The 69,221-nt window shown below is 54.1% G+C and overlaps 3 protein-coding genes across 3 annotated transcripts; 1 reads left to right on the forward strand and 2 right to left on the reverse strand.

The window, feature by feature from the left end:
• Positions 1 to 1,537: 1,537 nt before the first annotated feature.
• Positions 1,538 to 3,948, forward strand: LOC128945513 (class II histocompatibility antigen, B-L beta chain-like; the record flags this gene model as incomplete). The annotated part of the gene is made up of 5 exons (XM_054289278.1): positions 1,538 to 1,622; positions 1,944 to 2,213; positions 2,824 to 3,108; positions 3,700 to 3,806; positions 3,910 to 3,948. Coding segments are annotated over exons 1-5 (786 nt in total), but the record flags the coding sequence as incomplete, so codon positions are not given.
• A 17,395-nt stretch (positions 3,949 to 21,343) lies between these two features.
• On the reverse strand, positions 21,344 to 41,406 carry LOC128945535 (zinc finger protein 501-like). The gene is made up of 4 exons (XM_054289291.1): positions 41,319 to 41,406; positions 39,658 to 39,736; positions 38,203 to 39,115; positions 21,344 to 23,079 (listed from the first exon to the last, which is right to left on the reverse strand). The coding sequence occupies exons 2-4, from the start codon at positions 39,707 to 39,709 to the stop codon at positions 22,566 to 22,568; spliced, it is 1,479 nt and encodes a 492-aa protein (XP_054145266.1). The 5' UTR covers positions 39,710 to 39,736; positions 41,319 to 41,406; the 3' UTR covers positions 21,344 to 22,565.
• A 17,006-nt stretch (positions 41,407 to 58,412) lies between these two features.
• LOC128945476 (polyunsaturated fatty acid lipoxygenase ALOX15B-like) lies at positions 58,413 to 62,925 on the reverse strand. Its single transcript, XM_054289245.1, has 13 exons — positions 62,572 to 62,925; positions 62,004 to 62,202; positions 61,850 to 61,931; positions 61,629 to 61,751; positions 61,427 to 61,530; positions 61,006 to 61,328; positions 60,727 to 60,930; positions 60,510 to 60,596; positions 59,794 to 59,963; positions 59,596 to 59,717; positions 59,404 to 59,504; positions 58,809 to 58,979; positions 58,413 to 58,592 (listed from the first exon to the last, which is right to left on the reverse strand). Exons 1-13 carry the CDS (start codon positions 62,890 to 62,892, stop codon positions 58,413 to 58,415), a joined length of 2,187 nt encoding a protein of 728 aa, XP_054145220.1. The 5' UTR covers positions 62,893 to 62,925.
• Positions 62,926 to 69,221: the final 6,296 nt, after the last annotated feature.

Genomic DNA, 69,221 nt, shown 5'->3' on the forward strand with positions numbered 1-69,221 from the left:
ATGGGAAAAAAATCCACAAGTAATAAGGAAAGGAAAGAAAAAAAACCAACCCCCAACAGCTGCGCTGGCGTCTCGCTGCGCGGCTTTTCCGCGGCTCTCTCTGCGCCCCGTGGTTTTCTGTGTGGCTGAAAAGCTTTTTCGGGCCAGGCAAAGAAAGGATTTTCCCTTTCCTCGGTCGGGAGAGGCTGCAGCGCGAGCCTGGGAGTGCCCGGGGCGCGCTGAGCAGCGGCTGTGCCGGAGCCCGGGCCCCGCGGGCAGGAGCGGAGCGGCGCCGCTGCCGCCCGAAGCCGCTGCGAGCCGGGCCGGGCCGGGCCGGGCCGGGAGAGAAAACAGCCCGAGGCTGCGGCGCCGCCGCTCCACCCGCCGGGACCGCGCCCGCGGAGCGCGGCCGGGGAGGAGCGCAACGCCGGGCGAGCCCCGGGCTCGTATCGCCTTGGGACAGCCCCTGGTTGGCTTTTCCCTGCGGGAGAAACCGGTGCCGCCTGTAGCCCGTGCCGTGAGCGGGGATTTCTCTGGCATTTTGGGTCTTTTGTCCCACGGTGTGTGGCAGGTAAGGTCTGGCAATTTAATACCTAGCAGTTATTTACTTTTAAAAATTAATATTCTTGCCTTGTGGGCATTCTGTCTGTTAATAAACTGTTGGAGTTTTTTTTTTCAGTTTCATCTATTAGCATTCATTTCCTGTTGGTGGAAAGAGATTACTGGAACCCTGTAGAGGGGACAACACTCACCCCAGAGTGTCCTCTTTTAAATCGTCTCTCAAGCTGAGACACCCTACAAGTGCTATGAATGTGGAATGAGCTCCAGCCAGAGCTTCCACCTGATCCGGCACCAGGAGATCGAAACCAAGGAACATCCCTGCTGGGGCTTGGGATGTGGGAAGGGCTTCATATGGAAGTCTGACCTGGTTACCCATCATAGGATCCACCTCAGGGAATGGCCCTACAGGTTCTTGGAATTCGGGCAGAGCTTCCAGTAAGAACTCCCACCTCATCAAGGTCAACCAGATCCCCACCGGGCAATGGCGCTGTGAGTGTGGGGAGTGTGGGAACGGCTTCAGCCCGAGCTCCAAGCTCGTCACCTGCCAGTGCATCCACACCAGGGAGAGTCCCTGCAGGTGTCCCCAGTGCGGGATCCCCAGTGACCCCCGCTGGGCAGAGCCCTGGCAATCCGTGGTCCTGGCGATCCCTGTTGGGTGGGGGGAAGGTGTTGGAGAGATTTCTTTCTCTTCTCCTTGTCCTGCTGTGATTTGGTTGATAATAAATTTACTCCCTGTGCCCAGGCTGGGTCTGTTGCGCCCGTGCCGGTTCTCGGAGGGGGATCTCTCCCGATTTTTCTTCCAGCCCCGGGGCCTCTCCTCAGCCATTTAGAGAGCTAATCAGAGCGCGCCGCGCTGATGATTCCCCGGTTGCCGGGCGGTCCCACAGCGCCCAGAGCTCCTCACCTGGACTCCACCCGTGCTCCGCCTCACCCCCAGCCTCCACCGCGAGGGGAATTTGGGCAGGCGGGAGGTGTCAGAGCCTGCGCGGCCCCGGCCATGGGGCGAGGGGCGGCAGCTGGGGCCCTGCTGGTGGCACTGGTGGCGCTGGGAGCCCCCCCGGCTGCGGGCGCGGAGCTCTCGGGTGAGCGGGGGCAGGGAAGGGAAGGGAAGGGAAGGGAAGGTGGGAACGGTGGGGAGTGGAGGGAAAAGGGGGAGGTGGGACCCTCAAATTGATGTGGGGGGTCTTGCTGGCAGGAGGAGTTATGAAAGGGGGGGAGGAAAATACGGAGAAGAGTGGGAAAGAGGAAGAGGGGCCGCGGGAACAAAGGGCCTACAAGGGGTGGCACGTGGCGCACACGGCGTCCAGAGTGTGGATCCGGGGTTGCCTCTGAGATCTTGGTTTGCTGTGGGGTGCTGGGGGCTGCTGGAGGGGCACCCTCTGACCTGTGTCCTGCACACATAGGAGTGTTCCAGGAGATGGTTAAGTCCGAGTGTCACTTCATTAACGGCACCGAGCGGGTGAGGTTCGTGAAGAGGTTCATCTACAACCGGGAGCAGTACGTGCACTTCGACAGCGACGTGGGGCACTTTGTGGGGGACACCCCATATGGCGAGGAGGTTGCCAGGTACTGGAACAGCGACCCGGAATGGATGGAGCACAGACGGGATGCGGTGGACAGGCACTGCCGACACAACTACGAGTTGTCCACCCCGTTCCTCGTGGAGCGCCGAGGTGAGCGTGGGGCAGAGCGTGTACCCTCGGACCTGCCCTGCCAATGACCCTGGAGCCCCTCAAACCTCCCTGGGAATAACCCCAGACATGTCAGCCCTTCCTGTGCCCATTCCCCTGGGCTCTTGCCCACCCCGCAGTGTCCCGGAGCTCTCCCTATCTCTCCCAGTCCATCCCAGTCTCTCCCAGTCCATCCCAGACTCTCCCAGTGCCCCCCGCGTGTCCATCTCGACGGCCCGTGGAGCTGCCCCAGCCAATCAGAGTGCGGCTCTCTGATGATTCATCAGTTGCCAGGCAGACCCGCAGCCCCCAGTGCCCCGCGCTGGACTATGCCTCCCAGTGCCGCGCTCTTCATTCCCAGTTCCTTCCAGTGCCACAGAAATCCCTCCCAGTGCCAGGCGCTTCATTCCCAGTCCCCCTCAGTTCATTCCCATTCCATTCCCAGTCCTTCTCGGTCCACTCTCAGACTTCCATCCTCTCTCCCAGTGCCCTCCCCAGCATTCTCCAACCCCCTCCCTGTCCCTCCCCGGTCCCTCTCAGTGTTACCCGAGTCCTTCCCCGTGTCTCCCATTTTACCCGCATTTTATCCCAGTGTCTCTCCACACTCTCCCAGTGCCCCCCAGCGTGTCCATCTCGCTGGTGCCCCCCTCGAGCTCCCAGCCCGGCCCCGGCCGCCTGCTCTGCTCCGTGATGGATTTCTACCCTGCTGCCATCCAGGTGAGGTGGTTCCAGGGCCAGCAGGAGCTCTCGGAGCACGTGGTGGCCACCGACCTGGTCCCCAACGGGGACTGGAGCTACCAGCTGCTGGTGCTGCTGGAAACACCGCCCCGGCGCGGGCTGAGCTACAGCTGCCAGGTGGAGCACGTCAGCCTGGAGCAGCCCCTGAGGCGGCACTGGGGTATGGCCTGGCCCCCAAAGTGCCAGGGGCACCGGGAGAGGCACTGGGGGGGCTGAGAGGGGAGTTGGTGGTAGCTGGGATTAATTGGGAGGGAGTTTGAGGGAGGCAGAGGGTATCTGGGAGAAGGGTTTGGATGGCCTGGGAGGTCAGAGAAGAGTTTTGGACGATGTTGGGAAGACTGGGATGCAGTTAAGGGTTTCCTGGTGGCTTCTGAAAGGGAACATCCTGGTGGTGCTTGATGTAACTGGAAGGGAGTCTGATGGAGCTGGAGGGGCTGGAAGCAGGTTGGGGATGTAAAAACGGGGCTGGGATGAGGGTTGAGTGTGCTTCAGTCTACTGGCAGTGATGTTGGTGAGTGCTGGTGGGACTGGGAAAAGGTTTGGGGGGTCATTGGAAGATGAGTGTCAACTGGGAGGGGGTTTGGGGTCCTGGAGGGGTGGGGAGGGGACTTGGGTGGTACTGGGGAGGTTGGATGGGGATAGGAAAGAGGTTTTGTGGTCTTGGGTGGGCTGGAGGGGTATGAGGGTGCTTGGAGGGGCTTGAGGTGTTGGTGAGAGGTTTTGGGGGTGCTGAGCCCTGCGGACCCCCCAGAGATGCCGCCGGACGCCGCCCGCAGCAAGATGCTGACGGGCATCGGGGGCTTCGTCTTGGGCTTGGTCTTCCTGGCGCTGGGGCTCGGCTTCTCCCTGCGCAAGAAGGTCAGGGCGGGTCCCGCGGGTCGTGTCCCCCCGTCCCCCGGAGTATGTGCGCTCCCGCCGGGGCCCCCAGCCCGGTGTCACCCCCTTTTCTCTGCCCACAGAGCTCCTGAGCCGCCGGTGGCCGCAGCCCCTCCCCGTGGGCTCGGGCCCGGCCGGGACCCCCCGCTCCGTCCCCGCTCCGCTGATTTTGGGGGGATCCCGTGTCTCCCCCAGCCCCACTGGCGCTCTGCCCCTGCCCAGCTGCTCCCAGTGTTCCCAATAAAGCTTCCCTGTTCACCCTGATCCCACTTAGGGGGGAGCTGTGTGGAGGAATTTTGGGGGAACCCACAGGGGTACTGTGATGGGAGGGGGCAGAATCAGCCCCGAGATGGATCAGGAATGGGGACGCCTGTGAGTCCCCTGCGTGTCACCCCACACTGGGTGCTGGGAGCCCACCCTGGCTCTGGGTGAGGAGCTCTTGGGTGAGAGGGGGAGCAGCACAGGGAAGATGGGAGAGGTGTTTGGGAGGGGGGTAGGAGGAGGGAGGACAGTGGCAAAGGGGTCCCCTGGGAGTCCCTTCCTGTCCCCATCACAGGATCTCTGGAGCTGATCCCTGGGGTTCTGTGGTGGGGGAGGGGGGGGTGTAAGCAGAACCGTGCTGGGGGGCCCCCAACTCCCCATCCCTCCCGGGGGGGCTGACAGTGGGGGTGACCCCAGCCAGCAGCCGGTGCTGTGGGGGCTGTGGGGCACAGGGGGTGGGAATGGGGGATCCAGGGTGGTCCCTTGAGCCCCCAACCTGCTGTGGGCTGATGGGGTCTGTTGGGGCTGAGGGGAGGCACCCCCTCACCTGTCTCCTTTCCCACACAGGTGTGTTCCATTTTTGGGGAAAAGCCCACTGTCACTTCCCCAATGGCAACAACTGGGTGAAGTTTGTGAACAAAGAACATCCACAAGTGGGAGTAATTTGGGCTCAGGAGATACCCCAAAGTTTTGAGGTGGGATTGAGTTGTTTGGAGGTGGAGTTGAGCCATTTTCAGTGGGATGGAGTCGTTTAGAGGCCCCACCCATCGCTCTGGGGTCTTGGGGAGCAGAGCTGTGAGGGACTGGAATGTCCCGGGTTAATGGCTGGGACTATGGCAGAAGCAGAGGGGGCTCTGCTGGCCACGGGCGTGGGCAGTGCCCGGGGCACAGGGGGTGAGCAGCCAGCCCCCGACGGGACGGGCTGGGCTGGAGCCAGGGAAGGGCAGAGGCCGATCAGCAGCAGATGCTGCCAGGCGGGACAGGGCCGGCCATGGAGAGACAGGGAAGGCTGATGCAGTGATCAGAATCCCATTTTATTGTGGGATTCAAACCCTTATATACTATTTCAGGGAGACTAGTAATGTGTCCTACAATGATTAGGTTAAAATCACATACACAAACGTATGCATATGACAACATCTCTTCCTTGCAGAGCTTAATGGGATTTTCTTTTTCCGGTAAACCCGTTTGATTGAATCTTCTTGCAATCCAGGTCTAATTTTCAAAGTTCCATTTGTTTTTCCCAAGGCAGCCTGTTATCCAATCTCTTATGTTAACCAGGTCCAAAGTGCATCATCTGTCTTGTGTCCCGCCACGTTCCAACAGGACAGGGCTTTGGAGCAGGGCAAGGCCCTCCCTGGCACAACTGGCTCAGCTCTGGGAACTCCCCGGGGAAGGCCCGGGACATTCACACAGAGGGCTGGAGGTTTGCACCCCTTCCCATGGGCCACACCTGGCTCAGCTGCGCTGCTGGGAGAGGCAGGGCCGCATCTCAGAAGGGGCCATAAACCATCAGAGCCCTGGGATCCGCAGCGTGACATCCGACAGTGTAAAACTCCCGCCAGAGGAGGGAGCTGGGCATTCACCAAACCTGAACCTGTGCTGACTCTCAGAAAGAACTTGGTGTTTCTGGGGCTTTTCCTGCCCCCAAGGGATCCATCCTGGGACCATCACTTAGACCAAAGACAAGGACATTGCAGCAATCTATTTTTGTTGCTGGGTCCAGAGCTGGTGCCTGTGTGTCTTTCTACTCTTATCCTTCCCTTCTTTTCCCTTATAAGTTTTCCTAAGTGTTATTTTAATGCTTCCATATTGCTAGAGATGGTAACCAAAAAGGGCTCCAAACCTGCTTTACATGGCAAAGAAACTGTTCTAAAACAAACCAAACAGACATATATTTACAAACACAGATCAATCACTGTTGTTTCTCTTTGATCTGTGCCAGGGATCCATGAACCAGAACCTGGGTTATTGTGGTGGTTTGACCAGGAAGAAGTGAGAATTCTGAGATGCTGTAGTCAAACCAATGGGTGCTCGGATTTTGATATTGGCACCTGATGTGGCCAGTTGGGTTTGGACACACCTCTGAGAACACACAGGGGTTAAAACCAGAGCTTCAGCCCTGGGAGGCTCTCTTGGGACTTCGAGGGACGGAGGTCGGACTTCCCTTCCCCCATCCAGCTGCTGCTGCTGGGTGGGGGAGGGGCAGCCATGCGGTAGGCCTGGGCCTGGACAGAGATGGGAGGTGAGGAGGCCCTTGAGGATGGAAGGGTGGAGGAGCCCCAAGAGACATCGGGCAGCCACTCCCCCCCCAGGAGAGAGAGAGGGAGAGCCGAATGTGATAGCAGCTGGCCCAGGAGGAGAAAGGGGGGGAGTGCAGCGAGAAGGTGGCTGGCTGGAGCAGCAGCGAGTGTGAGAGTGCCGAGTGTGAGAGTGCCGGAGCTCTGGGGCAGACAGAGACTGAAATTTTTAACCCTTTTTCTTACACGATTGAGACCCTGCAAAAATGCTAATCCTCCTCAGAGCTGAATAAGAAGAGAGATAAGAGATGAGATGAGACAAAGACCTAGCCCGACAGATGTAGAAAAGCCTGGCTGAGTGGGGAGACATGATTAGAGTAGCCTTTTAACTAGACTTTTCTTGTGTAGCCATAAACTCAGTTTTATTCCTATAACACAGAGACTGCATTTAAGAAGCAGTGCCTCAGAACCAAGAAAGTTCATTGTGCGGACCCCTCGGCCCCAGAGAGTTAGAAAAAAATGGGAGAGACAGATGTCCCAAAACAGAGACTGTACCTTTTTTGAGTGAGACAAAGCATCCTTAAAAGACAACCCTAAAAGCAGCTCTAGTCCATACACAGTAGTGAGAGCACTGGGCATAGAAAGAAAATGTCACAAGCAGCAAAAAAAACTTTTTCCAGGCAGTGCTGAGTAACATAAAAGCACACGAAGTTTCAGCGTGTTTCCAAGAGAAGCCTATAGTGCAAGAAAGACTCCTCTCCTCTTTATGGACTGAAATTTGAATATTCTAAAAAGTAGTGCCAGACTGAGCAGTTAGTGATTTGGGGGAATGTATCAAGTTGAGAAATTTTAGTAGTGGAGAAGAAGAAAGTGTTTTTGTAAAGTTTTCAATTTTTCCCTTATAATTTTTTTCCCTCTTTTCCTGTAGTTTAAGTAATAAAGTTTTCTTTATGTTTAAGCTACAGCCTGCTTTGCTTATTCCTAGTCACATCTCACAGCAGACACCAGAAAAAGAGTATACTCATGAAAGCACTAGCTCTGTACCAAGCCCAAACCATGACAGTTACCCTCGCCTTTGGGTGTGGATCAGGACAGGAGCCAAACATGGGGGAAGCTTCTGGAAGCTCCTCACAGAAGCCATCCCTGGAGCACCCCTGTTTCCAGCACCTGATCACACAAACCCAATACAGTCCCAGCATGGATTACCAGGAACATGGGTCACCAGGTCTCTGCCCAATGGGGCTCACTGTGGATCATCCAGCATGGCTCTTCCAATGGGCAATGGAGTTGGAGCAGTGTTTGAAGCCCTTCCCATACTCGGGGCACTCACAGAGGTTCCCTTTCCAGTGAATCCATTGGTGTAAGGTCAAGGCAGGGCTCTGGGTGAAGCTTTTCCCGCAGTCAGGACACTGCTAGGGCCAGTGTGGATGTTCTGGTGGTGAATCAGGTGGGAGCTCTGGCTGCAGCTCCTCCCGCACTCCCCACACTGGCAGAGCCATTCCCTGGAGGGCAGGCGCTGGTGGCTGGTGAGGTCAGAGTGGTCACTGAAGCTTTTCACACATTCCCTACACCTGTAGGGCTGCCCTCCCATGTGAATTATCCCATGGTGGGTTGATGGGGTCTCTGGTGTCAAGATGACCCCGAGGTGTTAGAAAGTCTCTTTTTCTCAGCTCCAAGACTGAAGAAGACAGGATTCCTTGGCTCTCATTCTCAAGGTTGTTTATTTTTTATTATTTATAAAATTTTTTCTCTGACTTGCTGAGATCTGTTTGGCACATTGGTTCATTGCACATTGACTGCTTTGGGGCCGTGTTATCTTTTTTATACTAAAAACTATGTGTACATTACTTACAATAATTTTCTAGTAGTTATCACCTATGTTAGACACTTTGCCTCTACTCTAAACCAATCTAAAACTGCTACTATCACAGCAGAATATGGAGGCAAAGAAGAAGGAGGAGAAAGACTGGACATGCTCAGATTTTTCTATATCTTGCTTCCTGAACCCCCATTCTAAAAACCTCAAAATTCTACATTTTTCACGCGGTGATAAATTTACTAGCATTTTACTCAAACCTTTGTGGCTTGTAACTACTCGCACAAATTTGGTTAAGTGTTTCTATGGGTTAAAATCGAAGGCACAGGTGTCTTTGACTCCGTGCCAAGGTCTCTGAGCCTCCAGGGCAGTCGGAGCAATTTCTTGGGTTCCGACAGTGGATCAGACAGGAGCTCTGGCTAAAGCTCTTCCCACATTCCAAGCACTTTGAGGGCCGTTCCCCCACGTGGATCTTGTGGTGCCAGATCAGGTAGCAGCTCCGTCTGAAGCTCTTGCCACGTTCCAAGCACCTGTAGCACACCTCCCCAGTGTGAAACCACTCGAGGACCACCGGGTCCGAGCTCTGGATGAAGCTTTGGCCACCTTCCTGACACAGGATAGGTCTTTCCTCCCTGGAGCACTGTGGGCTGTGTTTGGAGATGCTCCTCATGGGACACCACTGTAGCTTCTCCTCCTCGTTGTATGCTTGTGCCATGGAGTCACTCGAAATGGCCTTTCCACGAGGTTCTGATGCAGGGATTTGTCCTCCCTGGTGTCTGTCAATGCCTGGAGAAGGAAAGAGAGGAGAGAAAGGAGAGGAATAAAGGAGGGAGGGATGGGATGGGATGGGACGGGACGGGATGGGATGGGATGGGATGGGATGGGATGGGATGGGATGGGGATGGGATGGGGATGGGATGGGATGGGATGGGATGGGGATGGGATGGGATGGGATGGGATGAGATGGGATGGGGATGGGATGGGATGGGATGGGATGGGATGGGATGGGATGGGATGGGGATGGGATGGGATGGGATGGGATGGGATGGGATGGGATGGGGATGGGATGGGATGGGGATGGGATGGGATGGGATGGGATGGGATGGGGATGGGGATGGGATGGGAATGGGATGGGATGGGATTTGCCTCCGTGCCATAGGGAAGGGAAAGGACATCCCCCAAATCCATCCCTGTCAGGACATCCTGCAGCTGGGGGCGATGCTGGGCTGGGAGATGGAGTAGAGGAGAGGGGGAAAGGAGCAGTGTCTTCCTCCTCACCTGCCTGGGTGCCCCCATCTGGTGTCTCCACTTTGGTTTCCCTCTGTCTGGCCTGCTGGGGGTCTCATGTGTATTGGGGATCCCCCATCTCCAGGGTTCCTCACTTTCAAGACTGCTGGGGCTCCAGGGAATCCCTGGGTTCAGCCTTCTCCAGGATCTTTCCTTCTCCCAGATTACCCCTCAGTGAGCTTTGCCCCTCTCTGGGCTGTCAGGGGTCCCTCAGTTCCAGTATTACCTTATCGTGGCAATGGTCCCCTGAACAGGGAATAAACAACATTGACTCCATGATTGCAGAAGGCTGATCAATTGCTTTATTAAGCTATACTACATTATACAATACTCTAAGGAAACTTGTAACCCTTACTGACTGTCCAAAACAGCTTTAACCTAATTGGTCAATCGATCCAAACACCATCCAGTGTCCAATTAAAAACCACCCTTTGGTAAGCAATCTCCATAACACATTCCACACCTGCACAACAAAAAGTGCAGCAAATGGAGATAAGAATTGTTTCTCATTCTCTTCTCTGAACTTTCTCACAGCTTCCCAGGAAAATCCTGGGAGAGAGCAATGTCTCTCTCTGTTCAGAGGATTTGTGATTACCACATTGCCTCTCTCAGTTTTCCTCTCTCCTGGTCTTCTGCCAGCCCTGGCTCTCCTGAGGAGTCCCCAGAACGGGAGCTCCTGCTCCCCCTGCCCTGCTGCTGGCTGATCACCACGCAGCTCCAGGGATTCCACATCCCCTGCCATCCCCATGGCTGCAGCCACCAGGAGCCCCCAGACCAAGAACACCTCTGGAATCCCCTCAGTATCCCCCGAGGGGCATTTGCAGATCAGCTTTGGAGTTCTGCAAAATCTAGATATTGCCTCACATAAAACAAATCCTGAGAGACACCCCCCGTTCCCCCTGGATATCTGAGGCAAGAGGGGGGATGATGCCCCCAGGCTGGGGAAGGCTGCAGATGTGGGGAGCCGTGGATCCATGAGCTCCCTGCTATTCCTCCTCCCCTTCCTCCTCCTCCCCAGTTCCATCTCCCTTTCCTCCTATTTCAGTTAGTACAATTACAACTCAATAATACAATTCTACTTCTCCAAGGCCCGTGGGTGTCTTTCACAGTGACGGACTGGAGCAAAGACCAAGATTTCAGACACAATGGGGTGGAAACTCCTCAAAATAATTCTCTTCCACCCACCCAACCCAACTCCATGGATATTCACACAATGCCAACATGTAAATGCTTTTGTTTTGGCCTTAATTTTCTTTTGATTCCTCTTCATCCCTTTAAAACACCTGAAAGAGGGGTAAAAATAAATAAGTTGAAAAAAGACATGTAAAACCCTCCCATTTTAGTGCTTTTTGGGGAGAATTTGGAGTTCAGGGGAATGTTCCAGAGGATCTGGGGATTCCATGGGGATGCAGGGGAGTCTTCTGCATCGGTGTGCACAGCAAAAGCCAAGAGTGATTGACCAATCATCTTAAAACAACACAATCACACTGAAAATGGCTCCATGCTCCCCCAGAATCTCTTGATACAAACCCCAAATGGCTTAATTCCACTTTCAAAGCATCTTAATTTGAGTGGAGCCTCTGGACAAAGTTTGGGCAGACACAGGGTTTCTCCCCAACATGGATCCTTCAGTAGGAGATCAAGTCCATGCTCTGGCCAAAGCTCTTCCCACAGGAGACCAGTCCCTTTCCATGATGAATCCTTGGGTGGAGCTGCCGCTGGAGCTGCTCCAACACTCAGGGCAGGTGTGGGGTCACTCGAGGGTGGGTGATGGATCAGGCTGTGTAAGGACCCGAGGAGCAGAGCTGCCCGTCTCAAACGCTGCCAAGGCCGCAGAAGGGTTTGCCGTGAGATGAGCACACAAAGGAGGAACAGGAAGGTGCTGACTCCAGGCCTGGCAGAGGCGAGATCTGGGTGGCACATGCCGGGAAATGCATGCCCACAGAAATTCCCACTGTGGCAAAGTGCGTAAAGAAGCAACTGCTCACAGGCACATCACCGGTCAAACAAAGTTTACCCCAAGCTATGGAGACAGTGGCAGCTGCCACCACCAATGACCGCTGAATCCTCCCTCCCCTCTCCCCTCCTGCCCTCCCCTGATAGTCTGATATTCCTCAGTGGGTACCCGGCACATGGAATGTAGGTAAGATCAGGGTGGGACAATTGTCCAGGTGTTATCTCAGGCCTGGGGGAGGTTCACAAAGCTGGGGGAGGAGAATGGATCGCTGAGACTGGACACAAAGATTGCAGAATTCATAGGCCACAAGGAAAGCCCAACCCAGCAACTGTGTGAAATCAGCTCTGACTGGGTCAAAGGGAACTCTGGCAGAGGCAGACAGTGACCACTGACTCACGGCCACCAACGCCAAAACCAACCAACTCCAAGAAAAGAAACTCTGAGCATGAGGACTAACAAATGCAACCTTCCTAATGAATTTCTGTTCTGCCAGTTGATGGGGTCAGCACAAAAGACACAACTTTAAGAAGTAAGCATAATTTTCTATAGTTCAAAAGAGCAAAGAGTTAAAAAAGGATAAGTAATGCACCAAATAATTAGTCCAAAAGATTGCCTGTAGTGATTAATAAAGACCCTTGAATGACTGACCCCATGGGAAGGTGACCCACATCGCAGCAGTCTGGGGAGGACTGTTGTCCCTGTGATGGACTCACGTTGCAGCAGTTTGCAGACAGCTGCTGCCCATGGGATGGACTCACTCTGGAGAAGTTTATGGAGAACTGTCTCCTGTGGCAGGGACGCCACAGCACAGCAGAGGAACAACCCCTCTCCCTGAGCAGAAGCCACACATGATGAACGGACTGTAACCCCCATTCCCCGTCTCCCTGTGCTGCTGGGATAGAGCTGGGAAGGAGGGAGGGCTGTGGGGAAGGTGGTTTTAAGGGCTTATTTTATTTGTTATCCTGCTCTGATTCTGTTAGTTCATTTAATATCTCAAAACTGAGCCTGTTTTGCCTGTGATGGTGCTTGGTGAGGGATGAGTCTCTCGGTGCTTATCTCAACCCATGAACCCTTTGTTACATATTTCCTCTCCCCTGTCCGACTGTGGAGAGGAGTGAGTAAGTGGCTTTTGTGGGTGTGTGGCATCTGGCCAGCACCAACCCACAACATTTGGGTTCCACCCAAAACCTGGTCAGGGCTCAAGAAGGAACCAAGGGAGTTGGCTTTGATGATGTGCCTCCAAACAAGGCCACATATCTGATTTCATTGCTTTGACTGTCCCCTAAACATGGAAAGATAAATACACTTGTATCACATTATATATTTCACTAATGATCATTGATATTTCACTAATTAGCAGATGCAAGTATCATATCATGTTTGGTTGGAAGGTTCATCTGGAGATCAACTTTGGCACAGGGCCTGCTGTTCAGGCCTCAATGCTTCTATTTCCAATGTCAGTCCCCATCCTGATAGAAGTTTTCCCCTGCGTTCATCCAGGTGCCCAAAGACCACCAGCCAGGCGTCTGCCCAATGTGGATCATGTGGAACATAGGTCACCAGGTTTTCACCCAACATGGATCACCAGGAATGTGGATCACCATGTTTTTTCACAATATGGGTCACTGTGGATAATGCGACATGGGTCCTCTGGTGGGTGATAAAGTTGGAGCAGGAGATAAAACTCTTCCTGTAGTCAGGGCACTTGTAGGGCTTCCCCTACTCATGGGTCCATTGGGGTGAAATCAAGGCAGAGCTGTAGGAGAAGCTCTTCCCCCACTCAGGACACTGGTAGGGCTGTTCCTCACTGTGGATCTTCTGGTGGTAGATCAGGTGGGATCTGAAGCTGAATCTCTTTCTGCAGCTGGGGCACTGGTAGGGCTGATCCCTAGTGTGGACAAGCTGGTGGGAGAGAGAGGAGGTTGGAACTCTGGCTGAAGCTCTTCCTACGTTCCCTGCACTTGTAGGGCTGCTCTCCAGTGTGCAGGCTCCGGTGCATGATGAGGTTGGAGTCATCACTGAAGTCCTTCCCACATTTCAGACACTTGGGTGGCTGTTGCCAGGTGTGGATCTTCTGGTGGCAGATCAGATGGGATCTGTGGCTGAAGCTCTTTCCCACATTCCAAGCACCTGTAGTGCTTCTCACCAGTATGATGCTGCTTGTAGACCACCAGGTCTGAGTTCTGGCTGAAGCTCCAGCTGCCTTCCTGGCACAGGGTGGTTTTTCCTCCTTGGAGCACCCTGGGCTGGATTTGGAGCCCTTCCTCATGGGATATCTCTGGGGTTTTTCCTCCCCGTTGGACTCCTGCACTGTGGAGGCGCTCAAAACGGCCTCTTCCTCAATGTTCTGCCAGGGGGATTCCTCCACCCTGGTGTCTGCCTGCAGCTCAGTGCCTGAGAAGAGGAAGGACAAGGAGAGGATGGGATTTGCCTCTGTGCCAGAGGGGAGGGGAAGGACTTCCCTCAAATCCATCTCCAGAACTCACCAGGCATTCTGTATCAACACAAACCTCCAAAACAAGATGCAGACCAAAAACCCCTCCTGTGAGAAAAGAAGGGCACCGGTGAGTTTTTCAAGAAGCAAGAGCACACACAGCTGACTGTGCTTGTGAATGAGCAGCTGCTGGATTTTTGCAATTCCCTTCAGTGGGCACAAAAGCCCATTGCTCTGCTGCTTCATTCTTCGCCTTCTGTGATCTGCACAGGACTGAAGCTGAGCGAGGTTATTCAGCTTTGCCACTTTTCAGCATCTGCGCTACATGTGTGCACTGTGACATCTCTCGGGATCTTTGACCTTTGCCAGGCTGTAGTGTGCCCACTGGTACAAACACCTTTCCATGGTCTCCTGACTTTGGGGTTCTGGGGGTCTCCCCTATGCAGGATGCTGGGGGTCCTGCATGCATTTAAAGTTAGATCTCTACAGGGTCCCCAGCCTCTTCAGGCTGTGTGTGCTCCTGGCAGTTTCAGGTGTCTTCCCTCTATGGTCTTCCCACTTTGGGGTTTTTGAGGCTCCCCTTCTCTGGGCTGCTTGGGGGTACGATGGGTCCAGATGGTTCCTCTTCTCTGAGATCCAGCTTATGAATGCCCAGGGTTTGGGGCATCCCAGGGGTTCTTTCTCTCCTGACTGTGTCCCAGGGATCCTCCTTCCCTCTGCTGTTGGGGGTCCTGGCTTCCCTCCTATGTTGGTTATCTCTCCTCATATCAAGACTGCCTTGGGTCCTCCCTCTTAGGATCCTGGTTTCAGGGCCCTGGGGCTCCTCCCTCTTTCTCCTGCCCCTCCAACCTTCTGCGGGTCCCCCAGCACCAGTTTGGCGCCTCTCCCCACACCGGGGATTCCGTGTTTCCCCCTAGCCTGGCTCTCCCCGAGGTCTCCAATACTGCTGTCCTTGCCAGCAACCCTCAATGCTTCCCCATGGCTCTGGGAACCCTGCACTGCACCACCCATTGCAGGGACCCCCAGTATCTCACTAAGGAGCATTTGCAGGTCAGCCTTGAAGTCCTGCAAGCTGAAAATATCCTACTCTGCTCAAAAAAAGAGTCCCAGGGATGCCCCAAGATATTTGGGCCGAGCTCCTCTTCTCCAGTTACCTGCAAAATGCAGGGAGGGAGAAACCCCAGGGGCGAGCTGGGCTGCACAAACAGTGACCACCTCCTTTTCCCTCTTCCTCCTCCTTGTCTCTCCCTACTCCTCCTCTTCCTCCTTCTTAATCCCGCTTTTTTTCTCCTTCCTTGTCCATCCTTTCTCTCGCTCCTTCTCCATCCCTTCTCCTCCTCCCCCCACATTCAATACAAACACTGCCTGGAGCAGCTCCTGCCCTTGGATGTTTGCAGAGCTGTTCTCTTGGGCTCCAATGTTTTAAGGTCACTTAAAGAATCGCCAGGAAACCCATCAGCAAAACCAGGCCTCATATGAAAATGACCCTACAACAAAGTTCTCTGGCAAGGTTCACTCTGCCACTTACTCAATGCTTAAAGCACTCTGAGAAACAGCAAAAATTAATCAATCCAAACTGAAATAAACCCAAAACATTTTACTGGATGGGGGCGGGGGGCATGGGACAGAAGAGCAGGGGAGAGAAAAGGATAGAAAAAGGTAGTGATAAAAGGGAATATGGAAGACTCCACTGCTGAGTCACAAGGGTCAGAGTAGACACCTGTGCAGAGCTAAGCCTGGATTTCAACAGTTTAGGCTTAAAAGCCCAATAGCACTTAATTTAACAGCACTTAACTGAAAATTAATCACTAACTTCAGACAGAATTTATTACACCACAACAGGAACATACCCACAGGCCCAACTGACATATCTTAAGTACTTCCAACTCCAGGAGGGCAGCGTTCCCAGGACATTTGCTCTGGCATATTCAGCGTCACACACGTATGGACAGAAGGAGTCTGTACGAGGTCCCTGCAGGAAATTCCCCTGGAATGCAGTGGAACTCTCCCTTCAGTTGCCTTTGCATCTTCCCACCAGGAGCAGGGCAGAGCCTCGAGGAGGAGCGGGGGGCTCAGCCCAGCACCATTCAAGGTGCCCCAGGGGCAGCAAACAGGAGGGTTCCCAGCTCACAGAGGCCCCAGCGCACGGAGGTCGCTGTCGCAGCTGCTGCAGCCCAGCAGAGCTGCAAGGGGGTAACGTGGAGCCGGTGCTCAGAGACAGAGGCACACTCCAGAGCTGCAAGTGGCAACAATAGAGAGAGCTTTATTGTTTGAACCCAGCTTCATACAGGGGGTTTGAAAATGCCCCAGTCTAAACCACTCATTGGTCTGATCTTAACACCTCTCAGTTCTCTGAGCAGTGAGATGTCTGCAGCTTGGGGTGCAGATGTGACTGGGTGAAATTGCCCAGGACAAGCCAGCTTGTACTGTAACTCACTCACTCAGGGCTGCTGTTTATAGGGCCCAAGGGATGGGCTTTATTCACAGACATTGTCCATCCTGGCCCAAGCTCAGGCTGGTGACTTTCTGGAAAAGGTTGAGAACTAAAATATGATCCCATTTGGGATGTTACTCAGGCAAAAAAAAAAGTTTTCAAGGCTGTTAGTTAATAAGCAGGAGCATTTTGGACAGCACCAGTCCCTGGAGCAGATAGTGCTTGTGGCAAGCGCCAAAGGAGCTGAGCCCAGGGTTTGATCATCAAGGCCAAGGCCTAAATCGCATTTCTCAGATCATGCTTTGGCTTGGGGAAGGGTGGACGGGCTCTTCCCCGAGTGTGTCCACTGATGCTTCACGAAATCTGAGCTGCTCCAAAACCTCTTTCCTCGTTTCCCACACCTGTAAGGCCATTCCCCATGTGCTGGTAGGCAGCGAAGGCAGAGGGAGGTGTCCCTGCCACAGCGCCTGAGCTGCTGCTTGTGCAGGTGCTCCTGTCCATGAACCTCACCTGCTCAGGGTCCTTCAGGGAGTGGCACTCGGCCTTTCCCACCCTCTGAACACCCCTCTGTGGGCAGAGGCAGGTCAGTGGCACCTCAACCCCCAGCAACCCCCTGCGCCCCACAGCAGGTTGGGGGCTCAAGAGGCCACCCCTGCCCCCTTTCTCACACCCCGCTCTGCCATGTGCCCGCCACAGCACCGGCTGCTGGGTGGGGGGAACCCCCCAATGGATGGAGGGCTGGGAAACCCCCAGAGTGGGTCTACCCCCTCAGAGCCCCCGGAACCACTCTGGGGATTAAGTGATGAGGAACACGAAGGAACACCCATAAGAGCATGTTTGCACTGACCCACCACCTCTTATATCCCCTCTCCCACCCCTGTCGCATCCTCCTCTACAGCCCCAGTTCCCCTCCGATCAGTTTGGGGGTGGCCTACCCTCTCTCTTGCTCCTTTTGGGGATCCCTCCCATATTTCCCCCCTCTTCCCCCATTTTCCCATCATGTCCCCCACTGACCTGAGAGCTCCTGGCCCACAGCCAAAGGGATAGAGGAGGAGAAAGCGGGAGGAGGAAGAGGAGAGGGGAGAGGAGGTATCTCATGCATTCACCATTCACTGCAACTGCAGCCCCTCCGCCCCAGGAGGATTGGCCCCTCACATCCCTCCGGTGCCCAGGGACAGGGAGCTTGTCTCAGGTATCTTGGGCAGTCCCCAGGAGCGTTGTTTTTGGGGGGCATCCTGTGGCTGCTGCCGGCAATTGCCCGGGGCTGGCCAGGGGTGTGGCACGCTGGTTTGGGGACTCCCCAGGAGAGCCGAATGTGGGAAAGCCTGGGACCCCTGGAGAGGGGAAAATGGAAATGGGCGACACTGGAACTGTGGGACCTCTGGCAGACTGGAGGTGGGGGTAACATGGATCGGGGAGAGCCCCGGGTACCCCGGAACTCGGAATGGGGGGCCGGGAGAGGAGGGAGCCCAACAGCTCAGGGGGACACAGAGCTCCCTGAAGTGTAGGCTGGGAAAAGGGGGAGTCTGAAGAGGGACAATTCCTGGGACTGCCAGCAGGCTTCAGACAGGGAACCCCTAATACATGTGGGACCTTCAGCAGCTCAGGCAGGGGGAGCCCCAAGAACCTCAAAGCAGAGAGATCAGAGATGGGTTTTGGGCTGAATCTTGGTGTTTTGAAAATCTCTGTGGGCACCAGATGCCCAGTGACTTCTAGAGATAGACTTGGGCAGGAGGAACTGCCAACCCAACAAGCTCACACCTTGTTTACCCTCCCAAAAAAGGATTTCTTATTCCAAAATTTGGCCAGATGGAGGAGGAGGCTGCAAGGAAGAGGAATGTAGGAATGCAACCAGCTAGGATGAATAGTGGTTTAGCCTCAGTGGCATATACAGGAGGCATCAACCCTAGACCATGGGAAACAGGATACTGAAAGAGAGCTATCTGGTCAGGTCATGGTGAGAAGAGTGTGGTCATGGGAGTTAGTATGTTGATGGTATGTTAATGGAACTATTCTGCATTAAGTCATGTTCTTGTTCTCAGTTGGTTCAGGATCTGTCACATGTAAGGTCATGTTCCGAGTTCATGCTGCTGATTGGACCCCTGCCCTCAGAGTACCCCTATATATTGTTATTGTTATCCCTGCTCCATCACTGGATCTTAACCCTTAGATCCTGTGGTTTCTGTGTTTGTTATTTTGTTGGTAAAGTGCTCTATTTTTCAGGCAAATCCATTGTTCCCGTCCCTCTATTTTGCCACATTGTCCCCAGCTGGACTGGACCCGGGGCTGCAGTGAGCCTGACTGCGATAGAGGAAGATGGCCCAGGACACCCAGGCAAGTCAGGAGGAAGTCACTGCCCCTTTCCCCTGCTCTATCTTTTAGCTGAAAATTGCCCTGGACTGCAGGACAACCCCTCTGCTGATGCTGTTCTGTTGGGGACGGATTGAAGGATCTCCTTCCCCTTCCCTCTGCCATGGAGGAAAACACCATCCTCTCCTTGTCCTTCCGCCCCCAGGCACTGAGCTGTGGACAGAGACCAGGGAGAACAAATCCCTGCCACAGAACCTTGTGAAAGAGGCCGTTTGGAATGGCTCCATGGCATGGGAATCCAATGGGAAGGAAAAGCCCCAGAGATCCCACACGAGGAGGGGCTGCAAACCCAGCCTGGGGAGCTGAGAGGAGGAAAGACCCTCCCTGTGCTTGGAAGGCAGCCAGAACTTCAGCCAGAGCTCTGACCTGGGGGTCCGGCAGCATATTCACACCAAAGAGAAACCCTCATCCACCCATGGGTGCACACAGGGAAGTGGCCCTGAGCATGAGGAATGTGGGAAGCGCTTCACTCAGAGCTCCACCCTGATCCTCCACCAGAAGATCCACACAGGGAAATGGCTCTGTAGGTGTTTGGAATGTGGGAAGAGCTTCAGTGACCGCTCTCACCGCCCCAGCCACCAGAAGGTCCCTACTGGGGAATGGCCCTGTGAGCGTCCCAAGTGGGAAGAGCTTCAACTGGAGCTCCCACCTCATCACCCAGAGCGATGCCTTGACCTCACACCACTGGTCCCACGTGTAAGGGAAGCCCTGCAAGTGCCCTGACTGCAGGAAGAGCTTTGTCCAACTTTGTCACCCATCAGAGGACAAATATTGGATGATCCATGGTGACCCCCATTGGGCAGAGACCCAGTGGTCTACACTGGAAAAAGATATGTTGACCAATTTTCCTGCTGAACCACATTGGGCAGAGACCTGTTTACCCACATTCCAAGTGATCCACATTGGGAAGACAACTGGCTAGTGATGTCCACATCCTCCTTGTTCCCCACAGGCACCCTGATGAATGCAGGGGAAGGAACATCCATTAGAATGCAGACCAATAATGGAAATTCATTGGGCAGAGCAGTCTTGTTGACTTTAGACCCCAAAAAATCTCACCAGCAGCCACCACTCATTTTCTTCATCAAGCAAAACTGGATGATCTTTAAGGTCTTTTGCAACCAAGAGGTCTTTTTAATTCAATTGTTCTAATTCCCTATGGCCCACAGGCATCTTCCACAGACAAGTGGTGATGGATTGGTGCAAACACCAAACTATTCAAATCAAAGGCTGCAAAAAGGGCTCTTCCCACCCAAACAGCCCAGCTACAGAGATACTCACAGGACACCAACACGCAAATCCTTCTGTTTGGGCCTTCGTTTTCTTTTGAGCCATTTTAATCTCTTACAAACAGATGAAATTGGGGCTAAAACAAAGGAATTAAACAAAGATCTTCAAACACCAACTATTTCAATTTGATTTAAAGGAGAATTTGGGATTAAGGGGTTAATCAGGAGGGTTTGGGGATTTTTATGGAGCTTTGGGGTTGTTTTCCTCAAAAAAAGGGCTGCTCATGCCAGGTGATTGGGGTGTGCCAACAGTATGTGTCCCTGTACTGCAGTACCTGAGCCCATCTCTTCTCCAGTAATTCCAGCTGGGTGTTCCAGTAGTGGGCCTGGGTGTTCCCATATGGGGTATCCCCTCAAAGTGCCCAAAGCACTGTTGAAGTGCTGGAGCTGCTTTAGGTTATAGATGTTCTTGTCCATGAACCTCACCCACTCAGGGCCGTTCAGGAAGTGACTCTGGCCTTCTCCCATCCACAGGAACACCACTGTGCAGGCAAGGGGAGGCACCCCCTACCCCCACCACCCCACATCAGGCTGGAAGCTCAGGGGGCCACTCTGGACTCCCCTTTCCAGCCCCCAGTCTGCCCCATTGCCGCTGCAGCACCAGCTGCTGTGTGAGGGAAGTCCCCATTTGCTCCTGAGGGATGGACAGGGGGATTGGGTGTGGATCTCACTCCCTGTCAGAGCGCCAGGGAATCGCTGCAGAGATCAATGACGGGGGACGCGAAGGGTCCCGCACTGGGAACCCTTTTCCCACTGTCCCACCTTCCCTTATGTGTCCTCACAAACATCTTTCAGTTCCCCCACCCCGCCTCCCTGCTCAACCCAGAGCCGGGGGGGCTCCCAGCGCCACCAGTGCCACCAGCAGGGCCCCGGCTGCCGCCCCGTGGCCGGGGCCGGGCAGGGAGCAGCAGCCCCAAAGCAGCCGCGCTGCGCTGGGAGCGCCAGTCCGGAGCGGTTTGGAGTGCGGGGGCATCAGCCGTGCCCGGGCAGGGCCGGGCCCCGCCTCAGCCGCCCCCTGCATGTGGGGACAGCTCGGGGGGCCCTCCACGTGTTCCCTTCCCAAATTCCCTGGCAGGGAGCGCTGGGGGTGGGGGCCACAGCTGGAGCCCCGGCTGAGCGCTGCGGGTCTGTGGGACACTGCCAGCACCGAGTGCTCTGCTGGGCTGGGCGCTGCCTGAGGGACTGGGCTGCAGCAAGGGCGGACACCCTGCTACAGGGGGGATGTCCAGGGACCCTCAGAGGCCTCTACCAATGCCCTCCGGCGGGCTGACCCTGACTGGGTGCAAGGTGCCACCAAAACTGCTTTGTCCCTGCCCTCTGCACATGGACAGGGGAGAGAAAATAAAAGGAAAGGCCCAGGAATTGAGATAAGCACCAGGAGGGATTGCTCCCCAAACACTGTCACAGGCAAAACAGACTCACCCTGGGGAAAGGACCTCAATTTATTACCAACCAAATCAGAGCAGGATAATGCACCTTGTTCCTCCTCCTGCTGCTCTGGGACAGAGGCTGGGAGTCCTTCCCCTGTCCCAGCGTGGGTCCCCACAGGTCCTTCCAGCCAAGCTGTTCCAGCGTGGGCTCCTGTGCCCAGGGATCCACAGGGCCCCGCACGGAGGCTGCTCCAGCACGGGCTTCCCACGGGCTCACATCCTTCTTTCCAGGCATCCCCCATTCCAGCACAGGCTCCTCCAGGGGCTGCAGGAAGCTCCGGCACCTGGAGCAGCTCCTGCCCCTCCTTCTGCCCTGCCCTGGGAGTCTGCAGAGCTGTTCCTTTCACATGCTCCCACTCTGCTCTGCACCTGATTCCACCTGCACAAGAACTTTTTCCTTCCTGAATCCATTATCCCTGGGGTGTCGCTGCCATCTCCTATGGGCTTAGCGTTGGTGAGTTGTGGATCTGTACAGAAGCTGGTGCTGGCTTTGCTGGACATGGGGAAATTCCTGACAGCTTCTCATAAAAGCTACCCCTGTAGCCCCCTCCTTCCAAAACCTGGCCACACGAGCCCAGTACACCTGGAACATGGATCAGCACGTCTCGGCCCAGCGAGGGTCACTGTGAATCATCCAGTGTGGGTCCTCTGATGGGTGATGAAGTTGGAGCAGCAGATGAAGACCTTCTCACAGTCAGGGCATTCTCAGGGTGTTGTGGGGCGTCCACAATGAGCCTCTGTGAACGACTGGCACTCCCAGAGCCCAGAGCTTGCTTAAACTGCTAACGAACAGTCTTTGTGTGGAGGTCCAAATCTGGTTTATTGCCATGAAGAGGGTCCAAGGACAGACGGCTGAGGAGAGGGTTTTATATGGGGGTGAGAAAGAGGCAGATCCGAGGGTCAAGGGCCAATGGGAACTGAGTACAAGTGGCACAGAAGAGGGGCAGCAAACTGGGAACCAATGAGGTAACCAGGGGCAGAGCACCACAGTAAACCGGGACCACAGGGGACAAGAGAGGGGAGAACATTCTAGGGGCAGTACCTACAAAGAAAAGAGGGCAGTTGAAACTGGGTGATACCAATAAAGCCTGTTGCATTAACATGAGCCTGGAAATGCCTATGGGTGAGACCACTGTATTCCGAGGGAGTCTCTCTTGGACCCTCGTCACCTTTGCCCTTCCAGGGCAATGGGGGGCCCCTGGGCCCCCACAGCAGGGCTTCCCTTACAAGTGGGACTGTTGGTGTTGGGTCAAGCCAGAGCTGCTGGAGAAGCTCTTCCCACACTCCCCACACTCGTAGGGCTTCTCCCTGGTGTGGGTGCGCCGGTGCAGGGTGAGGTGGGAGTTGCGCTTGAAGCCCTTCCCGCAGTCGGGGCAGCGGAAGGGCCTCTCGTCTGTGTGAGTGCGCTGATGCAGGAGGAGATGGGAGCTGGTCCGAAACCTCTTTGCACACTCAGGACACTCATAGAGCCGTTGTCCACTGTGGATCTTCTGATGCTGGATCAGGTCAGACCTGATGCTGAAGCTCTTCCCACACTCCCAACACTCAAAGGGCCGTACCCTGGAGTGCAGGCGCTGGTGGGTGAGGAGGTTGGAGCGGTCACTGAAGCTTTTCCCACATTCCTTGCAGGTGTAGGGCCGTTCCCCTGTGTGAATTACCCGATGGCGGATCAGACAGGAGCTCCGGCCAAAGGTCTTCCCACATTCCAAGCATTCATAGGGGCGCTCCCCTGTGTGGATCATCTGGTGCCGGAGGAGGTGGAAGCTCCGGCTGAAGCTCTTCCCACACTCCAAGCATTTGTGGGACTTCTCCCCCACGTCAGGCTTCTTCACCAGCTCTGAGCTCTGGCTGAAGCTCTGGCCACCTTCCTGGCACAGGGGGTCTCTTTCCTCCTTGGAGCACCCTGGGCTGGGCTTGCAGCCCCTCCTTGTGCGGGATCTCTGGGGCTTCTCTTCCCCATTGGCTTCCTGTGCTGTGGAGGTGCTCAAAACAGCCTCTTCTGCAATGCTCTGCCAGGGGGATTTCTCCTCCTTGATCTCTACCTTCAGCTCGGTGCCTGGGGGAGGAAGGACAAGGAGAGGATGGGATTTGCCTCCATGCCAGAGAGAAGGGGAAGGAGATCCCCCCATCCATCCCTGGCAGGATGGCGCTGGCAGTGGGGCTGTCCTGCAGCTGGGAGCCATGCTGGGCTGGGAGATGGAACAGAAATGAGGGTGAAACAGGAAGTGACTTCCTCCTCACCTGCCTGGCTGTCCTGGAGCATCTTCCTCTTCCTTGCAGCCTCCTCCTCCAATCCTTAGGAATGATGAATCCTGGTTTTGGGGGAAAACAATGTGTGAGTGTGCTGGAGGTTCCTCCTGCCCAAGTCCATCTCTAGAAATCACCAAGTGTCTTGTGTCCATGAAAACCTCTGAAACACCATGATGCAGAAGAAAAACCCCCTCCAAAATATTAAGATTCAGCACAGGAGTCCTCCAAGATTCCCCCGTCTCTGGTCTCTCCATTTCGAGGTCCTGGAGGTCTTCCCTCTCCTGGGTCCTGCTTAGGGTTGCTGGAAGTTTTAGCGGCCCTAGGGGTCCCTTCTCCTCCGAGTCTCTGTTTCGGCTGCTGGGGGTCCCAGGGCTCCCACTCTTCAGCCTCGCCCCACTCCACGACGCCGGGGACGTCCCCCCTCCCAGTCACCCGATTCTGGATCGACGGAATCCTGCCCTCCCCGTTAACTCTGTGCTTCCTCCTTTCTGCTCTCCCGGGGCTATTCCAAACACGCATCGCCCTCTCCAGTGTCCCACGGCAGGGACAGCCAGAACCGGCGTCCCCTGCCCCGGCCGGGCGATCTCCAGCTGGGTGCGAGACCCCGCATGCTGCCCTGGGCCCTGCCGATAGGCACGGCCGGGATTCCCCCGAACAAACCGGGGGCGCCCCAGATATGGGGCCCGCTCCCCTCCCTCCCTCCCCGGACACCTGCAGGCCGCGGCGGGGCAGACGCTCCGCGGGCCCGGAGGGCTGCGGACACACGGCGCGGTGGACACGCCAATTTCCTCCTCCTCTTCCTCTCCCGCTTTCTGCTGCTTGTTCTTCTTCTCCTTCGCAGATCAGACAGCTACAGAAGCTGACCTCCTGGCCCTGCTACATCAAGAACAAAAATGAACACCCCCTCCTCCTCGTCGTCTTTCAGCTTCTGCTCCTTTTCCGGCTCCTGCTCCTCCTCTTCCTCTTCCCTTGCGCCGCCATCGGCTGCGGGGCGGGGTCGGGACGCGGTAAGAAGGGAGAAGGTGGTACGGGAGGTGGGTCAGCCCGAGCCGAGATGGGGGGAGCTGGGATTTGGGGGACGATGGGGACGGAGCGGACAGGGAAGATGAAGGCACAGCGGGAAGGGGTTCCCAAAGAGGTCCCTTCACAGGTCCCTTCCGTAATCCTGAGGGGCTCCCTGCGGCTCTGGGGGAAGCGGATCCTCCCTGGGGGGTTCCCCGCACCCAGCAGCCGGGAATGGGAAAGGGGGCTCCGGCACGGCCTCCTGGGCCCCCGGCCGGCTGTGGCGGGGGCACACCATGACCCGTGTCCCTGCCCACAGAGCGGGGGGCCAGCGGACGGGACAGGCCAAGGGCCACTTCCAGAACGGCATTCCAGAGCAGAGCTGGACAGGAACAGCTCGGGCACTCCGAGCTGCACACACAGCTCTGCATCATCCCATGCTGATTCTTGTCTACGTCTCACCCAGCTCTGCAAATTCTCTTCTTCCATCTGCATTCATCACCCACCAGCACCGGCACACGGGGAATAGCCTTACAAGTGTGAGGAATGTGGGAAAAGGGTTCCGAGCATCTCAGATCTCATGAAACATCAGTGGACACACTTGGGAAAATCTCTCCCCAGCCCCCCCATCTATCAGGCGACACTGTGATCTGAGAAACACTTGTTTAGGCCTTGGCCTTGACAAGCAGCCCCTGGGCGCAGCTCCTCTGGAGTTTATCACCAACATTGTCTGTTCCAGGGACTGGTGCTGTCCAACGACCTCCAGCAGCCTTGAAAACTTTTTTTTTTGCCTGAGTAACATCCCAAATGGGATCATATTTTAGTTCTCAACCTTTTCCAGAAAGTCACCAGCCTGAGCTTGGGCCAGGATGGACAATGTCTGTGAATAAAGCCCATCCCTTGGGCCCTATAAACAGCAGCCCTGAGTGAGTGAGTTACAGTACAAGCTGGCTTGTCCTGGGCAATTTCACCCAGTCACACCTGCACCCCAAGCTGCAGACATCTCACTGCTCAGAGAACTGAGAGGTGTTAAGATCAGACCAATGAGTGGTTTAGACTGGGGCATTTTCAAACCCCCTGTATGAAGCTGGGTTCAAACAATAAAGCTCTCTCTATTGTTGCCACTTGCAGCTCTGGAGTGTGTCTCTGTCTCTGAGCACCGGCTCCACGTTACCCCCTTGCAGCTCTGCTGGGCTGCAGTAGCTGCGACAGCGACCTCCGTGCGCTGGGGCCTCTGTGAGCTGGGAACCCTCCTGTTTGCTGCCCCTGGGGCACCTTGAATGGTGCTGGGCTGAGCCCCCCGCTCCTCCTCGAGGCTCTGCCCTGCTCCTGGTGGGAAGATTCGGGCCTGTGGGTATGTTCCTGTTGTGGTGTAATAAATTCTGTGTGAAGTTAGTGATTAAGTTTCAGTTAAGTGCTATTGGGCCTTTAAGCCTAAACTGTTGAAATCCAGGCTCAGTTCTGCACAGGTGTCAACTCTAACCCTTGTGACTCAGCAGTGGGGTCTTCCATATTCCTTTTCATCCTTACCCTCTTCTGGTTTTTTCCCCTCACCCCTTCCTCCCCCAGAACCTCCTAAACTACATAAATGGTTTTGAGTTTATTTCACTTTGGATTGATTGATTTTGGATTGTTGTTTCATTTTTCTTGGTGTGCTTTAGCCAGGCAATCTTCTCCTCCTCTATCCCTGCTTCTCCATCCCTTCTCCTCTTCTCCCCAGGCCCAGCACCCACCCTTGGTCTCCTGTGCCCCCCAAACCCACGGCAGGGGCAGGGATGGAGCTGGGGCAGGTCGGGCTGGGGCAGCGCTGGGCTCTCGGCCGCTCCCGCCCGCACTCGGTCCCCACTGCAGCCGCTCCCGCCAGGGCAGTGTGGGGGGCCAGGCTGGACGCCCTCCATCTTCCCCCTCCTCCAATTCCCCTCCTGGGGGGCGCTGAAGGTGAGTGGGGGTTCGGGTGGGGTTCACGTGGGGAGTGTTGGGCACTGTGGGCCTGCCTGGCAACTGGTGAGGCATCGGCCAAACCCCTGCAGAACTGGGGGATACCCTGCAACCCCTTCAGGAACGGGGACCCCTGGGCCTCATCATTGCCAGCCTTCAGCTGTCTCATTTCAGACCCCATCCAACCCCTCCTAATCCCCATCCCACCCCTCCCAATCCCTATCCCATCTGCCCCAGTCCATATCCCACCCCTCTGGATTCACATCCCACCCCTCCCCATCCCCTTCCTTCCCCTCCAGGGTTTGGAGCGCTGTGGGATTGAATACTTTTGGGGTGGTATCGAGTCATTTTGAGGTGGGATCAAGCCATTTTTGGCTGGGATGGAGACACTTTCAGTGGCATTGAGTGGTTTTGAGGTGATGGATAGAACCCCTCACCTTTTGGGGTGCAAAGTAATGGAGGAAACTCCTCCAAATTCCCTCAAAAATCCCAAATCCTCCTGAATATCCCCCAGACTAGAAATTCCTCCCCCAGTCCCTGTAAAATGGTGGGGTTTTACACATCTCTGACAAGGTTCTTTATTTTTACCCAATTTTGGGTGTTTTTAAAGGATAGATCACAAGAAAATCAAGGCCAAAATTAAAGAATTTACATGTCAGCATTGTTTGAGTATCCGTGGGTTTGGGTTGGGTCGGATTGGGTTGGGTGGGTGAAAGAGCTTTTTTTGGAGGGGTTCCCACAAAATTGTCTCCAAAATCTTGGTCCCTGCCAGTGCTGGATTACCATGTCTGTGACCAGCTTGACTCACCAGGCTGATTCAAGTCCCAGCATGGTCACCGTAGATAACACAATGTGGGTTCTCTAACGGGTGAGCTTGGAGCAGCGCACAAAGCTCTCCCTGCAGGCAGGGCACTCACAGGGCTTCCCTTACCTGTGAGACTGTTGGTGTTGGGTCAAGGCAGAGCTGCAGCAGCTCCTCCCACCCTGGGGACACTCACAGAGCCTCCTCCTGGTGTGGATGTTCGGGTGGCAGATCAGGAACAGTCACTAAAGCTCTTTCCACACTCCCTGCACATGTAGGGCTGTTCCCCAGTGTGGGTGCTCTGGTGGCAGACCAGGCAGGTGCCTCACCTGAAGCTCTCCCTGCATTCCAAGCGTATGTAGGGCCGTTCCCTAGCATGGACAGTGCTGGTAGATCAGATGGAAGAGGGGGCTGAATCTCTTTCTGCATTCCAAGTACGGGGGGTAGGGCCATTCCTCCTGTGGATCTTCTGTTGGCACTTCAGGCTGAAGCTCTGGATAAAGCTCTTCCCACATTCCAAACACTTCCAGGGCTGTTCCCTGTGTGGATCTTCTGGGGGCAGCCTGGCTGGAGCTCTGAGTGAAGCTCTTCCCACTCAATTCCTCACACTCATAGGGCCACGTGCACCCAGTGGTGGATGAGGAGGTTGGAGCTGTTGCTGAAGCTCTTCCCACATTCCAATAAGCCCTTGTAGGATTTGTCCCCATCATGAAGCATCTGGTCAACCACCAGGTCAGCTGCCTTCCCAACTCAGGGTGGGTCTTTCCTCCTCAGAGCACCACGGGCTGGGTTTGCAGGCCCTCCTTGTGGGGATCTCCATGGCTTTTCCTCCCTGTTGACTTCGTGTGCTGTGGAGCCACTAAAAATGGCCTTTTTCTTAAGGTACTGCCACAGGGATCTGCTCTCTCTGGTCTCTGTCCATAGCCCCATGCCTGGGGGAGGAAGGAACAAGCAGTAGGAAGAAAAAGGACAAGGAGAGAGAAGAAGGAAGAAGGTGAGAAAGGAGATTTGCCTCCATGCCAGAGGGAAGGGGAAGGAGATCCCCCCCGTCCATCCCTGGCAGGATGGCGTTGGCAGTGAGGCTGTCCTGCAGCGATGCTGGGCTGGGAGATGGAGCAGCAGAGAGGGGAAAGGGGCAGTGATTCCTCCTGCCCTGCCTGGCTGTCCTGGAGTATCTTCCCCACAGTCTTTCCCATCCTGCCAAGGCTTGGGAATGACAAATTCTGTTTTGGCTGAAAGAAATCAAGGTATGAGCTCGTTGGATTGGGGTTCTCCTACCCCAGTCCATCTCATGTATATCTGTATGGTCATCTTGTATATCTAAATGCCTCAGAAACATGAACACTCAGTGTCAAAAAGCCTCACAGCAGTTCTCCCTTTCTAGTTGTCTCTTTCTGGGGCTCTGGAGGTGCCCCTTCACTGGGCTGCTGGGGCTCCCGTGAGTTCTGGGCTTCCCCTCTGCTTGGGTGCTGTTTAGAGATGTTTGAGGTGTCCCAGGGGTCCTTTGTCCCCTAACTCTCTTCTTAGGCATGTCTGGGGATCCCAGGGACCCCCGATAAGAGAAATGGGTCTTAATGTCTTCACAAAAGACTAGGTCTGAAATAACCAATCAGGTTCTGAAAGAATCCATGCAGAGGCCCCCAGGAACATCCAGCTGTATGACTTTGTTGTAGAACCCAGATAGTTTGAACTTCTGAGCTTTAGGGGAATCTGCAGTAGGTGGTTCGGGAAGGCTGTACCTCAGGAAATGGGGAAACAAAGACGGCAGTACGCGGCCAAAAGTTTAGGATAAAAGGAGGTTGCATCCTACTTTTATGAGGAGAGTGCCCACAGGGGTGTGCCCGAGCGGACTCCCTCCCTTTGTTCGGATAAGGTTGCAGGGCTCCCCTGTCTCCTTTGTGAGCACTGGCTCTTCACAGGGTGTGTGATTGTCCCTCACACCCGTCTCCGGGCTGCCCGCTCGGTTCTCCCCTCTCCGCCCCAGGCTGCCGGCGGCGCTGCCTCCTCCGTGCCCCATTTCAGGGTGCCGGGGCTCCCCCCTCGGCTCTCCCAAAGCGCGGTGTCCCCCACAGCCGGCTCTGTGCGATCGCCGCACGGCTGCGGGACCCCGCACTCCCCCGGGACACCCAGAAAATCTCACCAGCAGGGGATGCCCTGGACACCCCAGAAAATCCCACCTGCAGGGGATGCCCCGGACACCCCCAGAAAATCCCACCTGCAGGGGCTGCCCCGGACACCCCCAGAAAATCCCACCGGCAGGGGATGCCCCGGACACCCCCAGAAAATCCCACCTGCAGGGGCTGCCCCGGGATGTTCAGGGCGAGCTCACCTGCAGAACGCTGCGGGGAAGGAGACGATGCTCCCGCGGGCGGTACAGTGAGCGGTGGACCCCCGAGCTTCCTCCTTCTCCTCCGTTTTCATCCCCCCTCTTACTTCTTGCTCCTCCTGGTCTTGCTCCTGCTCCTCCTCTTCCTCCTCCCTGGCCGCCCTTTCTCCCGCTCTGCGCCACGGCCGCCCTAAGCTAACCCTAACCCCACGACAGCACCGGCTACGGAATGGGGTGACCCTCCCAACCCCCCAGTCCCCTCCACAGGGATTGACCGGGAGCTTGGGGACTCCCCTCCCCAGTGTGGATCCTCCTCCCTCCTGCCGAGCCCGAAGGAGCAGCTCCGAGGCGCAAGTGATGGAGGACAGCCGGGGATCCCCATAGGAACCTCTTTCCCGCTGCCCACCTCCCATTATCCCCCATCTCCCACCCTTTCCTGACGTCCCTCCAAACTCCAGCTACCTCTCACCACGGTTTAGGGGTGACCGACCTCACATCTACCTCAGAATGGGGTTCCCCGTTGGAATAACGGGGGTTCCACGCCCCGTTATTCCAACGCTTCTCACACTTTTCCACCGTTACCCCTTCCCGCCCGCAGCCACGGAGGCTCCCCGTGCCACCAGCATTCCCAGTACGAACCCAGCACTCCCAGTGCAGCCCCAGCATTCCCAGTGCAGCCCCAGCATTCCCAATGCAGCCCCAGCATTCCCAGTGCAGCCCCAGCATTCCCAGTACGGCCCCAGCACTCCCAGTACGGCCCCAGCACTCCCAGTACGAACCCAGCACTCCCAGTGCGGCCCCAGCACTCCCAGTACGGCCCCAGCACTCCCAGTACGGCCCCAGCATTCCCAGTACGAACCCAGCACTCCCAGTGCGGCCCCAGCCCTCCCAGTGCGGCCCCAGCATTCCCAGTGCGACCCCAGCATTCCCAGTACGGCCCCAGCACTCCCAGTACGGCCCCAGCACTCCCAGTGCGGCCCCAGCATTCCCAGTGCGGCCCCAGCACTCCCAGTGGGGCCCCAGCATTCCCAGTCCGGCCCCAGCATTCCCAGTACGGCCCCAGCACTCCCAGTCCGGCCCCAGCTCCCTACACGCCCCATCCCCAGCGCCAGGCGGTGCCGCAGCCCCAAACCCGGTCCGGACCGATCCAGCCCAGTGCGGAGCGCCTCCACCTGCCCCCTCCGCAAACGCCCCTCCGAGGGGAAGCCCTCGAAACCTGTTCATTATCTCCAAAATTCGTGGGAAGCAGCACAGTCCTTCCCAAAACGGGCTCTCCAAGGGGCTCCACTCCAAGGGTCAGAACCATGTGTTCACTTCTGGAACCGGGTATACCTAAGAATCCACTCAAGACTGGGGGATACCACAAAACAACCTGCTACTTGGGGGCTTATTCTGAAAGCTCTCAGGAACAAGATCCTTCTGCTTTTTCTCCTTCCTTCCTTCCTTCCTTCCTTCCTTCCTTCCTTCCTTCCTTCCTTCCTTCCTTCCTTCCTTCCGCCACTTCCTTCCTTCCTTCCTTCCTTCCTTCCTTCCTTCCTTCCTTCCTTCCTTCCTTCCTTCCTTCCTTCCTTCCTTCCTTCCGCCACTTCCTTCCTTCCGCCACTTCCTTCCTTCCTTCTGCCACTTCCTTCCTTCCTTCCTTCCTTCCTTCCTTCCTTCCTTCCTTCCTTCCTTCCGCCACTTCCTTCCTTCCGCCACTTCCTTCCTTCCTTCCGCCACTTCCTTCCTTCCTTCCTTCCGCCACTTCCTTCCTTCCTTCCTTCCTTCCTTCCTTCCTTCCTTCCTTCCTTCCTTCCTTCCGCCACTTCCTTCCGCCACTTCCTTCCTTCCTTCCTTCCGCCACTTACTTCCTTCCTTCCTTCCTTCCTTCCTTCCTTCCTTCCTTCCTTCCGCCACTTCCTTCCTTCCTTCTGCCACTTCCTTCCTTCCTTCCTTCCTTCCTTCCTTCCTTCCTTCCTTCCTTCCTTCCTTCCTTCCTTCCTTCCTTCCTTCCACCACTTCCTTCCTTCCTTCCTTCCGCCACTTCCTTCCTTCCTTCCTTCCTTCCTTCCTTCCTTCCTTCCTTCCTTCCTTCCTTCCTTCCGCCACTTCCTTCCTTCCTTCCTTCCGCCACTTCCTTCCTTCCTTCCTTCCTTCCTTTCTTCCTTCCTTCCTTCCTTCCTTCCTTCCTTCCTTCCTCCCTCCCTCCCTCCCTCCCTCCCCAGACAATTAGCTGTGGATGGTGACGGAAGGGGACAAATTCCCACAACAGAACCTTGTGGAAGAGGCCGTTTTGAGCAGCTTCATGGTTCAGGAATCCAACAGGGAGGAAAACTCTGGAGATTTCCCATGAGGAGGGGCTGCAAACCCAGCCCAGGAGCTCTGAGTAGGAAAGACCCTCCCTGTGCTGGGAAGGCGGCCAGAGCTTCGGCCAGAGCTCAGAGCTGGGGGTCCAGCAGCGGCCTCATGATAGAGAGAAGCCCTACAAGTGCTTGGAGTGTGGGAAGAGCTGCAGCTGGAGCTCCCACCTCATCCACCCATCCATGCTGCGAACGGCCCTACGCATGTGGGGAATGTGGGAAGAGCTTCAATGATGTCTCCCTCTTGGCCTCCCACCAGCAGCTGCACATTGGGGAACGTCCCTACAATAATGGATAATGTGGGGAGACTCTCCTCCAGGCAAGCTCCTCACCCACCAGAGCCTGCCCGCGGCGGAATGGCCCTTCAAGTGCCCTGACTGTGGAAACAGCTTTGTCCACAGTCCTACCTGGATGTCCACTGGCACTTCCATAGCAGGGAGAAGCCTTATGAGCGTCCTGAGTGTGGGAAGAGGTTTTGAGCAGCTCAAGTCTCATCAGACATCAACAGGCACACATGGAGGAGAGACCTTATGAGTATCCTGACTATGGCAAGAGGTTTTGGAATAGCTCACATCTCATCAGGCATCAGGAGGCACACACCAGGGAGAGGCCCTACCAGTGTCCTGAATGTAGGAAAAGATTCAGCTGGAGCTTTGCCTTGATGAGACACCAACAGACCCACCAGTAAGGGAAGCCCTACAAATCAAATGCCATGACTACAGGAAGAGCTTGAGTTGAAACTCTGAGCTCATCACCCACCAGCACCTGCACACGGGGGAGAAACCATACAAGTGCCTGGAATGTGGGAAGAGCTTCACCTGGAGTTCCAGCCTTATCACCCACCAACATCCGAGCACGTGGGAGCAGCCCTACAGCTGTGGGGAATGCAGGAAGGGCTTTAGCTGGAGCTCTTGCCTGATTTGCTACCAGAGGATCCACACAGGAGAACCACTCAGCGTGAGGAATGTGGGAAGAGTTTCACTGATATCTCCAGCCTTATCACCCAGCAGTGCCTGCACACTGGGGAATGGCCCTACAAGTGTCAGGAATGTTGGGAAGGACGAAAGTTTGACAAGAAAGTCTCACAGATATGTATGCTTGGCAGAAAGATTTTTAAATATAGAGTCAGATGAAGGGATAGAGATGGAAGCAAGTTTTGATATAAAAGAAAATTGCTGAGTCAGTCTTACTGGATAACCAAGAAGACAAAGGGTGTGTTAGTTAGAAAGGGTTTTTATGGCTTAGAGCAAAGGATGAACCCACCTCAAACAAGATGTTTTTACCAAGCAGAAAGATAGCACAGGCAAACAAGTCAGCAAAGTTGCAAGTAGAAAAAAGGTCTCAGAATTTTCCACTGCAAGAAAACTGAAAAATAACTTCTAGCTTAAACTGTAATGTACTAACTTTTAGTGATTGGAGAATAGTAACATGAATATGGTAATTATAGTGGTTATGATAGGCTATGGGTAATAGTTAAGGTATAGATTGGTTCTATTGTATGAAGATGCTCAGCAAAGAAAAGTATCTAATGCAATGTAACCAAAACCAAAGGGTCTCCAGGCCTGCCTGCAGCTGGAGCTCACAGCTGTAGGCACAGCTCTGTCACCCACAACCCTGGGCTGCTGTAACCTTTTGGATGGAATAAGCTGCATTTTGTATACAATAAACTGCATTTTGGAGACTGCCTGGAGTCCCACATCTCTCATTCAGGCTCTTACAGGAAGAGCCGTAGCATCACCCACTACCTGATCTGCCACCAGAAGATCCATGCTGGGGAACAGCCTTACAGGTGTCCCTAGTGTGGGAAGAGGTTTCAGAATGGCTCAAATCTCATCAGGCATGATGCACAGGGGATGCACACAGAGCAGAGGCCCTTCCCCTGTGCCAGCTGTAGGAAGAGCTTCAATTATATCTCCAATCTCATCAGCCACCAAGACATTCAGAGCTGGGTGAAACCCTGTGAGTGCTGGGAGTATGTGAGGAGCTTCTGCAGCTCTGCCTTGACCTCACACTGCGCCCATCAGCAAAGGAAGCCCTTGTGAGTGCCCCAGGGGGAGGAGGGGGGAAGAGCTTTGGTTATTGGTCCAATTTCTTCACCCACTGGAGGACACACACTGGATGATCCACAGTGACCCACATTGTGCAGAGACCTGATGACCCATCCATATGCAGAGCTGGGATGCATTCAAGAAGCAGCTGGTTTTTTGAAGCCTGTGATGAACAGGCATAATTTGAGGACTGGGATGTTCCCCAAGTGACCACCAGAGACCCTTAAATGACCCCCAACTCTAATGTAAATGAGTTCCAAGAATTGATTTAAATATGTAAAAGAATTTGAGGGGAATGTTTAGCATATATGTATGAGTTTGGGAAATTTATTAATATATATTAGTTATATCAATACAAACAAATGTGAGAGGTAGCTGAGTGTGTGTGATACGGGAGTCATACCTGCACACACCTAGCACTGAAATAAATCTGCTTTCTAATAGTGAAATTACAGAGTTAAAGATTTCAGTTGCTTCTGAAATGTTTCCGTGACATTTTCTTGTCATCCAGCCCCACCCCGTGCACAATCCCCAGCTCCAAACAGGCACTGGCACTCCCTGCCTCACACAGCACTGGGAGCTCCAGTCCTTGAGGGGTATCCTTATTCCACAAAAGAATCTCCACATCCCTCTCCCCCTGCGAACTGGATACGTCAGGAGACTCTGCAGTTAAAATGTGGGATGGGGCTGTTACAGCCTGAAGGCCTGCACTGTCAGTCTGTGCCAGCTCAGCAGCTTTGGATAAGTTATCACTTGGTTGTTCCTTTATCCCGGTATTTTAACAGATCTCCTGTATCTTATCTCACTGTCATTTAACGCCAAAACCAGCGGAAACCTCCTTCTTCATTTACCGCTGGCATGTTTGCAAACAGAGCATTGTTGGAGTTGTTTGACCCCATTCAGGCAGAGCATCCGGGTACAGGACTCCCACGGTATGTCCCTGCCCACTGTCCCACCCCCAATTTTCCTCATTCTCCCATTCATTTCCCATTGTCCCTTCAATCCCCAGCTCACCCTGCAGCTTAGCTTCAGGGTGTTCCCACCCCCCCACCCTGTCCCCACTTGGTTCGGGGCTGCCACCTCCTCCACTAAACTTGGGGGTTTGATGTGCCCCTTTCACTGACTTCCATGGATTCCACATCCCTCCCACTCCGTTTACGGGTCCCAGACCAAACTTTCCACCTCTTTCCCATCGCCCTCAGATTCCCAGCCCACCATACCCCGCTCTGGGTGTGGGGAGGTCCTACCCCACCCTTTTCCTGTCCTTTCCTTACTGCTTCCCATCATCACCCTCCCTGCTTCCCACCCTTCTGTCACAGACATCTTTTATGAAAAACCCTTTCCTTAGGATTTTTCCTCCTGAGAAGCTGAGAGGCCTCAGGAACAAAATGTTAACAATGGTTATCTGCTGTGGAATTAACAGGTGGATCTGTGATTGGCCCATGTTGGTTGTTTCTAATTGATGGCCAATCACAGTCAGCTGGCTTGGACAGAGAGTCCAAGCCACAGGCCTTTGTTACCATTCTTTCTTTTTCTATTCTTAGCTAGCCTTCTGATGAAATCTTTTCTTCTATTCTTTTAATATAGTTTTAATGCAATATATATCATAAAATAATAAGTCAAGCCCTCTGAAACATGGAGTCAGATCCTCATCTCTTCCCTCATCCTAAGGCCCCTGTGAACACAGTCACACCCTTCCACCCCCATCCCCTTTCCCTGAGCGCTCCGGGCCCACAGCCGGGGGTGCTCCCAGTGCCACCAGTGTCCCCAGAAGTCCCCAGCAGGGCCCCGGCTGTCCCCAGCTGTCCCCAGCAGGGCCCCGGCTGTCCCCAGGTGTCCCTGGCTGTCCCCAGGTGTCCCCGGCTGTCCCCAGCTGTCCGATCCCCAGTGCCGGGTGGTGCTGCCTGCCTCAAGCGCAGCCGCCTGTGCAGCGGGGGGGTTCCAAAGCGGCCCCGGGCGCACCAGGCCCGGACCCGCGCTGAGCACCGGCCATGCCTGGGCCCTGCGGGGACGGCGCGGACGGGCCCAGCCTGGGTGCCCCCACCTCCCCCCGCCCCAAATTCCCCTGTCGGGGGGCGCTGGGGCCAGGGGGCTGCGGGTGGGCAGCGCTGGGGCCGAGGGGACTATGGGCGGGCAGCGCTGGGGCTGAGGGGGCTGCGGGTGGGCAGCGCTGGGGCTGCGGGTGGGCAGAGCTGGGGCCGAGGGGGCTGTGGGCGGGCAGCGCTGGGGCTGCGGGTGGGCAGAGCTGGGGCCGAGCGGGGCTGAGGGGGCTGCGGGCAGGCAGCGCTGGGGCCGAGGGGGCTGCGGGCAGGCAGCGCTGGGGCTGCGGGTGGGCAGCGCTGGGGCCGAGCGGGGCTGAGGGGGCTGCGGGCAGGCAGCGCTGGGGCCGAGCGGGGCCGCCTGGCACGGGGGATCATTGTGGGCTGAGCGCTGCCGCAGGGCCGGGGCTGCAGCGAGGGGGACACGCTCTGCTCCAGGGGGAGCCCTGCAATATGGGGACCCCACAAGCTGGTTATAACCCCTCAGCCACCGGAGGAACCACGGGGTCACCCCAACCTCCCAAAATGAGGGCAAGGGGCCTCCACAAGCCATTTATAACCCTGAAAATCGGCAGAAAACAGCAAGATCCTCTCCAAAATAGGATCACCTCATCCTCCCATAATGAGGGGGCATCACCGCAGCTCCCAAGAATAGCGGGGAGTCACCTCAACACCCAAAAATAAGCAGTATATTCCCAAAAGCCGTTCATAATACTTCAAAACCAGCAAAATGCAACATGGTCCTCCCAAAATGGGCTGCCTGTTCCAAGTGGAGGAGCTGTGGAGCCCCTTTTCCAAGTGCCAGAGCCACATCTCCCCCCTCTCCCAACACCCCCAGGATTCTGGGTACCCCAAAAACTCGCTCAGGAAGGGGGGTGCCCAAAAAATCCTCTCAGGAATGGAGAATATCTCAAGATCTCTTTAGGAACGGCAGATACCCCAAAATCTCCACAGATTTGGGGGATACCCTGAAACACCCTTGGGGACATGGTCCCCCCATCCTTAACATCCCCTATCTTTCGCTATCTTATTCCAGATCCCTTCCTAGCCCTCCCAAAGTTCATTCCAGCCCCTAACCTGCATCCCACGAATCCCAATCCCAATCCCGTCCCTCCCAGATATGAAGATCCCCTTTCCAAGCCCTATTTCCTCCATCCCATCCCACCCCTCCCAAACCCCATCCCACTTCTCCCAGTCTACATCCCACTCCACCCCAAACCCCATTCCCACCCTCCCAATTCACATCCCACCTCTCCCAATCCCCATCACACCCCTCCTGGAGGTATTGAGGGTGCTGTGGGATCACATGATTTTTGGGGTGGAATTGAGACATTTTGAGGTGGAATCATGCCTTAAGGGGTGGGACTGAGCTATTTTAGGTTGGGATTTAGCCATTTTCAGCAGGACTGAGCAATTTTGATGTAACAGATTGATCCCTCTTGGATTTGGACTGCAAAACAATGGAGAAAACTCTCCCACATTTCTCCAAATATCCCCTAGAACCCCAAAATTTCAGTAAATGTTGGCTGTTCTGAGGTTTTATTCAATTTTTTTACCCCAACCTTGGGTGTTTATGAATCAAAAGAAAATCAAGGCCAAAATAAAAAGATTTACGTGTCAGCATTGTGTGAGTGTCCATGGAGTTGGCTTGGGTGGGTGGAAGAGCCTTTTTAAGAGGGGTCCCTACCCTATTGTGTTCAAAATTTTGGTCTTTGCCCCAGTCCATCGCCATTTGGCTGTGCAAGACACCCATGGGCCAGAGCGAATTAGAATCGTGGAATTATTTAGGTTGGAAAAGACCCTAAAGATCATCCAGTGTTGCTTGATACCAGAGGAAGAAATTATTGGATGGAGCAGATGAGATTTTTTGGCATCTAAAGTCAACAAATCCACTCTTCCCAATGAATTTCCACCATCAGTCTGTGTCCCAGTGGATGTTCTTACCCCTCTGCTCATCCAGGTGCCCATGGGGAACCCGAAGGATGTGGAGACCACAAGCCAGATGCCTTCCAATGTGGATCACCAGGAACATGCGTCACCCCATGCTCTGCTCAGCACGGATCCTCCAATGCTCTTCCTGCAGTTGGAGCGCTCGTAGAGCTTCTCTTACCAGTGGGTCCGTTGGTGTGAGGCCAAAGCAGAGCTCTGGGTGAAGCCCTTCCCACATTCCCCACACGTGTAGGGCCGTTCCCCAGTGTGGACGCGCCAGTGCTTGACCAGGTCAGAGCTGCGGATGAAGCCCTTCCTGCAGTCAGAGCAGCGGAAGGGCCTCTCCCCCGCGTGCATCCGCTGGTGCAGGAGGAGATCGGAGCTGCTCTGAAACCTCTTCCCACACTCGTGGCACTCGTGGGGCCGCTCCCCAGTGTGGACACGCTGGTGGATGACGAGGCTGAAGCTGCGGTTGAAGCTCTTCCCACACTCCAAGCAGTTATAGGGCCGTTCCCCGGTGTGCAGCCGGCGGTGGCTGATGAGGTGGGAGCTCTGGATAAAGCCCTTCCCACATTCCAAGCAAATGTGTGGCCGCTCCCCAGTGTGGAAGCGCAGGTGGTATGTGAGGCTGGACCTCTTGCTGAAGTTCTTTCCACATTCCAAGCACTTGTAGGGGCGCTCCCCTGTGTGAAGGCGCTGGTGGACCACCAGGTCAGAGCTCTGGCTGAAGCTCTTCCCACACTCCCCACATGTGTAGGGCCGTTCCCCAGTGTGGATCCTCTGGTGCCGGATCAGGTGGGAGCTCCAGCTGAAGCTCTTCCCACACTCCAAGCACTTGTAGGGCTTCTCCCTGTCAGGAAGCTGCTCATGGATCACCAGCTCTGAGCTCTGGCTGAAGTTCTGGCTGCCTTCCCGGCTCAGGGTGGGTCTTTCCTCCTCAGAGCTCCCCGGGCTGGGTTTGAAGCTGCACCTCGTGGGGGATCTCCGGGGCTTTTCCTCCTTGCTGACTTCCTGTGCTGTGGAGCTGCTTAAAACAGCCTCTTCCACGAGGTTCCAACATGGGGATTTGTCTTCCCTGGCCTCTGTGTGCAGGTCATTCCCTGGGGGAGGAGGGAAGAAGGAGAGGAAGGAAGAAGGAATGAGTGAGTCAAAGGAACAAGGAGAGGAGGGATCAAGGAGAGACAGGAAGGAAGAAAAAGCAGAACAGGGAGAGGAAGGAAGTGAGGAAGGCAGAAGAAGGAAGGAGGGGAGGAATGAAAAAGGAGGAGGAAGGAGAAGAGGGAACAAAGAAGGGGAAGAAGGAGAAAGGAGAGGAAGAAATGAGGAAAAGGAAGTAAGAGGAAGGAGCACGAAGAAAAAGGAGGAAGGAAAGACAGGAAAGAGAAGGAACAAGGAAAAGAAGAAAGAAGAAGGAACAAGGAGAGGAAGGAAAAACCAGAAGAAAAGGGAGGGAGAAACAAGGAGAAGGGAGAAGGAAGACGGAGAGGAAGGAGATCTGCCTCTGTGCCAGAGGGAAGGGGAAGGACATCCCCCCAAATTCATATCCAGCAGGACAGCTGGGGTTGTCCTGCAGCCAAGGCCAATGCTGGGCTGGGAGACGAGGCAAAAGAGAGAGGGAAAGGGGCAATGATTTCCTCCTCACCTGCCTGGGTGTCCCAGAGCATCTTCCTCTTCCTCGCAGTCTCCTCCTCCATCTGGCCAAAGTTAGGGAATGATAAGTCCTGGTTTTGGCAGAAAAAACAAGATGTGAGTGTGCTGGATTGGAGATTCCTCCTGCCCAAGTCCATCTCTAGAAGTCACTGGGCATCTTGACTCTAAAAAAGTCCCTAAAACACTAAGACATAGGCCTCCAAACACCAAGATTCAGCTGAAACCCACTCTAAAATAGAAAATTCAGCCCGAAAAACTACAAACAGCCAAGATTTAGCCCAAAACCCAATAAAAACAAAAAGATCTACCCCCCAAAAACTTCAAAATATCAAGATTCTGCCAGAGAAAAATCTCCCAGCAGGTCCCCCTCTCTGGTCTCTCCACTTTGGTGTCACAATGGTCCCCGTTCTCCAGGCTGCTGGGGTTCCTCCATGTATTGGGGATCCTTATTCTAGGATGCCAAGGGTCCCCAGAATCCCAGAGGCCTCCCCACTTTGAGGCTCTGGTGCTCGCTCTTCTCTGGGCTGCTGGGGGTCCCGTGTGTCGTGTCCCCCCCTCCGCCGTGGTCCCCCTGCTTAGGGACACCAAGGATTTTGGAAGCCCTGTGGGTATTTTCTCCTCTCACTATCTCCTTCAAGATGCTGGGCGTTCCCGAATTCCCCACCACCCTGGGTTTCCCACTTTGGCGTTCCTTGGGGAGCCGTCTCCAACCTATCCCCCCTCTCCGGTCCGCCGTTTCTGGCTCCCGAGGGTTTTCCCTCTCCAGGCTTCTCCCTCTCCGTGCCCGACGCCTCTCCGGGCGGCTGGGGATCCCGCAGCTCCAGCACGGCCTCTCTCCGGGGCTCCTCCCCACACCTCGGCTCTTTGGAAGGGCCCCCAGAACCGGAGGGCCATCCCCGCCAGCACCGGGCCATGGCCATGAGGGAGGGCTGGCCACGGAGGCGGCGGGCCCGAGCACAAACCCGCACCGCGGGCTGGCCATGGAGGCGGCGGGCCCGAGCACAAACCCGCACCGCGGGCTGGCAGTGCAGGCGGCGGCCCCGAGCACAAACCCGCACCGCGGGCTGGCCACGGAGGCGGCGGGCTCCGAGCACAAACCCGCACCGCGGGCTGGCCATGGAGGCGGCGGGCCCGAGCACAAACCCGCACCGCGGGCTGGCCATGGAGGCGGCGGCCCCGAGCACAAACCCGCACCGCGGGCTGGCCATGGAGGCGGCGGCCCCGAGCACAAACCCGCACCGCGGGCTGGCAGTGCAGGCGGCGGCCCCGAGCACAAACCCGCACCGCGGGCTGGCCATGGAGGCGGCGGCCCCGAGCACAAACCCGCACCGCGGGCTGGCCATGGAGGCGGCGGCCCCGAGCACAAACCCGCACCGCGGGCTGGCAGTGCAGGCGGCGGCCCCGAGCACAAACCCGCACCGCGGGCTGGCCATGGAGGCGGCGGCCCCGAGCACAAACCCGCACCGCGGCTCCGGGAACGCGGCATGCCCCGGCCCCGCCGCCGGGACCGCTCCAAACAAATCCCCCCTCCCGGACACCCTCACTGTCCTCCCAAGGGGCATTTCCGGCTCAGCTCTGGATTCCCGGCAGATCCCAAATCCCCCTCCCAGAAAAACTATACCAGGAGCCCCACGAGCCGCCCTCCCCCGTCACCTGCGGGATGCGGAGGGCAGGAGCGATGCTCCAAGGGCGGCGGGGCTACAGTTACAGCGAGCTGTGCGCTGGTGGCTCCTCCTTTTCCTGCCCCTCTTCCTGCCCCTCTTCCCTTCCTCTTTCCCGCCTCCTCCTGCTCCGGCTGCTTCTTTTTCTGCTGAATTCTTGCTGTTCCTTGTCGTCTTTCTTGCGTCCTCCCCCTGCTTCTCCTTGGTCATCCTGTGAAAAACGCCACTCACTTGTTTTTACAATTTTTTAAAGTTTAATATTAATAAAATGGTTATAAAAATAGTAACACAATTAGAGTAATAACAATTTGGACAAATTGAATTGGGACAATATGAGACAATAAAAGCAAAGAGTTACAGATGTCCGGGTACCTTTTTCTGGGCATCACGAGCCGAAAAAGGACCCCCGTTAACAAAGGATTAACGCTTAAGAACAATAGCCTGTTGCATATTCATACACTTCATACATGATGCATAAATTCCATTCAAACACAGGATTCTGTCTGGTCTTCATCAACGTCTTCCCTCTAATCCTAATAGCGCCTTCGAGGTGGGAAGAAGTTCGTTTCTTCTGATAAGAGGGCAATGAATTCTTTTTCTCTGAAAGATCTAGGTGTCCTGAGGCTGCCATCTCACTGCAAGTCCTTTCCTTTAAACAAAGCATCTTACATAGCATAGTTTCTATTTGAACAATTTTTATAACCTAAAACTATATTTAACACAGTACTTAAGAAAATTAATACAACATTACTTTCTAACACAACACATATAATATTCATTTTAATATTTGTGAAAAAGCCAATCATAAAATACATGCATTTTTCACAATCCCTTCTTCTCCTCTTCTTCCTCCTCTTCCAGGCACCCTACCTGTGTGTATAGATGGGAAAGCAGAGGCTGGAGAGCAGCTGGGCAAGGGCCTGGCCATCCTGGTCGATGCCCGTGCGGATGTGAGTCAGCCGTGCCCTGGCAGCCAGGAGGGCAGTCCGTGTGCTGGGTGCATCAGGCCCAGCATCGCCGGCCGGACCAGGGACTGCACTCACAGACAAAACGTACTGGTGGGGATAGGAACTGAATTGATTACCTGTCAAAATAACAGCAGGATCATGAAAAGTAAAATGGATCCTATAAACACCTTCCCTGACCCCTCCCTCCTTGCCGGGCTCTCCCTCCTCCCTCCAGCAGCACTGGGAGATGGCAATGGGTGTCACGGTCAGTTCATCCCACCTTGTTCCTCCTGCTGCTGCTCTGGGACAGAGGCTGGGATCCTTCCCCTGTCCCAGCATGGGTCCCCACAGGTCCTTCCAGCCAAGCTGTTCCAGCATGGGCTCCTGTGCCCAGGGATCCACAGGGCCCTGCACGGAGGCTGCTCCAGCACGGGCTTCCCACGGGCTCACATCCTTCTTTCCGGGCATCCCCCATTCCAGCACAGGCTCCTCCAGGGGCTGCAGGCAGCTCCGGCACCTGGAGCAGCTCCTGCCCCTCCTTCTGCACTGCCCTGGGAGTCTGCAGAGCTGTTCCTTTCACATGCTCCCACTCTGCTCTGCACCTGATTCCACCTGCACAAGAACTTTTTCCTTCCTGAATCCATTATCCCTGGGGTGTTGCTGCCATATCTGTTTGACCCAGCCTTGGCAGTGGTGTGTCCGTCCTGGAGCTGGGGTTGGTTCTCCCGGACACAGGGAAGCCTCTGGCAGCTTCTCACAACAGCCACCCCTGTAGCCCCCCTGCCACCAAAACTTGGCCACACAAACCCCATACAGGCACTGATGAAAGAACCCTGGAAGGCCCTTTCTATCTCTTTGGGAACTATTGGTCAGGTCACCCCTCAAGTCACAGGTCCCACCTGGCCTGCCCAATTTGTCCAGCAGGACAGAAAGAAAAGAGAGAAGAGAAAAGCAGGAGGTAGGAGAGAAGGAGGTAGAGAAAATGCCAGAAAATGGGATCCTGGGAACAAAAGAGGGATGGGGAGATGCACCAGGGTTGCAAGAGAGACAGAGACATGGCGAGTGGTATCTGTGGTTACTGCAGGCTCTGCTTTTTGCACAGATGGGTGGCACCAAGTTCTGCTGGTGGGCTCCTGAAGTGAATGTCAGTGCCTTTCCTTGGGAAGTACAGCACCTGGGCCCGTTGCTGTGTAGATGACAGCTGCCAGGGGAGGGAAAGACCAGCAGCAGCTTTCTGTCCTGGCACCTTTTGTGTGGGAGCAATTCCCGGGCTTACTCAATTGTGGAAGGTGGGCTCAGGAGGAGGAGCGATCTCAATAACCCACCATCAAAATTAGGAGTCCAGCTCCATTGTCACCTCAGAGCTGGGGCAGTCCTCATGCACAGGAGACTCTCCAGGAATGCCCCTCATTGCCCTCCCACCTCCTGCTCACCTTGTGCAGGTAGAGGAAGGATGATGAACCCAAGCATTAATCCCCCCACCCCTGTTGCCATCTGACTGCAGCTGCACCTTGAGCGCCCCAGGGAACTGTTGGTAGAGGTGAGGGAGGGTGTCATGAGATCCCCCTTCACACCATCTCATTTCCTCTTTTCCACCCTTCTCCTATGCCTTTTCCATAGTACCTTCAAGCTCCCCTGAACTCCGTTTGAGGTCCCAGCCTCCTCCTATTCCCCACACCATGGATCTGAACTCCCCTAAGAGCTCCTTACCCACACCTGGATGTGCTCCCAGTACCACCAGTACCGTGTGCAGCCCCAGCTCCCAGGAAATGGAAAGCAAAGAAATGATTGGTGACAGTCAACATGGCTTTGCAAAGGGGAAATCATGCCTGACAAATTTGGTGACCTTCTATGGCCAGTCTACAGCATTGGTGGATGGGGCAGAGCAGCTGGTGTTTTCTGTCTAAACTTATGCAAAGCATTTGACACTGTCCCTCACAACATCGTCTCCAAAGTGGAGAGACATGGATTTGATGAATGGAGCACTAGACTGATAAAGAACTGTCTGGATGGCTGCATGCAAAATGTTGTGGTCAATGGCTTATTGTCCATGTGAAGAGTAGTGATGAGTGGGGTCCATATTGGGGCCAATACTGTTCAGCATCTATGTTGGTGATGTGGACAGAGAGATTGACACCTGCAGCATGTTTGCTGATGACACTGAGCTGTGTGATGCAGCACACACTGGAGGGAAGGGATGGGCCATCCAGAGGGCCCTTGGCAGACTCGAGAGGTGGGGCTGATGAAAACATCATGAAGTTCAATAAAGCAAAGTGCAAGGCCCTACACCAGAGTCATGGCAATCCCAAGCACACCAACAGGCTGCATGGAGAAATGATCAAGAGTGGCCCTGTGGAGAAAGGCTTTGTGATGATGGTAGATGCAGAAGTCAGCAGTGAGCACTCCCAGCCCAGAAACCAACGGAGTCCTGGGCTGCATCCAAAGGACTGTGGCCAGCAGATCCAGAGAGTGACTTTGTCCCTCTACTCTGCCCTTGTGAGACCCCACCTGGAATCCTGAGCACAGGCCTGGTGTCCCCAACATGACAAGGACTTGGAACTGTCAGAGAAAGTGAAGAGGATGTCATGAAGTTGGTAAGAGGACTGGAGCATCTTCTCTATGGAGACAGGGTGAGAGAGCTGGGGCTGCTCAGCCCAGAGAAGGCAAGGTCGTGTGGAGACCTCAGAGCGCCTGTGCTGGTTCTGGCTGGGGTGCCTCAGCTCCCTTTGCATGGGTGGTGGTGGAGCTGTGTTTGGGGTTGTGCTGAGCACAGGGCTGAGAACACAGACATGGGTTTGTCCTTGCTGAGCTTGGCAGAGCCGAGGCCTTTTCTGCCCTTGTATGCCCACAGTGGAGACGGAGTGGGGGTGCATGGGAAGCTGGGAGAGGTCACAGCCAAGACAGGTGACCCCATCTGACCCAAGGGATATTCCAGACCTTATGGCATCATGCTCAGGATAGAAAGTTGGGGGAAAGGGGAGAAAGAGGTGGATGTTTGCAGTGGTGGCATTTGTCTTCCCAAGTCACCATTCCATGGGATGGGGCTGTGCTATCCTGGAGGTGCTGAGCCTGCCCTTGGGAAGCAGTGAATGAATTATTTGTTTGATTTGCTTTTGTGATGGTTTTTGCTTTCTGTATTAAACTGTCTTAATCTCAACTGACAAGTTTTCCAGCTTTTACCCTTCCAATTCTCTCCCCAGTCCTGCTGGGGGAAGCGTAAACAAGCAACTGTGAGGGGTTTGGAAGCTGGATGGGGTTAAATGACAACACTGTCCAAGGTGGTTTTTTACGGAGAAATACTACAAGTGTTAAGCAATAGATGGCAAATATCTGTTTGGGATGGACTTCAGAGATCATTCCTTCTGAATAAGAAAGAAATGAGAAGTGAAGAGCAGTGTCAGCCATCACCTTCCAGGCATGTGGCGAACCCAGTCTTCATATTTTGGCAAGTAACACCCTTACAAAGGCCCATGATTTGCAGGACTCTAAGCAGTAACAATGCTTTAGTGCATATGCAGAAATGTATAATTTCTCCTTCCTGAGATCAAATTCCTATAGATGGAGATGAGAAGGAATTTTCCTTCATAATCTGCATCTCACTCACGTGTGTCCCACGGGTGAGCACCATGATATAGCTGGAAGTTTGTAATCAGAAAATATTTAAAAATAACAGGGTGACATGGATGGCTGAAACACAGTGGTCTGTGAAATTTATGAATCTCTCCTGTTCCTGAATCACTAATCGGTAGAAACAGTGATCCTGTATTCCTTCGTTTCCCTCCATCCTGTGGACTAATTGGGATATAAAACTGTTAAATAGGGATTTAATCCAGACTGGAGAATTTATAAGATATTTATTATTGTATACAATGGATCAGATGAACTGATAATGCAGCCAGCATGTCAGGGTGGAGAAGAAAAAGGTAAGTATTCAGAAGTTAAGTGCTCCAGCAATGTTCAGGTGATAACCAGTATTTTTATGTCATCTGAGAAGAATTTGAGTAGCCCAAGGGAGCTGAAACCTCCCACTGTGCCATGATCAGGATCAAAAAACCCTTCTCAATAAACAGCTCCATAATTTCCAGTTTGAAAAAACAAGGGGCGAGATTTGTACAGTGTGACATCTAATGAAGGCACATTTACAACACATGCCAAAGATTAAGTTTCTCTAGAAGTGACTGTCTGGTAAGAGAGAACCCAGTTACAACAACTGGCAGGAGGAGACATCATTATGTCTTAATGGGTGGGAAGCTTACTCACTACTCATCTTCAGTTCTGTATTTAGAGGGCTTTTCTTTTTCCTTTTTAAAACTTGTATTAAACTGGGGCTCAGGTTTCTGTAATACCACATCAACTGGAAATTGCTTTTATGTGATTTTGGTATCAATAAATAAACAAGTCATTTGAAGTGTTACTAATTTTGGAAACAAACCCTTTTGTCTTCACAAAAGATACATGAGAAAGGACACTGTTGGTGTCAAGCAGTGTAGGGCTTAACACTGGAGGACTACAACTTCCTCTGCATTGTCCATCTATTAAGGAAACTTCAAGGTCTGGGAAATGGCTCTTCCTCATTCTGAGACTCTCTGGCCATCACATGCCCACTTCCAGAGACTTTCACTGCTGGGATCAGAGCCCCTTCACAGCGGTGGCTGCAGTGCCCTGACAGGACCTGCAGGAGCCTCCCATAACCCCCGCTCTCTCAGTCACACCAGCTTTCCTCACTGGTTCCGCCCCAGGTTTCCATGGCAGCCTCAGATGTTTCATTCCATAAAGCAGTTGGTTCGCAGTGCAGTAACCCAGAAACAGCCTCAGCTGGTGCCTGCCAGGAGGGACTCCCAGCAAAGGAACAGCTTGGCTTTATCCTCTCACAGTCCAAGTGTGGCCCAGTCTCAGCTCTTGCTCTTGCAGTGTCTCTCAGTGTCCCTCCCTGGGCTGCACCACAGGCCCCTGAGCCCTTTATTGTGCCAAGTCAACAGTTCATGGCCTCCTGTGTCTCTGGACTCCCCCCAGAGTTCAGCCTGCAGCTCCACTGCTCCTGCCCCTGAGGCACCTGCATCAGGTGTGCTCACAACCCTGCAGGGTTTCCTGGTGCCCAGGGGACACTGTGACACTGCAGGGCATCACGGAAATAAGGGAACTGTACTGGGCTTTCATGGCCAGCTTTTGGTACTGAGGGCAGGGGGCTACAGGAGTGGCTAATGTGAGAAGCTGCCAGAATCTTCTCCCACATCTAGTAGAGACAATGCCAGCCAGCTCCAGGATGGATCTGCTGCTGGCCAAGGATGACCCCATCAGAGATGGTAATGATAATATATTTAAGAAGGAAAAAAACCCAAAAACCTTCTTGTACAAATGGAATTGGGTGCAGCGAAGAGCAGAATGAGAGTATGTGAGAGGAACAGCTCTACAGACACCAAGGTCAGTGGAAAAGGAGGGTCAGGAGCTGCTCCAGGTGCTAGAACAGGGATTGGATGCCCAAAAGAGGGCTGTGAACCTGTGGGAGGCCCATACTGGAGCCTCCCAGGTGGAGGTGGATGCTTTAAAAAGGATGTGATGACTTGGGAAGCCCGTGCTGCAGCAGACACCCGGCAAGGACAGCAAGCAGAAGAGCAGAAGAGGCCACAGTGGGACAGCTTTGCTGGAAGGACTTGCGGCTCTAGGGGGGACCCATGCTGGGGCAGAGGAAGGACTCAGACTTCTTTCCCTAAACAGCAGTAGGAACAAAGTGTGATGAACTGACCATGACCCCCATTCCCATCTCCCTGCACTGCTGCAGGAAGGAGGGAGAGCCCAGGAAGGAGGGTGGGATGGGGAGGTGGTGTTTTTAGGATTTATTTTATTTCTCATTATCCTGCTCTGATTTGGTTTGTAATAAATTCAGTTCCTAGTTCCAGGCTGTCTGTTTTGACCATAACTGTGGTCGGTGAGGGATCTCTTCTGGTCCTTATCTCAACTCCTGGGCCTTTATTTTCTCTCCTGTGTCCAGATGTGGAGAGCAAGGACAGAGTAGTTTTGGTGGCACCCAGCATCCAGCCAGGGTCAACCCACCACCAAATCCTACACGGTCCAGGACTACAGGAAAAGCTTTGGAAGAAGCTTCAAACTCATCAAGCACCAGTTAAACCATACTGGGGAGACCCTCTGGATGCCACAACTATGGGAAGGGCTTCACTGTGAGCCCAACGTTCCTGGAACACCTCTAGGACCCATATGGAGGAGGTCTCTACAAGTCCTCTGGCTCCAGGAAGAGGCACGAGGAGTTAAGGTCCTGCCAGAACTACCATCTGAAGTAGAAGGTGGTGACAAGCCTTGAGCCCAGGGCCTCAGGAGCACCTGAGGCTTTCCAGCTAGACTCTGCTGAGCCCCAGGAAGGGGCTTACACAGCCTGTCATCCTGCCTCCAAAATCCCCTGGGATCCCCCAGCCATCTCTGCATTCCCCCCTCCAAGATCTCGGCTCCTGAGATGAGCACAAAGGAGTGGAAGTCTCCGACTAAGGACGCCATAAACCCCAAAATTTTATCTCCATTCACCAATTTTCTGTTTTCCTCTGCTTTTCCCATTTCCGTGTCCTGTCACAGCGGGTGGGAGCGACCGAGAGCCCAGTGCTGCCGATCCAGACCTGCCCCAGCTCCATCCCTGCTCCTCCCGCGGAACAGAAGGGGCTTTGGGGGGAAGGGTAGCGCTGGTTGTGGGAGGAGGAGGAGGAAAAGGAATGGAAGAGGAAGGATGAAGAAGGAGCAGGATAAGGAAGGGAGGTAAGAGGAGAAGGAGGCGGGAGTACAGAGGACGAGGAGAAGCAGCGGAGGTAGGAGGAGCAGGAAGCGGAACAGAATGAAGTGTCCGGCGGGAGCGCTCGGTGTGTGCGCGGCCGATCCCCTCGGGAGCATTGCCCGCTCCCCTACATCCCGCAGGTGACTGGGGACGGGGAGCCCGCCCCAGATATCTTGGGGGGACGGGGTGTGTGTTCCTGGGACCATTTGTTTCTGGAGGGAGGGGAGATATTTCGAGTTCACCCCAAATATCTTGGGGTGGGTCTCTTGTTTTTTTCGGGGGATGGGGGAATATTTCGTCCTTGCAGGATTCCAAAGCTGAACCGCAGGAGCCGCCCCCGGGGGCATTCTGCGGAGTCTCCGGGCGGTGTTATTTCGGGAGGACGGTCCGGCGGAGGGAGGGGAGCGATCACCGCGCCTGCTGGGGCTGCGCCTTCCCGGCCCCGGCCCCGGCCCCGGCCCCGGCCCCGGCCCCGGCCCCGGCGGGGAGCTGTGCCAGACGCTGGGGCTGGGGACTCTCCCGGGATAAACCGGGACCCCCAGAACGGGGACAGTGCAGAGGGGCCACACCGGAGCTTGAGGACCCGTGGCAACCTGGAGGTGGAGGAAGAATGGAGAGGAGGGGGCCCGGTGAGGAGGGATCTTGGAAAGAGGGGAGCCTCGGGACCCGCCGGGACCCTGAAGTAGGGAACCTGGAGAGAGGAAACCCCTGGAAGCCTAGAGGGGAGGGAGGAGCCTGGAAGGGGAAAGCACGGAGAGGGGGATCGCCTTGTAGCCCTGAGAGAGAAGGGAGGAGCCTGGAGAGATGGGGAGCCCTTGGATCCCCGGGAATGCTGAAAAGGGAACCCTGGAGATAGGGGACCCTGGAGAAGGGTGGTTATGACCAGCCTCTGAAGATTTATAGTGGTGTTTATCTGTCATCTATCTATCTATCTATCTATCTATCTATCCATCTATCTATCTATCTATCTATCTATCTTTTATGCACATTTTTTTGAGAACTCACCAATTTGGATGCAATGGAAAGGAGGTGGGCAACCATTTTGGTTATTATTATCTACAGAAATGCAACAACATAAAAGCATTAAAATAGCATGTAAGAAAACATATAAGGAAAAGAAAGAAAGAGAAAAAAAGGATAAGAGTAGAAAGGTGTAACCATCTGTGGATCCAGACATGGGACTTGATTGTTGCAATTTTGATGTCAGTTGGTTGAAATGATGGTCACTGTCTTGATTTGTCTTGGGGCTGGGTGATGCCCATGGAACACAGACTTAACTGGGTTAATATACACTCGGGGTTATGCAGGAAGGTCCACGTCCTTCCCGGGAAGGGGGAGTTTGCACGGTCTTTACAGCACTGTGGGTTTATTGCAACACTGGATCATATGCAGTCCTCTGCTGGAAGGCTCCAGAAATAAGTCTGGGGCACTTCAGAGATCTTTGATGGTTTATGACATCTGTTAAGACGTGACAGCTGTCTCTCAGTCATTGTCGTTGAGCTAATTATGGCCCATCAGAGGGGATGAAAACTTCAGCCCTCTGTCTGAATATCGCAGTATGTGTGAATGTCCCAGTATGTGTGAATGTCCCAGTATGTGTGAATGTCCCAGTATATCCCTCAGGGAGGAGGGAGTTTTTACAACCGAGCCAGTCGTGTTAAGGATGAAATTGCCCTGCTCAAAAGCACTGTCCCACCTCGCTGGATCAGCTGCCTATAGGATTTTTCCCTTATTTGGGTCAAAGCCCAGCTTCTTGCTAAACCAAGGTTGATTTGTTGTGGTCATGCTCTGGGGCTCTCACCCTCTGCACCTGGGCTGTTCCCTTGCCCATAATCAGCAAAGCCCCCCTGCTTTTACAAATGGCCAATTGTTCGAGCCATTAACCCAGAACATTCCAGTCTCTCGCAGTGACACCTTCAGAACCACTCAGAGAGGAGGAACCCCTGGGACCCCAGCAGCCCAGAGAGCAGGGAGCCCTGGGGTTCTGAAATGGTGAGCCTTTAGAGGGGGGGACCCCCGGCAGCCTGAGAGTCAGGGCAAGCATGGAAAGAGGGGAGCCCCGGGACCCCTGTCCTCATCCGCTGGTACAGGAGTGATGTTTGTTATAAATTCCCATCAAGCTAAAGAAAGACCCAGACACACCTTATGTTTTGTTGTTCCCAACACTTCCATGAATTCTCTGCTCCCACCACAAACTCGTCCAAGGCACTGGCTTACAAGTGTGTGGAGCAGCAGCACAGCTCCACAATGTCCCCAATTCCACCACAGTTCATGTGGAGAATGGGAGAGGTGTGCTTTGCCCAGGCACAGTCAGGGAAGGAGGCAAAGAATATTTCCAGTGCTTCAGTCCTGTGTTGGTGCTGCCACGTGGATGGGCTGGAGCTGGGCAGAGAAAAAACAGAAAGAGAGGTGAGAGAGGAGAATAAAGAGAGGCAGGGAAAACGAAGAAAAAAGAGTGAGGGGGCCTGATCTGCTCCCTTTTCCAGTTCACCTGGTGCAGCCTCTTGTGTAAACCAGACTTTTGGTGGGTTTTGTTCCTGTGGGCACAGGTGTTCTTCTCCAGTGGGTGAGACAGGAGGCTGAGCACAAGTCTTGGGGCAGAGCAGGAAGTTCCTAGAATCACAGAGTAGGCTGATTTGGAAGGTACCCATCAGGATCACCAAGTCTAACTCCAGGACTTGCACAGAACACTCCAACAATCCCACCATGGGCTGACAGCATTGTCCAAATGCTCCTTGAGCTGAGACAGGTTTGGAGCTGTGACCACTTCCCTGGGCAGCTTGTTCCAGTGCCTGACCAACTGAGGTAAAAACCTTTTCCTGATACTTCACCTAAACCTCCCTGACTCAGCTCCATCTGTTTGCTTGAGACCTGCCACTGATCACAAGAGTGGAGAGGCTGGTACCTGCTCCTGTGCTGCCCCTTGGGACGATGTTGAAGAGCTCCATGAGGTCTCCCCTCAGTCTCCTCCAGCTGAACAGATAAGGTGACCTCAGTGGCTCCTCATAAAGCTTCCTCTCCAGACCTTTCCCATCCTTGTGGCCTCCTTTGGATGCTCTCCAGTGGCTAAATGTCTTTTTTGTGTTTTCGTGCCCAAAACTGCCCCCAGGACTCAAGGTGAGGCTGCCCCAATGCAAAGCAGAGGACAGTCCCCTCCCTGGCCAGGCTGGCCATGCTGGGCCTGATGAGCCCAGCACATGGATGGCCCTCCTGGCTGCCAGGCACTGCTGATTTGGATCCAGCTGGACATTGACCAGGACCTCCAGGTCCCTTCTCACAGCTGCTCTCCAGCATCTCATTCCCCAGTCCATACACAGAACCAGGGGCTCCCCATCTCAGGTGCAGGATCCTGCACTTGCCCTTGTTAAACTTCACATGATTGATGATTGTCTACATCTCTGATTTGTTGAGGCTTTTTGCAGGGCCTCTCTGCCCTTGCAGAAGTTGATAGCTCCTCCCAATTTAGTGTATTTTCTTAGTATTTATTTAAGTCCTGCCTCCAAGTCATTTATGAAGGTGTTGAAGAGAACTGGGCTGATGATCGGTCCCTGTGGAACCCCACTAGTGACTGGTGCCGGCCTGATTTCGTCTGTCACTGTCACCCTTTGTGCCCAACACGTAACACAGTTATTCAGCTGTTTCACAGTTATTCACAGTTTGTTCAGAAGGGGCCTGGGAGAGACAGTATCAAAACCTTTGCTGAAGTCCAAAAAACATTCCATCTCCTGGCTTTCCTGGATCAACTACATGGGTTGCCCTGTCTTAGAAGAAAATCAGGTTCAACAAGCAGGACTTTCCCCTCATGAAGCTGTGCTGGCTACGACCAATAACTGTGGTGTCTTCCAGGTATTTTTCAGTACCTTCCAGAGTAATCTTTTCTGTTGCATCATTGGGTACTGAAGTGGCTCTGACAGGCCTGTAGTTTCCAGAGTCCTCCTCCTTGCCCTTCTTGAAAACTGGGACAGCATTTGCCAGCTTCCAGTCAGCTGGGACCTCTCAGGTATCCCAGGAACACTCAAAAATCATCAAGAGAGGCTTTGCAATGACATCAGCAGCTCTGAGTATTCTTGTATGAATCCCATCAGACCCCATAGATTTGTAGGGATCCAGCTGGATCAGCAGATCCCATGCATGTTCAGGGTGGGATCATTCTTGATCTCCTGCACTGAGATTCCCTTGGTCTGTCATCTGTGTTGAAGGCAGTGGCAAAGAGTGTATTAAAACACATCCGCCTTGTGCATGTCCCTGTTTGTGAGGTGACCATCCTAATCCTGGAATGCGACAGTGTTATTTCTACCCTTTGTTTTCCCGTTAATATATTTGAAAGAACTTTTTATTGTTCCCCACATTTCTGGCAGCTTCAATTCCAACTGAGCTTTGGCCACACAGATTTTCTCCCTGCAGTGTTGAGCAGCATCTCTGTATTCTTCCTGTGTTACCTGACCTTTCCGCTGGGCACACACCTTCCTTTTTTCCTTATATCCAAGGGGAAATCCCTGTTCAGCCACACCAGTCTTCTACCCTGCCTGCTTGACTGCCAGCATTTAGGAATTGCTGCTCCTGTGCCTTAGAAGATGATGCAGTGACGGGCTCCAGCACCTGCAGACACATTTTTCCAGGGTACTCATTTGTTCCCTGAACAGCCTGAGGTCTGCTCTCATGGCCAGAGCTGAAGTTTTGCTGGTACTTTACCTCCTGTCAGCAGAGATTTAAACTTGATTGCTCTGTGGTCTCTGTGGCTGAGATGACCAATCTCCATTTTGCTCATGAGATCTCTCTGTTGAGAAGCAGCAGATCTTGGAGAGCATCTTTCCTTTGAAGTGTCCCTTAGTTCCTCAGATAATAACTCTTCACTGTCCTGGGCCTGGCTTGGTGGTCTGTAGTAGACTCCCACATGGCATCTGCATTATTTGTTTGCCCCTTTATTCTCACCCAGTCTCAACTGTGCCGTTGCCAGCTGTGAGCTCCAGACATTCCAGCCCTTCCATTACATCCAATGCCACCCCACACCTCTCCTGCCCTGGTTACCCTTCTAATCATCCAGTGGGGCACTCCTGTAACAGAGTTGTCTTATCCCGCCAGGTTTCACTTATGCCAGTGCTGTCAAATCTCTGGCAGTGGGCCAGAGCTTCCAGCTCTTGTTTGTTGTTCATGCTGTGTATGTATTTGTGTAGAAACGTTTCAGGTGTGGTAGATTGTAGCAGGATTGAGGGATCCTATCAGTGCTCCTTTCCTCGAGCTCTGGCACTCCATCCCATTGCTCTTCACTGGTGAGCCTGATTTTGTCCCTTTCCCTCTTAAAGGTAAATCCCATCAGGTGTCAGTAGGCCAGGTGTTGAATAGATCATCCCATAGTCAAATAACCCAATTTTTTCCAGTTGCATCAGCCTTGGATGCATGCATTGATGTGACGGATCTTTTTATTCCTGTCAATATTATTCCCTGTTAACAGAAGGACCAGGGAAATCACTACCTGTGCTCCTGATCCTGTGTTCAGTTGTCTCAAGGCTTTGAAATCTCTTTTGATTTCCCTCGGACTTCTCTTCATTACTTTGTCACTGCCAGCCTGAAAAACCAATAGTAATCAGAGGGCCTTAATAGGCTGGAGAGTTTTCCAGTAGTGTCCCTTACCCAAGCCCCTGGGAGACTGCAGACTTCGCTGTGAGTTGGGTCCTATCTGCAAATCAGGCCCTCCATTCTCCTCAGAAGGCAGAATAGTCTCTTATTAAACTTCCCTTCTTTTCCTCTTAACAGAGGAGATTCTGGTGCCGGGTACAGGTGGTGTTGCTTTAGGAGGCTCCTCTGTCCCAGAAGCACCTTCACCCACCTTATCAGTTGTCTGGCCGCCGAGTTCCAGGGTCTCTTATTTGTTGTAGAAGGTACCTGCCCTACTTGTCAGGATTTCAGAAGGAACTTCCGTCCTGGTAGCTGAAATTACTCTCTTCCAGCCTTCATCTTCAACAGACCCTTGACCTTACAGGGTTTTGAGTGTCCACAACAACAAAGGTTCAAGTCTCTGAGAATCTGGAGACTGGGTGTCTCTGAAAATAACTGGTCAAAGTTGGGATTCTTGTGTTTAGTGTCTGTTTAGGATTTGAGTGTTTTGTACTCATTTTTTCTGTGCTGTGTGGATCTTCAGGGCCATGCTGAGGATCCCGTCTGAGCAGGGACAGCACAAAGCCCTGTGCTTCCCTCGCCTGTCTGGTCTCCCTGTTATCAGCACTTCCATGTTTGTTTACCTGAAACCCCCCTTCACCTCCTCCCCATGGTTACATCTGGTGGTGTCGGTTCTGTACTCAATGATACCTCCAGCACTGAACCCCCTCATCTACAGCCTGAGGAACTAAGAGCCGAAGAAACTTAGGAGTGGATGCATTTGAGCAGCCACAGCCTGCCTGTTGTCCTCTGTCAGTGACTCCCAGTGCGTGTCATGACAGATAAGTCTGTCTTTCCTTATTTACATATTACATATTTTTCTTCTCCACTTGTGATGTTGTTGTCTTTAAAAAGAAGTGTCATTACTCATCCTTTCCTCCTTCAGCATCCACCAAGCTTGTGTGACCCAGAGACTGTGTAAATAGGGAGACTCACATTGTATTTAAATGAAATAAATTAACCTGCAGCATTTTTTTTAGTCTTGAGGTCCATCCTCAGCAGAGCAGGAATGAATGGGAAGTGAGAACAATCTTCTGGCTGCATCAGCCTTGGAGCACGCCCTGGGCCTGGAGCAGGAGCAGCTCTTGAGGGCCCCAAGACCGGGGCTCTTGTGCTGCCCTGGGTAGATGGGATGGCAGCAGGGGCTGCAGAGCTCTCAGCACCTCAGCCCAAGGGGAGCAGGGCAGCCAGGGAGCCTCCTTTGGCCTTGGCCAAGCACCTTCCCCCATGGCTGGGGCTGAGTCCTGCGGCAGCTGCAGCTGCTGCTGTGCCCTTGGTAGGGGCTGAGGCCGTGGGGGCCAGTGCCCAGAGCAGTCTGGCCTGAGCAGAGCTGTGGGGCCAGAGCCAGCTGGGCTGGGCTGGGGAGAGGCCCTTGGTGCTGCCCAGAGCTCAGGACAGCTGGCAGAGCTTGCAGGGAGCTGGGCTGGGCTCAGAGAGCCTGGCCCAGAAACCATCAGTGTCCATCTCAGCCTGGCTGGGTGTGCAGGGGCAGTAATCAGGCCAGGCCTTGTGGGGCAGGGCCAGCGCCTGTGCAAGGCATTGAAAACAGGCAAGTGGCCCAGAGAGGAGGCTGCTCTGTGCCCTTGGTGGCATGGACAGAGCAGGGAGGCGGCCCAGGACATTTGTCAGTGCCAGCCTCTGTCCCCATGTGTTGGCAGCCCTGGCTGCTGAGCCCAGCTTTGGCCTGGGCTGAGTTTGGCTGTGGCCCAGCTCCATCCTCCTGCGGGGCTCAGGGCCTGTTCCGGGCCATGGCCAGCCCTGGCTGCCTCTCTGCTGGCCCAGAGGGTAGCAGAGCCCGGGGCAGGGCTCTCTGTGCAGCCCCACAGGTGCCACGGGCTCTGCAGGAGCTGGCAGAGGCTGCCCAGCAGGGAGGCCATGGGGCACAGAGCCCCAAGGCTGCTGTGGGCACCACGGCACAGGGGCCGTTCCCAGCCACAATGCTCCTGGCCTGGGCTGGGCCTGCACAGGGCTCTGGGGATGTGGGAAGGGAGCAGGGCTGGGATGGCACAGGACAGGTAATGAATGGGAGCTGTGAAGACGCTGGATAACAGCAAGGCCAGCAACAGACAGGGAATTTCTCTGCATTGTTTGTGCTGTGCAGGACTGCTTCAGAACAGGGAGGGGGATTTAATACCAGCAAACACTGATACTGATGTTGAGGGATAAAATGGCTTCTTTGCCTGAGTCTTTGCTGGAAAGGTCTCTCAGATCTCTGCATTCAGTGAAGAGCTTCAAAGAGGAGGAAAGCAAATATTGTCAGGAACCTCACTGAGGGGGGGAAGGGGTTAAAAGCCGATGTGGCAAGGAAGAAAAAAATAAGAAAAAGTAGTATTTTCACTCAAAGATGACCTTGCAGCTGAAAGATGCTAATATTTGGTGGGAGAAATTTCACATATTGTGATTGCTTTGGGTTGTTTTATGTCTGCTTTGAGAAGTGCAATTTCTGCAGAAGATAACAGGATGTTGTAAAAAAGTCCTAAAATGCATTTTTTCACAGGCCTTAGGCCTCCTGGTGAGAGGGAAGAGAGATAAGGAGCTCAGAGATTGCAAAAGCACAGCCTTGTGAAGGCATGTGCCTTTGATGGGCCCTGTGGTATGTTATGGCAGAGGAACAGGCTTGGCATGTGTTCTTTTTGCCCCTGTTAAGATGGAATAAGCTTAGGACTGTATATGTCCCCTTTTCCTAGTGTGGCAATAGGATAAATGTACTCTTTACACTTCAGCTGTGGATTTTGGCTGTCTTGGTTACCTGCATATATTCAGTTCACACACTCGTGGAATTCATGAAAGAAGGACAAATGCCAGTGTCAGCCCCTGCAGTGGCACTGGCTGGAGCTGCGTGGCTGGCAGTATCCCTGTGGGAAAGGACTTGGTGCACTGGGAGCTGGAGGCAGCCATCTGCCCTGGCAGCAAGGAAGGCCAGGAGCACCCTGGACTGTGTGACCAGGAGATTAAGGATATGGATCTGAATTATCCAGATTATTGTGCCTTGGTTTTGGTTCCTCAACACAGGAAAGATGTCTGTAAGCCTGAGCAGGTTTAGTGAAGGGCCTCCAAGGTGGGGCTGGAGGACCTTGCCTGTTAGGAGGCTGTGGAAGCTGAACTGGGATTAGATCCACCCACACCTACATTCCCTTCTGAGAAGTTTAGAAAGCCAGGGGGTCCTGGGTAGGTTTTGGGGGTGTTTGGGATCCTTTGTGTACTTTATATCTCAAAAAAAGCTTCTCTGATAAACCTTGTTTCAAGCTCCCACTCTGCCCACAATGAGGGGAGCGCTGCCGGGGGGCACTGGGTCCCTGGGGAGCAGTGATGAACACTGTGAGCACTGGGAGGAAGCACTGGGAGCACCTGGAACTCTGTCATGTCCCCCAGTTGCCTCGGTTCAGCTTCCTGCTTTGTGTGGGGGCTGTGCGGATCCCTGTGGTTTTAGGGTATGCCTACAAGCAGCAAGGTTTGATTGACAGCTGGCATTTATTGGGGAGAGGAAAATGGAGTGGGGGGTGCTGAGGGAGCTGGGGGTGGATGATGGAGATCTCCAGGTGTGGGGTTGTCCAAGTGCGGGACGCTGGGTGACAGGGTGTTGGGGATGGCCGAGTAAGGGGTGCTGGGTGTGCTGGATGTCCAGATGCTGGTGGTTCTGTCTGTTGAGGGTGCCCAGGTGCAGGGTAATGGCAGTGCTGGTGCTGCTGAGCGGGTGCAGCTCCTGTGCTCAGATGGAGATGCTGTTCTCCGTCTCCAGTGGGTTCAGGTAGTTGTATCTCAGCTCAGCCTGTTGGTTCCTCTCCTCAATCCGGTCCCGGATCTCCTCCAGCCGCCCTTGGAAGGCCCGGATGAGCCGCCGGGGTTCCATCTCCGTGAACCACTCCTCTGGGTACTGTCCCAGGAGCCTCTGGAGGGGGACAGCAACATGGACCCTTCAGCTTCAACCGCTTGGTGCTATTCGGGGGTTCTCCAGCACCCTGGTAGGTGTGGAGCAATGGTGGCTGTCCCCCAAGCTTGGTGACACCAAAGGTGGTGACATCCACCCTTGTGGGCACCTCTTGCAGTTCCCCAGGCCCACAGAGCTGTTTGGGGGGGCACGTGGGGACTGTGGGGCCAGACTCACCCTGTCCTTGAGTTGGGAGCTGAGGAGAATGAGGGCAACCAGGATGTTAGCAGTGGTGGCCACCTCAGGAATGGTGTCGAGGAAGTGCTGGAGGAAGGCCCGGCCCTTCTCGCTGGGTGGTGGGTGGCGCATGGAGGACGGGGCATTGGGGACGAAGGCCCCCAGATCATACTGCAGGGGGAAAGGTTACTACAGAGAACATCCCCCCAAAACAGCAGTGGAATGGGTGGGGATATCCTCCCAAAACAGCGAGGGGACAGGTGGGAACATTCTTTGGCACAGAGTGGGGGCAGATGGGAACATCTCAGCATGGCAAGGGAGATGGATGAGGACATCTCCAGTGTGAAGAGGGGATGGATGGGTACATCCTTCTGACATGGGGACCCATTGGATGGGGACACAGGGTGAGGACATCCTTCCATCATGGAGATAGGATGGATGGGGACATCCTTCTGGCATGTAGAGAGGTGTGACATAGACATTGGTTCAGGATGGGGACATCCTTCCTGCACGCAGAGGAGTGGGAGGGGGCCATGTCCCCAGCATGGCTTGAGGACACCTGAGGATATCCTTTGGGTCCCTGCCCGTGTCCCACCTGCCCATTGTTGACAGCCGCGTGCTGCGCCGAGCAGGTGAACATCACCATGGTGAGGAACTTGATGAGCTCCACCACTGTCTGCAGCGACGAGGGAATACCTGGGTGGGGATGGGACAGCCAAGAGCCTCAGGGACCTACGTGTTCCCTGCCTCCCCCGGGGACATCCTCTGGCAGCCACAGGTGTGCTACCTGAGGAGGTCCTGCCCAAGAAACCATTGGTGAAGATGTCCATCACCCAGGCCTGCAGCTCGGTGTCCCCGCTCACTGCTGCATCCCCATCATAGTAGAAGGTGACGATGCCGGTGACAAAGCTGCCGTAGGGACGAGGTGATTGTGAGATCCTGGGGCATGCCAGGACCACCCTCCACCCCCTGAAACCAGTCTCACCTCTCAATGGCTTCCCAGAGGCTCATCCCATCGTCTCGGTAGTAGTAGTTGGGGACATGGGACATGCCACGGTGGCGGATGTCGTCAGGGAGGCACAGGGACGTGTAGGTCACCTGCTCCAGGCCTCGCTGCACCACCAGCAGCAGCCCCTCATAGGTCACCCCGGAACCCTGGGTGGACCATGGTTGGGGAGGGCAGGAGGTGCCCGGCTTCACTTGTCGCCCAGTGCTCCCCATACACCCCAGTACCCCATACTGGTCCCAGGTTACAAGTACTCCAAGTACACACCCAGTGCCCCTGGTACTCCCATATACCCCAGTGCTCTCCAGTGTCCTCCACACCATGTTCTCTAATGTCTGCCAGGTCTCTCATGCTTCCCAGTGCCCCCTAGTGCCCCCAATACACTGCAGTGTTCCCCAGCAATTTCAGTACACCCAGTGTTCCCAGTATGCACCAGTACTCTACATTGGTTCCAGTAGCACCCCAGTACTGCCCAGTGTTTCCAGTAGACCCCAGGGTTTCCAGGAGACCCCAGTGCCTCCCAGTAGAATCCAGTACCTCCAGGAGACCCCAGCACCGCCAAGACTCCAGTGCCCTCCAGTGTCCCAGTGGACTTCAGTAGACCCCCAGTGTCCCCAGTACACCCCTGTGCCTCCCAATACCCCAGAGCATTCAGTGCCCCAGCAGAGCCCAGTGGCTCAGTTCCCAGGGCTCACCTTGTCAATGAGGCCACCCTGGTTTATGAGGACACTGCGGGCCAAGGTGTTGATGTGCAGTGTGAAGTGGAAGTGGGGCATGAGGAGCTGAGGGAGGAATAAACACCTGGCAGGTGACCGTGGACCCCTTCATGGAGTGGGGGGCTGTCAGGTGGGGCATAACCACCCTCAGATCTGGGGACAGGGAGCAGCAGGTGACCCTGAGGGGGGACCTTACCTTGAAGAGAGGGTGACAGGTGGGCAGGTGGCGCAGCGTGGCGATGGCAAAGACCTCCCCAAACAGGTGGGTCCTCAGCAGGTGGGTGAGGAGCTGGTGGCTGTAGAAGTCGGCGTTGCGCACCCAGGTCTTGGCCAACAGCCAGTCCCACTCATCATCACTCGGCAGGAAGATGGGGCTCTGGGGTCCTGGTGTTTGGCTGAGCTGTGGGAGACCACACGGTGGTATAGAACCATTGCCACCCTCCTGTTAGTAGGATATAGAGTGGGACACCCCTACCTGGATGGCGATGGGGCGCAGGAGCCCATCAGTGCCTTGGTGAAGCAGGCAGAGCGGGGCCGCTATGTGCTGCTGGCGCCCGTAAATGGTGTCGGTTGGGATGTCCTCCAGCACCTTGTAGTCCACAATGAAAATCCGACCTTCTTGCAGCTCCTTGCCCAGGTCAGTGCCACCTCCCAGTGAGCCAGCAACCATCTCTGGTGTCACTGGGAATTTGAGTGGCAGTGTGGTACAGCGATGGATGATGATGGGGTTGTTGCCAGTGAGGAACTGGGAACCGAAGAAGTCATCTTCTTGCCAGTGCTTGGCCACATACTCAGGGACTAGGGCGATGGTCAGACATCAGCACCCACTTACCCACCCTCCAAGCACCTTGAGTGATACAGGAGGAAGGGCAGGGGACAGCACAAAAGGCACCCACCAATGTCCCTGCCCTGTGTCCGGGAGAAGATGGTGCGCATTTCATCCAGGCTGTTCCAGGAGCTGCGTCTCAGTAGGAAACCTGACAGAAAGTGGGAGGCCCCTCTACAGGGCAGAGGGGGGACCTCAGCACACTTCTTGCCTTCTCTGGCCCCTTTCCCTGCCATTACCCAAGTCCTCCATGGCCTCAGGGCACAGCTTACTGGAAGATGAGGAAACCAGTGAAGTTGTTGGCCCTGATGCGGGAGAACTGGATGTTGGAGTCCAGCTCGAAGATGGAGTCCACGTTGAGGCAACGGGGCCAGCCCTGGGCGAAGTTCTTCCACCTGAGCCGGGGGGGGGGAAATGGGAGCAGACATCAGCATCACTGCTGACCGGCCCACCTGGCCAAAGCAGGCCTTGCCCCCCCTGTCCCTGCTGTCACCGGTAAGCCTCCTGCCGTGCCGCCAGCTCCCGATGACGATGTTCCTTGAGGATCTGCAGCTTGTCATCCACCAGCTTCTTCCCTAGAAAGAAAGGGGGTGTCAAAAGTTGGACCTCTGGCCATCAGAGGAAGATGGGGACAGGGTGGGTCCTACCTGAGCCCTCTCGCACCTCCACCGTGGTGACTCCCTCCAGCCACTGGTAGCAGGGGAAGCGATACAGGGTGCCATTGGGGGCTGCCACCCGGACGTCCTTGCAGAACCAGGCATCCTCCAGGAAGAGCCGCCACTTGTGCAGGCGGATGAGGACAATGGGGCCCAAGTCCTGCCCACAGTGCACAGACAGGCTCCTCTCCTGGAGAGGAGGAAAAGGCTTCTGGGGGAATGGGCAGATGCCCTGTGGTGGCACCAGGGACACCAGCAGAGAAGGGACTCAAAGCATCCCCACTTGCTTCCATTGCCTTCAGGATCCTTTTCCTCCATCATCCCCTCAAAGTCCCTTTCCTCCATCCTCCCAGAACACCATTCCTCCAATCCCCCCAGGACCACTACCCACCATCCTTCCCAGATTTTTTTCCTCCAGACCCTGGAACCCCTTTCCTCCATCTCCCTCATATCCCTTCTCACCATCCCCTTGTATCCTCAGGAAAGTCCATGCAGCCCCTCATGTCCCCAGGACAGCTCTATCACCCCTTGTGCCTTTTGTCCCTATCCCCATGCCCACCTTCCCTGGCAGGAACAGGAAGGAGACGGTGGTCTGGCGGCTCTCGCCATAGGCGCCCACCAGGGTGATGGAGATGGAGTTGTTGGTCCCAGCTTCCACCATGTCACCTGTTGCCACTGTCACCTTGTAGGTGGCCATGACAAGCTGCAGTGATGTCCTGGAGATGCCGTCAGAGAAAAGTGAGGGGCTGTGGGGTGCAAGCCTGCTGTTTTGGGTGATTTGGGTGTCGCAACCCCCATGGCCGTTGTGTGAGCTCGTGACGGGTCCTTCCTCCTCAGGAGGTGTTATCAGACCACTGCTACTGTCCAGCATCGAGTACATCTGATCTCAACTGCTGTGGCCATGGGGACATTGCCCAAGCGATGGCCCTGTGGGTGGCTGTGGGGACATTACCCAAGAAATGGCCCTGAGGATGGCCACAGGGACATTACCCAAGAAATGGCCCTGTGGGTGGTTGTGGGGACATTTCCCAAGCGATGGCCCTGAGGATGGCCACAGGGACATTACCCAAGAAATGGCCCTGAGGATGGCTGCAGGGACATTACCCAAGCGATGGCCCTGTGGGTGGTTGTGGGGACATTTCCCAAGCGATGGCCCTGAGGATGGCCACAGGGACATTACCCAAGAAATGGCCCTGAGGATGGCTGCAGGGACATTACCCAAGTGATGGCCCTGTGGGTGGCTGTGGGGACATTGCCCAAGCGATGGCCCCAGGGTTGACCATGGGCACATTACTCAAGAAACCGTCCCATGTTCCTGGCTATGGCAATGGCCCAAGGGTGTCAGGACCCAGGACATCCCTCTGGCTGTCCTGAGCAGCCAAGACCCCTGCCAGGGGTCTCAGAGACCCTGGCACAGAGCCCAAGATGCCGGTGGTTTTGATTATGACCCGTGGAGCAAGTTACGGACCTTAGATGAAGATGTGCAAGCCATGACAAATTAAGTAGAATGATAGTGAATTTATCACAAGGTGAAAAAGTAGATTTTGGGGGTTTTAGAATGGGGATTCAGGGGGGCAAGATGGAGGGAACTGGGTGTGTCCAGCCTTTTTCCTTCTTCTTCTTGGCCTCCATCTTCTGCTGTGATGTTGGTACTTACAGATTGGTTTAGAGTAGAAGCTCGCTCTCTAACATAGATGATAGGTATTGGAAAGTAATTGTAAACATTGTATACGTAGTTTTTAGTATAAAGACATAACACTGCCCCGGGGGCAGGCAGAGTGCCTGGAACTGTCCTGCTGGAGGAACCTCGGCAGGGCAGGAGAAAATTTTTTATAGATAAGATAAAATAAGCAACCTTGAGACCAAGAAATGAAGAGCCCTGACTCCTTCTTCAAGCACAGGGCTGGGAAAAAAGACTTTGGAACTTTTCTCGGGGTCACTCTGACCAGCTAGAGATCCCGACACAAGGGGGTGGTTTGAGCCAAAGGAGGGGCATTCTCTGCGGGCCAGGAGCTTTGTGTGCCCCCATCCAGGGTCTCCTCCATCAAGAGCATCCCCAGCTGCCTTTGGCAGGCAGGAAACAGCAGCGCCTGGAGGTGGCTCTGTGGGCCAGGCCGCAGTGGAGCAGCTCCGTCAGTGATTCCAGCACTGGGCCTGGGGGCACTCCTGGGAGGTGGTGAGGGGTGAGTGGGACCGCTGGCATCGGAACACCCCTGAACGGCACTCCTGGGAATCAGAACTGCTATTGCCCGAAACTGTGAGCCCCATGAGCCCCACATTCCTGCGCGTCAAGACCCCCCTGCTCTACATTGCCTGGCCCTGGCACCACTCTCTGTCCTCTTTCGCAGCCATCCCACCTCTCCCAACCCCCAGCCTCTTCCTTTCCCTTGAACCTGGCACCCTGTGCCCATTCCTGCCTTTCCCAGTCCCCAAACTCTGCTTTCCTCAACACCAGCGATGCCCTGAACACTTCTTTCTGGAGATCTTGCCTCTCCCCACCCTTATACCTGCCTTTCCTTACCCTGGGGACCCCCCAAAATGCAATTCCTACCACTGGGAACCTTGAACTGCAATTCAAGAGCACCAAGATGGCCTGGTCCACTCTTCCATGCACAGAACAACCCTGAACCCCCTTTCCCAGCCACCCCGTCTCTCCAACCTCCAGACCCTCCTTTTTCTTTGTCCTGGGACCCCTGCACCCCCATTCCTGCCTTTCTCCTTTCCTTAACAGTGGGGACTGTCACAATCCGCTAGTACAAGTGGGGGTTGTGATGGTTCCTTAACTGATCTCAGAGTGCAAAAACAACACAGAGGGGATTTCATAACTGTGTATAGGTTTGATGAGGGGTTCAGCAATTAATTTACATGTTCTTGCAGCATCATCACCTTGTGTTACCATAAAGGGAGGGAAAACATTATTTTTGTCATCCAACACTAGTGTTATCATGATTTATCAGGTCTTCATGTCCCTCAGAGTTCTTCTGTGAAAAAGTAAATGCAACAGAATCTGCCACCAGGAGGCACGAAATTAAAATGATGGAATTATCCAGCGTGTATTTATCCAGTGCTCTTTCCCCACAGCATCAGGGGCTACCCACGCATATTTATTCAGAGAGGTTTTTAGCACAAGTGTTACTTGCCCTATAGTAAGGGAGTTCCACCAGAACAGGTTGTCCAGGGTAATGTGCTGGATTATTAGGATCATTTGGTACACAGCATAGGAGTCAGTGTAGATGCAGACAGGAGAGGTATTCTCCTGTTGGAAAGCACTCCAAACAACTATCAGCTCCCCAACCTGAGCGCTGCCTTCTCCCTCAGTAATAATTTGTTCACCAGAGGGAATGTGGAGGGCTCTGCCGCTGTATCTCCACACCTTCCCCTCTCATTTAGCAGAGGCATCAGGGAACCAAGAATTTGCTGATTGTTCAGGGGAGAAAGGTAGGGCTACTTTAATTACAGAGGCAGGTTTATTTTGGCTGCAACCGAAGTTCTCAGTTTCTTGTATCGCTAAATTTTTTACAGCACCTTCTGTTATGGCGAAAGTGTTAGAGTCATGTTCAATCTGAGCATACCAGTTTGTAACTGAGGCCTTCTGGGCCACCCCGTCAGGTGGGGGGGTCCCAGTAGTGTCTTTATAACTTTGAAAAGGGCTCTCAGACAGTTAGTTGTTGTCGTGCAATTTTTACCACTTCTCTGAGAGATAAGCTAACCACAAACAATCCTTTTTCCCAGGTGGTGTATCTTTTCTCAACATCTTTGAAACCACAGGAATAGAAACCAACAGGCCTCATCAGACCCTCAGGACCCCACTGCCAAATGTGTACTGATAGCCCTGAGGAGGCAAATCCACTTTCCACCTGAAAGGGATCTGTGGGATGGACAGGGTCCAGTGCTTGGTGAGCTGTTGCTTCAAAATCAGTAATTGCAATGCTTCCTCCTGAGAAGGAGTCCTATCTCATTTCACCCCTTATCTTTGTCTGAGAGCCCTCCTTAATTTCAAATTTATAGCAATTCAGAGAGAGGGGGTTTACATTTTCCATTTCAGGGAAGGCTTCTGCCTTCCTTAGCAGACACCTGTCTTTTCAAAGCAAGACAAGAACTTATAATTAAATTTATAATTTGCTGTATAGTCAAGTATGTTAAAAACAGATAGTTCTTGCTTCACCGCAAGAGGATTTTGCTTCTTTGCTACCATAAACAAGACTTTACGTATTCGTTTAAAACTGATAAGCAAGAAAAAAACTCGATCTGTAGTTTGGACTATGGCCAGAAGCCTTGGAAAACAACCAGCTACCCAGAGAGCATGTGCAAGGACCAGGTTCATCCAAAGCACACCCCAAGGAAGACTGCTTTTACCCCATTGACTTCATCTGGCGACCCCCAGCAGATGGTCCTTAAGCGCAGGGGATAAGGAGCCGATTACCATATGAAGAGGCGGGGAGGGGGGGAGGAGGGGAACAGGCTGTGAATATGTATAGGCGATGTTGTAATCTTTGCAAATATGCATGAGCTTATGGATATATAAACAGAGTCTGCTCTGTTTGGATAGGCACGCTTGGTGAAAATATTCCATGAAAATATTCCCAATGTGTCCAGCGCTGTAATATACTTACCTGCTTCACAACTATTTATTAGTTGTGGAGCTCTTATTCCGAATGTCAATAGGCTGGGAATGGGGGAAAAGGCTTTGGGTGTGTGTTGGAAAAGCCTCTGGCCAGAGGCACAGTGACTGCCCACCCTGCACTGTGCAGAGAAGCCCGGCTGAGGTTCACAGGGTGGAGAGACCTGTAATCACAGGCAAGGGGAGTGCAGGGGGTCCCTGCCGTGAAGGACGTGAGGTCCAGGAAAGGCAGGATCTGGCGGATCTTTGCACGGTACAAAGCAAAGAGGATTGCCCCTTGAATGAGGTGCAAATACAATTTCAGGGGCAAGCTCCGGGCAAGCTCATTGTCCTGGCACAAATCTCTGTGCAAGCTGTAGCGGAGAAGCTTTCTGTTTGGATTCAGACGAGGAGAGAGGCTGAACGTGGTGGTGCGTGGTGCTTAGAAGGAAAGTGCATGGCCCAGGTCAGAGAATAGATGAGGATTCGCCTTGGTGAGAATGAACACGCGACAGTTCCAAAAGGCGAAGAGCGAGGCCACAGAGCTCCGGGCTGGCGTGTGCAGCGTCCTGGCTGCCGGAGCAGCGTGGCTGCCTCTTGCTTGCTTGCCAAATTCATGTTGGCAGTCGTAAGGGGGAAGTTCAAAGATAAAGCTTGTTCAAAGACAAGCGCACTCCCGGCTTGGCTCCATTCGTGTTGGGAGCAGTTCAGGGAAGAGCTCCACTGTGGATGCTGGCTCTTGGAGACTGACAGAAGGCGATCCTGAATGTAGCAGGGAAGGAAGAGGAATCGTATCATTGGTTATGCAGTTTATAGGCTGAAAAAGAAAAGGCAATTGCAGCACGGTCTCTTTCTTTTCTGTGCAATCAGCCACTCAACATGTAACTCACACCCGCTGAACTGCATCCACCTCCCTGGAGATATGCACTTTCCCTTAAGCTCTCTGTACCATCTATGTACCTCTCATTGTCACAGATTTGAAACCCCTTCAAAATGTACAGCAGCTGCTTGCAAAATAAAAGTCCCAGAACGAAAAGCCAGTGCTGGCTTTCATAGTCCCTTTGCAGTCTGTAAACTACACAAAATCCACTAGTGATTTCGCACATTCCTTTTCAACTAAATGTATAGCATCAGCACACTCTCTCAAAGTGGCAGAGCCCATTGTTACAATGAAGCGTTTCTAGCTGTAGTTACTACTGAGAGATGTCCCAGGACAGAAAGCATTTTCTGCACTTCCCTCTTCCCTGGGAAACCTGATATTCCAGCGCCATCACTTTCATACACCTTCAGTGTTCTTGAGTGCAAGCAGCTAGAGGTCACAGAGAAGGAAGGAAATGTCAGGGCAGACTAAAGAAGCCATTTTTCCTAGCAGCATTTAAATTGTGCACAAAACACTTGGGACCATGTACTGCCTTTTAACATATATGGACGTTTTTCACTCTTGCAGTTTTGTTGCCAACTTTCAGCAGCTGCTCCTGTCAAATAGACTGTGGAAGACAAAGCCATTGCTGGGCTGCCCCTTCCCCTAGCCTCACCTAAGCCACATCAAACTCACTGGTGCACTCTGTATATCCATTCTCTGCTGTGTCTACTGTTGCTATCTCTGGATCTCAGGACCTAAAGATAAGGGCAGTTTTCTGATAGGGCTGGAAGAGGAAGAGGTAGCAGCACAAAGCTGCTCTTGTTGAACTTCCCACTTGACAACTGCTATTGTGAATTTGGCAGCCACACTCCTCTGGCAGCCAGTACACTGCACACACCATCCCAGTGCTCTGTGGCCTCGTTCTTTGCCTCTTGGAACTGTCCTGCTTTCATTCTCACCAAGGTGAGTCCTCATCTGTTCTTGTGAAGAACACTGCCAGCAGGAAAGCACTCCTAAGCATTGCTTCTGCCAAAACTGACCTGGCCCATGCACTTTCCTTATAAGCACTCTGTACCACCACATTCAGCCTCTCTCATTGTCTGAATTTAAACAGAAAGCCTCTCGGTTTCATCTTGTGCAGAGAATTGTGCCAGGACAATGCGCTTGCCTGGAGCTTGCTCCTGAAACTTGTGGAAACCTATATTTGCACCACACTCAAGGGGCAATCCTCTTTCTTTTACAATGTGCAAAGTGCTGTCCGATCTCTGTGCTCTCTGCACAGTCCTTCTTAGCTTGAAGTACTGCCACACACATTACAGCCTCACAAGGACTAAAGCTCCAGAGAGACATCTCTCACAGAAAAATGTGCTGGGACAAAACCATGTTCTTCCTGTCCCCCTCTCGTTGCTCAGATTATGGTGCTGTGTCAAATGTCTTGGACACAGAACAACTAATTCAGCAGGTCCTTCCCTCCTAGCACATTTCACTGAACGAAAGCTCCATGGACAGTTTGGACTTGGTGAAACAAAAAGGATATGAGTGTACCTAAAGCTGAGGAGAAACCGTGCGTAGCACACTGTGGGTGCATGCAGTACACATAGGGAGAAGTGGCAAAGCTGAATGCCACCACTGGGCTTCAGTCCTGTCCAGATCACATAAGGTGAAGAATGAAGTGGCAGAGCACTGGGCTTGTTTGCACAGTGAACAGAATCGCAGAAGTCCAGCAACAGCTTGTTCTCAATTTGAA

Source organism: Melozone crissalis, unplaced genomic scaffold (genome assembly GCF_028551555.1).
Source record: "Melozone crissalis strain CALT ecotype California unplaced genomic scaffold, PUWL_Pcris_2 ptg000066l_1, whole genome shotgun sequence".
NCBI lineage: Eukaryota > Metazoa > Chordata > Aves > Passeriformes > Passerellidae > Melozone > Melozone crissalis.

Excerpts from the sequence above, each read along its gene's own strand:
- LOC128945535 (XM_054289291.1), bottom strand. The coding sequence starts at position 39,709 with ATGGAGGAGGAGACTGCGAGGAAGAGGAAGATGCTCTGGGACACCCAG. Across the intron at positions 39,116-39,657 it reads GCTCTGGGACACCCAGGCAG|GGAATGACCTGCACACAGAG; the intron begins GTGAGGAGGAAA and ends CTCCTCCCCCAG. Across the intron at positions 23,080-38,202 it reads TTGGCCTCACACCAACGGAC|CCACACAGGGGAGCGCCCCT; the intron begins CCACTGGTAAGA and ends GCACCAGATGAT.
- LOC128945476 (XM_054289245.1), bottom strand. The coding sequence starts at position 62,892 with ATGTACTCGATGCTGGACAGTAGCAGTGGTCTGATAACACCTCCTGAG. Across the intron at positions 59,505-59,595 it reads CTTGGGCAGGACCTCCTCAG|GTATTCCCTCGTCGCTGCAG; the intron begins GTAGCACACCTG and ends ATCCCCACCCAG. Across the intron at positions 58,593-58,808 it reads GCTCCCAACTCAAGGACAGG|AGGCTCCTGGGACAGTACCC; the intron begins GTGAGTCTGGCC and ends GTCCCCCTCCAG.